Source organism: Rissa tridactyla, chromosome 12, assembly GCF_028500815.1.
Source record: "Rissa tridactyla isolate bRisTri1 chromosome 12, bRisTri1.patW.cur.20221130, whole genome shotgun sequence".
Lineage (NCBI taxonomy): Eukaryota > Metazoa > Chordata > Aves > Charadriiformes > Laridae > Rissa > Rissa tridactyla.
In genome coordinates this window covers 18734906-18795768 of record NC_071477.1, presented here as the reverse complement: position 1 = coordinate 18795768, position 60863 = coordinate 18734906, and the positions used below count along the sequence as shown (strand labels likewise).

Here is a 60863-nt window from a genome sequence, read left to right as displayed (position 1 = left end):
AGTTTGGGTTGGAAGGGACCTTAAAGATCATCTCGTTCCACCCCCTGCCCTGGGCAGGGACACCTCCCACCAGCCCAGGTTGCTCCAAGCCCCGTCCAACCTGGCCTTGAACCCCTCCAGGGATGGGGCAGCCACAGCTTCTCTGGGCAACCTGGGCCAGGGGCTCACCGCCCTCATAGCAAAGAATTTCTTCCTTATAACCAATCTAAATCTACCCTCTTCCAGTTTAAAACCATTTCCCCTCATCCTATCACTCCCCTCCCTGATCCAGAGTCCCTCCCCATCTCTCCTGGAGCCCCTTTAGGGACTGGAAGGCTCCCACTGCTGCTCGGGAACGTTACATTCCTGCCTGCACCCTCGAATATGAAGCCAGACAGCTGGCAAAGGAGGGCTGAGACAGCCACCCACCCCAGCACCCCTCGCAGGGAGCGCACCCCTTGGGGAATAGGTGACCTGAGCTAGATTTATGATATAAACCACACAGCAGAAGGACTTGTACTAAACGCTTCCACATTCAACTGATTCCTTTTCCTGCTGTGTCCTTACGTAAAGGACTGTATTTCAGACAGCCTGGTATTTCAGGTACGCTGTGAGCACAGCCATGGGATGCGTCCCACAGGCAAGAAATACCGAGTGTGAGGAGGGAGAGAGGAGAGAAAGGATGGGCTTGGGGGCCTGGCAGCAGCGTGGCTAACACTCAGGCTCTGGGCAGGCAGCCAAACAGCTGCTCCAGCACATGAACGCGTTTGCAAGGAGGTGTCGCCCGCACTAGTGACGATACGTGTCACAGCACTTCCACAGATCCCTGAGCTGCCGCCGGGTGCCCAGGCTCAGTCAAGGACGAGATGTTCGAACACCCAGTGCCTACAGCCTGGCCCTCTTCACTTCGTAGCATCTCTGCTGGGATGCAAACCCACCTGGTGTGGGGCAGTGGTGGAAGATGAATCTCAGATGTACACAGAAATATTACAGAAATGAGGCAAGTTTATCAATGACTTCATGATTTTTTTTAATGGAATAATGTTGTGTGAAGAATATTTGATCAATAAGTTCCCGAAAATGTAAGCTGGAATCTTTCTGAGGCACAGAAACTTTAAAAACAGATTGATTCTTTGGAGGTCTAAGAAAAATGACCTGCTATTTATCTCAAAATATGAACACAGTGGACCTATCTGTCTCCCAAAACATCATAATGTTTTTGGTAAGAGAAAAAGCCATAAGAAATAATTCACTTCTTGCAACAGTAATAAAATATTCCCCATGCCAGTAAGATAAGAAAGTGATGAGGAGCATGTGCTGGCGTTGTCGGAGTTTTAAAACATTTAACCTGCACCAATAAGCCTACTGATTTTTAATAAATCTTGGAATTCTGGGGAAATTCCAGAGGTTTGGGAGACTCAGGAGAAAAGGAATTTAATTCAGTACTATAAAGGGTCACTGTGCTGACCTGGCAATTACAAGCAAAATATGGGGCTGTTGATACTGACTGAATCTTGTGTGATTGAAGGGTGGTAGTTTAATTCATAGGTGATAAGGGCAGGAAGATCAATTAAGATCATTTAGCCTGATGAGCCGCACTTACCCTAGGTAAAAAATTTTACCTCTGAGTCCCTGAGATGTCAGCTCGATTTTTATGGCCATCAAGACAGCAAACGCAACCTTAGCAGTGACTGGGAGAGAAAGAGAGAACAAATGAGAAAACAACACGCAGGCACCTCGGGGATTCACATGACTCGAACACGCTGCAGTACAGGAGAGCTGGAGCGGGGCAATGGGACTGACGAAGTATGAAACAGCTTCTGTGAGAGGAGCAATCAGACAGACTGGAGCCCATCAGTGAGAGGTGGCTGGGGCAAGAAGGAAAAGCCATGACGGCTAAGAACATGAACGGGGCGCGAGTCTTCTCCCAAACCAGAACCACAGTGCGCCGAATGACACCTGTTCAGGATGGGTTTGAAACAGATTCTGAGTCCTGCAGCGTAGCCCAGCCGCAGAACCCCTCACCACACCCTGGTTCGGATGCCGAAAGTCTACATATGTTTAAAAAAAACGAGTAAGTGCGTGGAAGAAAAATCTGCTGCCGAACATGAGTCCACAGGACTTTCTGAGCCACTGGTAGCTGGAAGCTGAGAAGCCGCGCCAGGAAAACCTCACTGCACGTTTGTCCTGTCCTTACTTTCTTTTTAAGGATCTGCCGCTGCCTGTAGGAGATGGGCTAGATGGATCCGTGGTCCGACTCGGCCAAACCATTCCTATGTTCCATATGAAGCCCAAACCTGGGGGGAACTGGTACAGTGGGACCTCCTGGCTTCATCTGTTGAGTAGGACCTTAACAGGGCTTTGGCCACTGTCCTGGTAGAGAGACACGGCTTTCTGATGTGGTCTGTTTTCCCACTAATTTTTTTTTTTTTTTTAAAGGAAGGCTATTTTTAAAGTTCTTTGGAATTAAATGACGCTACGTAATAGCTGGGTATTATGTGTTTGGAAAGAGAGACCCAGGATTGATTTAAAGACCGAAAGTTTTAAAAAGCTCACCACATTCAGCTCTAAGCTAATTCTGTGAATATTAGCACTTCATTTTTTAATAAGCAGCTATTTCTACCTACTGTCCCGTTTCCACTTTGAATCAGTGAATTGGCTTCTTTGTCTGAAAAAACTTACTCCCCTGGGCATTGTTCTACCTTTGCAGACCGTGATGAATTTTTTTCCTGTATTTTCTATGGAAGAGGCAGATCAGCCGGGTTATGCTTTTGCTGTGCGCCTTCCTTACCAGATTTTTTTCTTCTTCTTGTGGTTTTTTTTTTTCCTTTAGGCTCTCACCTCTCCAAACACTTTTTGTAGCGTGAACACCAGAACTCATTTAATGTTGCAGTAACAGACTCATCAACGCCACAGAGACACAACTAACTCTGCTTTTACTGGATTTTGACCTTCATCATAGCCCAGGGTTCAGCTTTCCCTCTCAGCTACAGCATCACACCAGGAGTTCTAACTCAGTCTTCCATTATGACCAACGCTGCTTTTCCACAATCACTGCTTTCTAATGCAAAACTTTCCATTTTATAAGTTCTTGCCTCATAGTTGAAAATCCTTGTTTACGGCTGAGTTCAAAAGCAGCTTGGTCCCACTAAAAAGCTCCTGCTTGACAAGTTTTATATAATTCCTGTTACTCATTATGAAGTAAAAGTCACTTTGCTTTTTGGGGTGAGACATTGAGACAAGTAAAGGCGCAACCTCGCGAGCCATGTCAGTGCTAGACTCGGGAGCAGAGACGCGTGTCCCAGGCTGGAGAACTCGCCACCTTCCTCTGCCTCCGGGAGGAGGGAGCCCCTCCAGAGGTAACGGAAGAAAGATGCTGACAGCAATCTGCACTTCTTGAACGCTGAAGTGCTGGGCTTCAAGAGCTGGGCTGAGAACTGACAGACCCTCTGCTGCTCACTCATATTCGCTAAAACCCTTTCTCTCAGGACATTCTCCAGACACCCTGAGGATGTGAAGATCAAGATGTAGTTCTCTGGCACAAATTTAAAGGTTACTTGAAAGCCGCTCCGGAGCAGATGCCTGATTCATGCGGATTTAGTTCTGTGGCCAGTCCTGTGAAGCACACGCTTTCCGATGGCCGGAGGAGGTTTGCGCCTCTTGCTGCGAGTCCACAGGGCACATCTGTGACCTGCTGGTAACTGCTCACTCCCGACCAGAGGGGACATGGCACGCGGAAGTTCTCACTGGCGCCCTGCTCTCCCTGCACAGTGCCTTGAGGAGGTTTTATTTCTGGATATTGGGCTGTTTTTTCCCAGTGGTCTCCAGTGTGGCCAGTACGGAATCTCCGCAGCGGTGCTGGCTCCCCTGGCCCAGCCGGCGCAGAGGGAGGGACACCGGGCGAGGACTCCTGCGCTGCTCCTGCTCACCAGCCTCAGCAAAGCTGTGGGAGCACGCTGCCAGGCACAGCTCCTTGACAGGAGGCTGGGCCTTTTCCTTGTTTTTTCGGGATATGGGCACCACATTGGCACTGCATGAGCCACCCTATTGCTCAGTCATAGAATCATAGAATCTTCATGGTTGGAAAGGACCTTTGAGACCATCAACTAGCCCTTGAGGGACCTTGAGGAATCCTTGAGGGTTCTTCAGAGCAGCAGGAGCCTCTCGCTGCCGCAGAAGGGCCCTATTCTGCCCAAGTCACAGCACGCGGCCAACTCCTGTGGGGAGCCCCGTGAAGGGAGGGAAGAGGGAACGACTGCTGGAAGGCGGTGGGGTGAGGTGTGACGGGGACATTTCTCAGCGAAAATTGCTCAGTCTTTGCGAGGAGGAGCTGACAGCATGCCTCTGATAGATTATCCCGGATAGCCAAACCTTGCCCCATATTATATGGTTTTCATCACAAACATAAATGTACTTGGTATAAAACAGAAGGTCAGGAAGGTTTAAGACATGGTATATGAGAAAACATTTTCCAGATTTCAGCTTCCTCCAAGGTAATATGCAAGTGTAATTAAAACAGAACCTGGAAATACAGAGTACAGTACCCTATTGAAAGTGTGTTGTATGAGCTGAACTCCCTTCATTGATAGTTTTCCAAAACACACAGCTGCAATAATCTTTATCCAGGAGAAGGGAATAAATTAAGTCTGAACACCTCTGCATATAGTACAGTACAGTGTATAGCACTGCACCCCATATAACCTCTTAGCGGTAATGGAAAGCTGAAGGAGGCGCAAGTGGAAAACCTCTCTGACCAGCAAACACTTTCTTCTTCAGAAAACATACAGATGGGAAGAAAAGCTCATGAAGCAGAAGCGGGTTGAGGACTGGGATGTCTTGTTTCTGCAGCGGTCTGCTCAAGTCATCGGTGGCAGGGTGCCAAAGCGCACTCCGCGTTTGACAGGTAGGGAGGGAAACATCCTGGGCTTGCCCCGGCAAACACCGAATACTGATGGCAGGCAAAGGGGAACAAATAGGAGTTTATCATCTTTAACAGCAGTGGCAGCCACTAGGATATAGAAGCTTGGAAAAATTAATCAGGTCCTATTTCTACTTCCCCTCACCAGCTCAGTCCTGGAGCTGGGGTTTTGCTCGCTATGCTCCACCAGGCTCCGGGAGGTGCAGGTGAGGAGCCTGTTCCGCTTCACGTCTGCTTCTCCTCTGGCAGCACCGGTGCAGGAGAGGGGAAACTCCCTCCTGCAGACCACAGCAAGAACCACTTTGCACCCCTAGCCAAGGAATTCCAGATCAGGGAACTGATCTCCATGCTTGCCAAACCTTTCAAGGTCTGTAATGCGTCGTAAGGATTGTACTTTTACTGAAAAATTCTCTTATTTTTGTATTTTTAAATAGCATTTATCCTGGGAAACAGCAGTAGCAAATGTATGCACGCTGAGACCCCAAACTGAGTATTCAGTCTTATGGAGAGCACTGTTCACCTTTAAGTTGCTAAAAATATAATTATATTCCCTTAAAAGCCCTTTTTCAGCTTGGGTGAACTTGGTCTCAAAAGCGTCCAGATTTACGCTGTATGCAAAGCAGAAAAATGTTGCAAAAGTGAAGTATGACAAACTTGTTACGAACTACCAGTTCAGCCTTAGAAACGCCACTTCCCTTCAGCACGCAGCCAGAGCTGGGAATCCAGCGGCACCCGGCTCTCCCTGGGCCATCGGATGGCCCTCGCTGCAGCTCTGGGCCGCGGGGTGCTGGGTAGAGCAGCGCAGAGGCACCTGCGTTCGCTCTGGAAGGAGTCAATCCATGTGGACCGGGGCTCCGAGGGGCTGTTATCACTGAGTTCCGCTTCAAGCCCCAAAAGGGTGTGTTAGGTGGGATGCAGTGCCAGACCTGCACCGGCTCCATGGAACATACAAGGCCCTTTCAGAACCCGGAGCACCGGCAAAGTGCAAAGACACTCCGGGAGCCGCAGGGGCCAGCTGGCAGTCCTGCAGTATTGGCACTGCACCAGATATAATAAGACCTGCTGGACCTGAACTGAGTTTTTGCAATTGGGTTTCTCTTTACTGTGATCTCCAGAGCATCCTGCAATACCCACACGGACTGTTTCCCCTCTCGTTATCTGGGGTGCCCCGGCTCCGCTTGCCCCAGGTACCACAGGGAGATCCGCATCCCCATAGGATCGTGAGATTTTCTTTAACTTTTCTCCTGCCGAAGCAGGAGCAGGTGGTTAAGAAGGAAAATAACTATAATTTTAAATCTGGACTTTGACAGGAATTCTAGACTGAGCAGAGGAAAGACTGAAGTTGAAAGGTCTGTACTTTTGCCCTGAAGTATGTTTGTTTTCCAGAAGGAGGGAGCTCCCCTCAGCAAATGTGGGGCTAAAATTTGCCTTATCAAGTTGATTTTGATTCCTCATGTGACTGAGAAGAAAAAAATACAAGAAGTTGTTATGGGACTTTATATATTTAGAATTTTCCAAAATGGTTGATTAACCTGCAACGTTTAAAATGTTTTAAAATACAAAAACACAGGCCTACATAAAAATGATCAGTGTATTTTTCTGTGTAAAAACAGAAAAAGCATGTTCTATGATAACGTTTGAAATAAAATTATGTTCATAGGCAATTAGGAGGCCAGGAACACCAAATATTTTTAAATGCCTTTGTTTAAACGTTATTTATCTTTCCTTGTTAATTAAGTCAAAAAAGAAATAGAATTGTAGCAACAACCGCTGAACGAGCTTGGGAGAGGCTAAATGCAGATGTAATCTCAGGACCGCAATAGCCCAAGGACCTCTGTGCAGTGCATGGAGAGCCTTTCGAAAGTGGACAGAGATACACAGATTTAAAAAAACACACCGAAAATCTGTTTCCTGGTGAGTTACACACAGAAAGTCCGACTGCAGAGCAGTCTGCATCGAACATCATCACTGCTGGAGAGGAGGAAAACTGGCAAATAAAAACTGAAGAGGTCACAGAGGTGCCTTGCCTCTGAAGTCCGAAAAGGGGAAAATTCAGGAAAGATTTAACCTGGAGGTTCCTGTTTGTCAGATGAGGCAGTTCTCACTGTGCCAAATCCCTGGGTGCAGCCCCTTTGTCTTTGCAGTCCTGTATTGCTCACTCCGAAAGACAGAGACATTGCTCAGGGCAGAGGAAAGCAGAGGCCACACAGGCCCCAGACTGCTGGCTCACCGTACTGTACCTCGTATTTTTGACAGCATGCCCATTTGTGCTTCTTATTTCTGATGGCACTACAACAAGCTACTTAAAAAAAAAGCCCGTCAATACTGTTTCATTCTCTTTTATTCTGAGGAAATATGTGTATATCCATTAACATGGTGAAAAAACAAGTAATATGATAAAGGTTATATAAGAAAAAACTTGCAGAGCTGTGATAAGAAGCTTTATCTCCAGAACAGCCAACTAAGAGGTCCTCCACATCTCTACGATGCTTCTCACGGCAAAGAGCCTGAGGCTGATTTCTTAAATATTAGCCAAACTCTGCTCTTACCTAATACCTTTAGGAACTTGACATCAAAGGGAGAAGAAAGGGGCTCACACTGAGCATCTCTATGTTAAGTATGAGAAAACTTTCACCGTGAAAGACTGGAATGAGCTTCATATGGAAACTGGGAATCCCCTTACTGAAATTTTTAGGTGCAGGTCAGAGAAACATGCACCAGAGAGGCCCAAGTACATTTAGTACAGGAAGTGGAGGATGGTCTAGACGATCTTTTTAGCTACATACCGACAGGATTTGCGCCTGTAATTAATTATGCCAACCAAGGAATAATATAACAACCCAGAATCAAAGTCTCAGTCTCTACCACAGCCTAGAACACCCAAGTGAGGGCAAACATTTTAAAACTAGCAAATTAGCTAAGCATCACAGCTGGCCTGGAACATTTTGACACTTCTTCATGTAAAAATGACAGTTTGTCAAAACTGAAGTTTTGAGGGTAGATAAATACACAGTTTTGACAAGGTGGCATTCTGTGACCAGCACGGAATTGGGCAAAATACAAAGCCTTTGTCCCGCTCTCCCCATGGAGAACAGCTGGTGACCTAGGCTGGGGTACTTCTGTGCAATGCTGTCAATCTTCAAGTTTTGCCCCAATTAAGATTAAGGGACTTTAATCTGAACTTTTTACACCAAGGGATTTTAATCAGAATTTTTAACACTGAGGGTGGTCATCGCAATTACGCTGGAGAGGCCTCTGCCCCTCTTCCAGTCTTTCCTGTGGCACTTCATATCACCAATTAGCAGTTCACTGAATCAGAAAGTCAGTGTCTGCTCTGATAAATATGTCATTACCAGGTGTCCCAGTCTCCCAGTTGATAATACTCAACTCTTCCATTGCAACTCTTCTTTCCTTACGTGCTCTGCAAATAGAGTGCCTGCAATTCAATAGGGCTGTGGTCCTGAAAAACAGCTAAGTCAGTAGAAGGCCACCTGAGACAGGATCAAAACAGCATTAAGAATAAGATAAAAATTCATAAACTGGCTTACACATGCTACACCAAATCAAAATTGTTTAAAAAAATGTTAGGCACAACTTGGATCTGGCAGTTGTTTTGAAGGGCTTAGTTTTGTCAATCCACTCGATTTTGGTGTAGTCTTTTAACACTGAAGAAACGCTTGTGCGTTTTTAACTCCAGCCCTTCACTGCCAGCTCCCTCCTGCTTTTGGGCTAAAAAAGTCACTGTCCCTTGTTGTCTCCATTCTTGGTAATGAGAGGATTTGGACCCTTATCCTGTCTTCACATCTGTGGATAACAGGTGGACATGGAATTTTCCTCCATGAATTTTTTCAAGTCTGGATAAGCTTCACACTCTCCCTTTGCGTTCGGGTGCTTGCTGGACTGAGGCTTTAATTAATAGGCTACAATTATATCCCCCTTCCTGTTCTGCACAGCAGTTTTCTTGTCAAAGTGAAGCCTTGACAGCCACCACAACACCCCTAACATAGACCTAGTGTGCTCTAGAAAACCTTACGCTCTGCAGAGCCAAAGTTAAACCTGAATGCTTGTGCTACCGCAGCCAGGAGGCAGGACTGCTCCTCTCAGCAATTAGCAATTTTGTCTGCTTAGTTGTATCATCAAACTGCCTCCTCACTTCACCCACCAGTCCCATCTAATCAGACATGCAGGAGCAAAGGGAGGCCTCTGCCACCATCCTGACACGCGTTGATCATCACTGCACCGTCTGTACAGATCGCACTGCTTGGCCCCATCACCAGAAGCAACCATTCCTGCTGTCATTAGGCCTTTCCTCCACCATGCCTGTCCTAAAAAGAGGACTTTGTGGGTAGATCGTAGAGAGTCACCTCTCCACCCGGCTTTGGCTCACTTTCTGCACCCTGTTTCTCTGCCTTGAGCACAGAGCAGTCCCATGTCCCTTCTAGGTCACACTTAATGGCAAACCTCACCTATTTGGAGGATTCTGCAGTTCCTCACTCCCTCCCTTCTATGCCCCTGCCCTCCCCCAAACTCTGAGTCTGTGCTCATTGCTGTCTCCACACACTGGTGCCCGATCAGGATCCTCTCTCATTCTCCAGGCACACATACATCCAGCCCCACCACTGCTGTTCTCCAGCGTGTTTTAGCACATTCAGGGAAGGAAGTTTCTCTGTCCCTCTTTGTTTCCCATTCCTCCTTCACTTAAACTCCTCTAGACTACTTTCTCTCCGCCCATGATTTGTGGCCCCTTATCTCCTCTCTCTAACAGCTGCTCCCTCCAGCCTCTTGGAATGGCAAACCAGAAGCCAGTTGCCAGGCCTGCAAGGAAGAGAGAAGACAGGATTTAGGCCAAAGCAGGAGGCTCATTAAAGATAATCTTATTAATAAATTAATTACTATACTAAATAATGTGAAACTTATTTAATAATTCATTATATAAATTAAACATCATGATATCCTTTCTGATTCTCTTTCCTGTTCAGTCAGTTGCCAACACACCTAAGGCCATTGCTAATGTTCCCCCGCATGTTTTAGCACATTCATGAAAGCAAGTTTCTCTGCCATTGTCAATGGCCTCGGATGAAAGAACAGCAGCAGTTAGACAGGAACTTTGCTACCCTACCTCTGGGACTACTTCTTGCTGGTTAAAATGCTCTCCTAGGAGCAGTTCCTCACGGACGACTCGTTATGACTGAGGTAAGACTCACGCAGTCACGGAGCTGCCCACTGAGCAGAGCTGAATGGTAGGAACCTGAGGACAGCAAGGACTGTGTACGTAAAGGGGAGTAAATTGCCAGTGCTCTGACTGAGGAAGTCCCCTTAGAGTTGAAATTGAAATGCAGACCCATCTCCAACTCTTCTGTCTCCATGTCCCCTTTGGAGGCAGTCTGTTGTGCTGTTCTGTGCACATGAGGTAGCTGTGTTTGGCTAGACTGACGTGAAAAGGGTTTAGTGCTACACGGAGAACAACGTAACAGTGATAGGCAAAGGCATCTTAGGTAAGATGGTAATTTTCTCCAACTGAAATGTGTCAAAATCCTCCTGTGCATCATTAGGTAAGACTAACACAGGTGAGTGTCAGGGGCTGGCACACTCAGCATATTTATCAGACACATAGCTCCGAGTTAGAAAGTGTCCGCTATGGTGGAGAGACCACTGCGCACCGCTGTGAGACTCTGCTACTGACAGAAGGCTTTTCTCTGTATGACTATACACTGTACGGGTTATTGAGCTTCATCCCTTTTCATGACTCTAACTCAACAATGGCAAAGAGGAGGCTTCAGAAAAGTGTAATCATTCTCCTCCATCGCCTTCTCACAAAAAATTGCTGTTACGAGTGGTATTTAATATTGCTTTGAGTCTAATACACAGAGGCCAGCTAAGCAAACAGAATGAAGCAGACTAGCTTTAACCTTCCTCCCTAGAATTAGCCACAGGCACGAAATGAAACGTAGCATATCCCTGACAGAGCTATAGTTCCCTTCATTGTTCAACATCCAGCCCCGCATCAGAACAACTTGTTCGCTAAACACGTTGTCAGATACACTTAAACCTATTTCAGCAGATAGTTGTGGTGAGTCAGAACATCTTGGAAAAGACCCACTGCAGGCACAGGGAGCTGGGATGCCTGAGGAAAGGAAGTCCAAGCAAGTGATTCCATTGGCCCCCTGAGGCCTGACATTTAAGAACATATGAAAGATTTCTAAGGACTACTGTGGAGTTTCATGGCCATTAAAGCAGCTGCTACTGCCCTCTTGAGAAGCTGACATCCCAGTAAATACGCTGGGAAAGAGAGGAGTAGAATATTATAGTTCCCCAAGCCCTTTAAGCCAGCCCTGCTGCTGAGAAGCCCAGCCTCGCTCTCTTCCCCAGCTGCTCTTGCTCACATCTGCACCAGCCTCCCGTGTACCAGGACTAACATTTGCGAGGTGATGTGGATGGGATACAGATTAAGACTAACCTGGCAAAACAAGCCAGTTCATTTCAACCCTTCGGGCTGCTGCTCAGGTTCACTCTGCGGCCTCATGAAAGCTGGTGCCAGCAGAAGCAATGAGCAGGGAATATGCATCAGGGACAGGTGGGATCACTCCTGGCAGCAAGGTGCTGGCTCCAGGCCCTGCGGGGACACTGGCATGCGGGGACACTGGCATGAGGGGCCCTGCCATGTTCTTCTCGCACTGCCACCACCAAGTCCCTGTGTTTGCACCTCACAAAGATGTCGTCTCCTGCTTGAGGCAGTCAGATCAACCTCAGCCAGAGGAAACTGTCGCTGCCTTCACGCTGCGCTCTCTGCTGCCAAGCAGCATACTGAAAGCATGGCCACCCCCATGGGCCGGGCCTTCCACTGGAGAGGCCCGACAACGACGGACGGGCAGACACGGGCTTGCCGCCTTCCCCCCTTCCGAACCGAGCCCCAACGCAGGCCCGAGAGCCTCTGCTCCTTCCTACGCCTCGCGACACCGCTTCTCCCGGGGCGGCAGGACCCCTCCGCCCCCCGGCCCGGCCCGGCCCAGCAAGCGGGGAGGTCGGCGCGGCCCCCTCGTTCCCTCAGCCCCGCGCATGCGCAGCCGGCGGGGCGGAAGGGGCGAGCCCGGGCGGGCCGCCTCGCCGGAAGCGGCGCCGAGGACCCATGGCGGCGCTTGTGCGAGCCGCGGTGAGTGGCGGCGGCGGCTGGGGCCGCCTTCTCTGTCCCGGGAACACGAGCGGCGTGTGTGCGGCCGGGCGCGGTCCCGCGAGGCTGTCCCGGCGCCGCCCTTGCGGTGGCTGGGCTGCCCCGCACCCTCCCGCCAGTTCCCGTGGCCTGGCCTCCCCCCGGCCGCCGCGCCTGAGGAGGCGGCTCTTCGGCGGCGTACGAGAACCGCGGCGGGGTCACAAACCGCGGCTTTGGGCACAGTGTGTGTGCCCTGCGGCGTGAGGGGTTGCCGTTCTTGGAGATTCCTACCTCACTTTAGAGGTGTTTGATGGCAAGGATAATTCAAAGATTCTAATTTCTGCGTTAAGTGGAAGAGATTGGGTTCCTATGAATGAGTGAGAGTGCGTTACTGATCACGTAACTCCCTCTTTCTTGTGCATTTGTGTACTTCTTTTTTTTTTTCTGTTAGCCTTTAAAGTCTTTGCAACAGAGTCCCAGTTTTTAGCACATAGTGTAGAAAAGGGAACTTTGTGCCTGGGTATGATGTTCCGTCGCAGCACAAATACAGGGATGGCCAGCGCTGCGAGGTGGAGGTGGATTCGTCAGGAAGATGAAAGGCCTTTAGTGAGAGGGCAATACCCACTTACGAAATTAATCCACTGCGTTCTTGGAACTGCTGTCTCAGGGTGTGGTTTTTACAAGCATGGTGAGCCCTGTCCTTTCACCTCTCAAGGTGAAAGCAGTGAGAGCAAACCTGCCTGAGAGCAACAGAAATGCCATGAGCTGGAGTTCCTGCTTCTTCCTCCCATTCCTGCTCTTTATCCTTGCTCATGTCTTTGCGCTGTTGCCTACAGTTGCCTCCTCCAGCATTTTTCTTGGCCCCTGTGCTCCAAATGCTGGAGCAGTGGAACCATGGCAACAAAAAATAGTTTTCTGCAGTTTGAATGTGTTAAAAAGGCAATCATTAGCGAAAAGGGAGGGTGAAGCGAGGCAGGAGGGGAGCAGGGAGAGTGGTAGAGAAACAGTGAGTCACCAGATGGGTTCAGCTCTTTGCGGAGCTGTACCCCAGGGTGGGGTTTGCCTTGCAGAAGGTGAAGGACTTGTCTCCTAGGCTTGCCTGGGCAACTCCTCCTCTCCCAGCAGCTTCTCCCTTTGCTTACTGGCAAAGGAAGCTGATTCAGCTTTTCAGCCTGGCCAGGAAACTCTCTTTGGGGGGGAGGAGATGTCATTGTTTGCCCTTTTTGTGGTCTGAAGTGCTTTACTTTGTAATCAAAGAAGCGTCTGAGCTTTAGTAAGTCACGGTTGTGAGGCAGGGGACTTGTGACAGCAGCAACATGCTTCAGCTCAAGCTTTGCTGATCCTTGGCGTTTCCCAGCATCTGCTTTTGCATTAGAATTTAATAGTTGCCTAATCGTATGAAAATAAGTCTTCAAACTTTCTGTGTCTCTTCTTTGTACTGGAAATAAGAAAGGAAATTATTTTTTTTTTCCTTCTGTCTTCTCGCAGCGTGTGATGCAGTCTTGATTACTGTCCAAACATTTCAGCTCTGCTAGTTAATACTGCCATTATGAGAAAGCTGTTCTTTACCTACGAAAAGATATTGATGAATAGTTTGTCTGGTACCTAAGGGTTTCCTGATGGTTGCTTGAAGGATTTAGAAGACCGTAGTGATATTCTTTCACCTATATCTTGACAAGGCAGCTAGCTGCAGAAGGTGCTCGCGCTGTCTACAGACTATTCCTGAGTAATCCTGTCCAGTTTATGCTTGGTATGTTTTCTTTCAGCCAAATGGAGAAGTGCAGTAGCACTTGAAAGGAAGGTTGTGTTCTGCAAACAGTGACGCTGGCTTAGGGAAGATTCCTTAGCTCATCATGTTCCCTTTCTGTTGCTCTGCCGCTTTCTGCTGTTGTCTTTTCCTTATTACTCAGTTGCTTATCACATCTCACCATTTAAGTGTTTATTTCATGTTTTCGTATGTCTCTTGCCCATTTTTGTTGCAGTAGTGCTTTTCAACAGCTGTAAAGCCCAGTATATTCAAGCTGTAAGACATACCGCAACTTAGGCATGCTTTCCTTCTTATTACCTTTCCTTCTTATTCTGCCTTGAAATCTCGTAGTAATTATTTATAAAAAATGGTGAATTTTCTTTCTCACTTAAGTGTTTGTTAAACTGTTTATGTCAGAGCTTTGTGGTATGCAGCTGAAATGTCTTTTTGGATAGAAATGTATCATTTTCATAATTTTGCTTGCTGGGTAGTGACGTTACAAAGGAAGAGCAGAAACTAAGTAGTCTTGCTACAGTAGAAGTGGGAAGGTGTAGTAGTAGTGAACCCATTTGTTATGGCAGTGCATCTCCCCGCTCACAGTTTTTAAAAACCCAAATAAATCCTCTTAATGGAGTAGAAGTGCAGCTCTGTGAGGAGCTGACAAGGGACAGCGTGAGGAGGCAATACACTGCGCCTGAGGGACCGCAGTGACTGTGGGTACAGGGAATGGGGAACAGGAATTCAAGTTGGTTTTGTGTCTGTTCCTACTAACCTTTGGGCAGATCTGCTACTCTCATAGTCGTCCTTTCACTGGGCACCCCTAAGAAGAGTTGGACTGCCCGCCCCGTCAGGTATTAATACAAATTGATAAAATTTCCCTGGAGTCTTCTTTTCCCAAAGTTAGACCTCTCCTCATATGTTGGATGCTTCAATCTCTTAATCATCTTTATTGCCAATTGAAAATGAAGCTATTTTTATTAGAAAAAAAAGTACCCATTCTGATAGTATATACATTATTTCCAGTATTAATGTAGAACATGTATGAAGAAGTACTAATTTGAATATTGCAGAAGATAAAAAGTGCAAAGAAAGTGCAAGCAGAGAAAACCCTTCCTCTTTTCTATATTACCTGACATGTTCATTACAGACAATAATTATCTTCACTGAAATTTATTGGGACAATATGTGCTTTTGAAATACTAACATTTTTAGCTGTGCCCGAGTAAACTAAAACAAAGATGCATAAAAGCTGAGAGTTGGATGAGGGCTTTTTAGAGATTGCTCATTTAATTGAAGAACGCTTCTTAAGTATTTGAATTTATTGTATAGGTATAAAAACTGTAGTATAATGTTGTGATGTAGACAGCCCACTATTTCCTTTGGCTGATCTGTTTCTGCTGTCAAACTTGGGTTGCATGCTTGTATTGGAAGGCATGATATTTTTTTTAAAATCAAAGTTTATACTTCTGTCAAAGACAAATTGGGAGTTTAGTCTGAGGATTGTTGTATAATTGAATAAAGCTTGTGGAAGCAGGAGGACAGTTAAACTGCCGAATATTCGTGTCCTTTTCTTCATTGCTAGTCTCTCTGTTCCAGGGCTGCCAGACTGGAGTGACTCAATGGATAGCAGCATGCAGTGGATTATTACAGACAACTGGAGCCCAGGGCCAGTGTAGACGGATGCTCTGTGGTGTTTTCCAGGTAGGATATCAGACTATGCTAAAGGGTGTATAAAAATGGGATAAGTTTAAATTAGTAAGAAAAAGTCATGGTTTTTAAATAAAGAGGGTTCCAAAAGTAATGTCTTCACTGTCTGTGATTTGCTGAAATATCATGGCAACTTAAAAGCTTTCTGCTGCTGAAAGGGTGAGCTCCCACTCTTTATTACACAGTTGTCTTCATTCCAGCTGTGTAGTCTTTTAGTGGGTCCACATGATCTGTCGTGAGTAGATTAAATGCAGAAGTCCAAATGTAGGTGTCATTTTTCTAAAGCAGCTATTACAAGATAGTCACAATTACATGTGATTTCCAGCACTTTATTTTCTAGAATGACTCCACTGTAGGGTAGCCTTGGACTTTCTGGTACTGCTGGTACGTTCACCTAGCGCAGCACGACTTTAAGTAGTGTTGTTTCAGTGGAAAGCACTGCTTTGCAGCTTTGCTTCCAGCTCTGTAATAGCATGCGTAGTGTCAGATTGCATCTATCCGTAGTAAATTAACTAGAATATCATGTAATAGTTAATAAAAAGATGAAAAATGTGTAGAAAATGAGAATAGATGCAGGCTATCTGAACAGAATTAGAGTATGTCTGTTGGCGTTTCCTTCTCGTATACAATGAAACGAGAGGAGATTAAGCATCTTCTTTGTCCTGATGTAGATTACAGTTTAAAATGTAGAGGCATGACTTACAGAATTAGAAACTTACCTGTAAGCCCTTTGGCTTGGATGTTTTTTCTCAGATAAGACCTTACAGTCCTTGGAAAATTGCCTGTGCTTCTGTGACACAACCGTACTGTTAAAGCGCCCATCCATATCAAGTAGCATACAATGTTGGGAGTAGAGAGGGAAATGAGCAGTTGTGAAGTTGATTGATAAAGTTGGGCTTACTCTGAGCCACCAGTAAATTCGGTAGACTTGTGGGGATGACTGCTCTGAACAAACCAGCATCTTTACTTTGAATTTATTCATAAACAAGTTGCTGCTGTCTGTGTGTGCTGAGAGGCTATGATCGGTGTTCTGTTCAGTGTGCAGCTTCTTACCTGGAGATCCCATTCACTCATACTTGATAGTTTTCTTTTCTCGGTGCAGTAGCTCTGTAATACAGATCACATGCTGCAAAGTTACAGTGGTTGTAGTGATAGCTTTTGCCCTGTAATTCGTTTTGTTCAAGTCCTGACCACAAAGACAGTCAAATGGAATACAAAGTAGTAGATAAAAATAGTTGTAGATAAAAATACTCTCTATTAAGAGACAAACCCCGTAATTAGAAGTAGTGTGTGAGAAAATCGAAGCAGATAGTCTGTGGCGTTTGAGTGTGGAGTGTTCTGCCAGTCCATTCCCTCAGGACATTTACGGAACACTAGAAAATAAGTGGTGTGGAGCATTAAGCATGGACAACCATCTTGTTTGTAACAGTTAAGATAATAAATATGTGCTTTTTGTGATATAAATTTGTCAGGATTTTACTGAACTGTAATTGACTTGGAAGCAAACTAAGAGTAATTAGTGTAAAGTTAAGTGTTTACTGGTCAATGGTCTCCTCATTTTTTTTCTCTTTTCTTACCTCCCCTCCCTCCCTCTCCCCTCTCTCTTCTCTTTTCTTTTCATCATTTTTACTAGAGACACAAGGCTGGCCAGTTCCGACTGTCTAAATCCTGTGGTGGATTGATTAAAGCCAATGGAGCCATTACACAGCAAAACAGATCGTTTTACAACACAAATAAGGTTAGAAGAGTTTGATGTCTTTATTGTCGAAGGGCACGTTGTGCTAGGGATTTTAGAGATACAGGTAACAAACTCACCAAAACATGTAGGAGATGATTCAGCTCTTCATATGTTTTAGTATAGTGTGAACAATGTGTGCAATAATTTGAGGAGTGCTCTCTGTTTCTTTTCAGGAAACAGAGTGCTGGCGTAGGAGGGTGCAGTTACAGTTGGTTTATCTGGGGTGGAAGTTCCAATGATAAAGCCCGAGGGCTTCTTGCAACGAGGAAAGAAGCTAAGTTAAGGAGAGCAGTTACTGGGGTCGGGAGCAGGTGTTCCTTTCTTACCTTTAAAAAGGGAAACATAGAAGTTGCCCATATGTATTAGAACTGAAAAGATGGTCCTGATTCTTTGGGAATAATGTGTAACAACAGTTTTGCTATCTGCTAAACACTGAAAACTGTCATGCAGTCTACTAATAATGACTAACTAAACGGGTGATAATTTCTTTTCTGTTTGTCCATGCTATTTTGTTAATTTGTGATCTCTACATCTCTTACATTTATTGTCTTGGAATAGAAATTTTCTGGAGTGTGAACCATCTCCATAAGATTAGTTGAACACTTAATCCAAGGGAGTCAGTGTCTCTTAACTAATAATCATCCTGATCCTGCTTTTGTGAATGGTGTGAAGAAAATGACAAAATGGAATGTGTGCATGAGAAATGAGTATTACATAGGATAATCTTAAAGAGAAAGAACTAAAATTTGCTTTAAATGTTTATGGACATGTCGGTAGATTCACTGGGTCCATCACGCGTGGCAGAGGGCGGGAGAGCCGCTTTTGTTCTGGGTGATGATAGGGGACTTTGTGAACAGATTTAATGGCCAACATTCAAAGCAAGGATCTGAGTGTTAAAGGAGGTCCTGGGCAGTGTTAACGCTGTCTTACTAGATGACTGGTAGATACTAAAATGGCACTGAGCCTATTTCTTCCTATTTACCTGAATACTAGGCATGATGGGGTTCAAGACATTAATAGCCATCTATGGATAGTACACAAGTGCAAAGCGTTTTATCTCAATTACTAAAGATTGTGTGTGGATGTATGTAGGGATTGATACAATTTTTGTGACCTTTACAGTTAGTTTTTAATTAAATATAGCAACCTGTGCAAGATATGTGTCTGTATTTTAATATGTATTTATTTATCATTTGTGCCATTTCAAAAATTACTATACTAGTGCTAGGAAAGCAATAGAGAATTCAGCCAGAATGATCAAGAGGCTATTTTAGGACCCTTCTAAACTAAGGAGAGAGAACTGATGGGGGTATGTATGATACTGGCCTATAAAAGTCTTAAAATAGGCAGAAAAAGGAAATAGGAAATGATTGGTTGTGGCTTCTTATGCCAAAATTGGGAGCATCCAATGAAACGGCGAGGTTGGATTTAAAACAGGCACAAGGGAATTTTTTTGACATACCTAAACTGTGAAACTCATGTGCCACAGCTCTGTGTTATGGGTGTGAAATAGTTTCGAACACGGGGGTGCTGAAGGTGCATCCAGTTGTAGCTGCCAAAACTGAATGGGTGGATACGTTTTCTGGCGCAGGACTGCCTGTCAAAAGCTGAGCAGATCCATCCCAGGAAGCTGCGCTCTGTGTGTACCATATTTCTCCACTTCTGTGTCTTGTCCCAAGTATCTGCTGCTGGTCCTTGTTGGAGATGGTGTCCTGGTCTATGTTCTGGCCATGTACGGCAGTCCTTATGTTGCTAACTTGCTTCACTAAGAAAATTCTTTTCTTAGTATGTTCGTGTCTTAGAAGGATGTGTTTAGGGTAAAATTCCAGCAACTTAAAGCAATTTAACATTTCTTTGGTCAGGGAACTTTCTCAGGTTATAATGGCTCTCAGCTGTATTCCTCAGGGAGACTCACATGCATTAGAGTTTGGTTAGATGGGTTAAAAGTTAATATATTTATAACAAAATGTTATAACTGCATACTTAATTCATTAGAAAGTATTTGCCGGAGTACAAATGGTAATTACTGGTGGCTGATTGCTACTGCCAGGGTGCTTACAGGCAGAATGCCACGAAGACGTTTTATCAGTCCGGTGGTGTTAAAAGTGTGTAGTTAATCTGGAAGAGAACATTTATCTCCATGTTTGCAGACACTGCAAATCATTGAGGACTAAATACTTTCCTGATATAGATTTTCTGCAAGTGCCATTTAGATTAACTGGATGGGGAATAACAGTCTGGGGGAGCTTTTCAGCGAGAACAGTGTGTTCATGTAGCTTCATTAGTTTTAGGATGGAGCTGATTGTCTAATATTATATATAACTACCCTAGAATATGATATGCCTGTGAGAGGAAGAGAGGGAATGTGGAAGGTCAGCTTTATTTACTCTGTTTCTGTGATTTGTTTGCTTGTTTTATCTGCAAAAGATTTAAGCCCAAGTAAAGGCACGCATCCAGAAAGAATATGGGAATCCAGAATGGGAACCATATTTTGGAAAGCAGGTTTCTGTCCAAACTATTTGAGTCTGAGCTTCCAATGGGATGCTTTTATCAAAACAGCTATGCAGAAGAATGTCACATAGCAAAAATAATGTAATATTTTGCAGAGAAAATATAAATATGTATTTGGTTTTTTGAACAAAGAGTAAACAAACCCCCTAGAATTCCCAATTAAAGTTGTAGCTTTTCTAACTGAAATGATTTGTCGTATTTAGTTGCTATGGCTGAAATATGCGATATTTCAATTTTACAGCATCTTTCTGCAAAAGATTCCTTGCAGCCGTCTGAAGAGAAAGTGGGTACTTTCACGAGGATAATAGAAGCAATGGGTTTCACAGGACCACTGAAATATAGCAGATGGGTAAAGTGTTCATTTAATAATTCTTTTGGTTATTTGATACCTTCAGAGTTCTAAAAAGCAAGCAAAAAAAAAACCACACTTATTTCTTATGATAGGAGCAGTACTTGGTGGAAAAGTTCTAATTATTACCCATGTAAATTCCTGTTTTGGTGTGAAGAAGAATAATCTATAGCTTGAACCTCCCTTGATCTATGCATTGCTGTCATTGACATAAGTAGGAATGTCGTATTTGGTTTGTAGAGTCTTAAGCCTTGAATTTCTTCAGATATCTTATTTTTCACTTCATTTATGCACCAAAGAACGCAATAGCAGCCTTAATCGAACACGCACGCAGACCATCACACCTTAGTCAAATTCCCACGTAGACCATCATCTTGTCTCTAATAACTGATTGCAGTTATCTAGAAAGAATTTAATTACAGGAAAAGTGTGTTACAATAGATGTCTCATGTGCTCCTCCAGCCTACAACAGTTGTCTGTTTCAGGGCTTCCTGCATGAAACTACACTTTTTTCTGTGATGTCTGTTGCTAGGGTTTTCTTCTGTAAATTTGTCCGGTTGCACTTTGAACTCTTGTAAGTTTATCGCATCCGCAGCATTCAGTATCAGAGAGTTCCATGGCTTAAGTAGCCAGTGGGGGAAGAAGAACAGTTGTTTTCAGTTGATGTCTTTTAATTTTGTACTTTTTAAAAAAAAAAGGCAATTATTCTTTGTTTGGAGTGTATGTTCACATTCTCCCTTCCACTGATGATTTTATAGACTCGTATATTCCATAATATCTTAGGCTTTCTCTGGACTGAGGAGACTTGGTCTAACTTGTTTCTGTTACTGAAGCCCTTTCATGTTTTGATTTTTGTTGCCTTTTCCTGGACCTCTTTCGGTGTTCTCCGTTTCTTTGACAGGAGGGCTCCCAAACAGGCAGTAGTGAGACACGCTGTGATTGCTGTTTGAGTCACTGTTCAGTAGTAGCTGACTAGGGCAGAGTCACAAATAGGTCCTCCTTTTTCGTAATTTTTAAACAGTCCTTTCATAAAGCAGTTGTTAACATTGACTAAATGAGAGTAGTTCTGTAAAAGACACCTTCGGTTCCTTAAGCAGAAGGAAACAGACAAAAGAAGAAATTCATAATTTCTTTGCTCTGAACTAGGACATGGTATAAAGGAATGAGGAAAAGGCAGCTTGAAGGGCAGGCTGAGCTCAACTCTGCAGGAATTAAAACCTATAAGGTGTTTCGAATATCTGCAAGGCAGAGTGGACCTCTTCCGAGACCGATATGAAACTTGCTGATTGCATCTCGATCCTCAGAGAGAAAATATGAAGAAAAGATAACTGATACTTAAGGAGGTTAGGTATTTTGGTTAAAATCAGTTGCTTTTCATCAGGTGATGCTAAACCTCATGAGAGAGTAGTTTCTCTCCCCTGTGCTTGTATACATATTGTTGTAATAAAGCTTCTTGTTAGCTCTAAGTGTTGCTTCAGAGTTCTCCTTAATTACTGCTCTTTACTGCCTGCTGTTGGCTAGGGAACTTGGGTTTGGAGAGAGTTCTTTTGTGGTTAGGGCCCAGGAGACCTGAGTTAATTTTTGGCCTTGCCAGATCTCTGTGAGATCTTAGGGAAGTTTCTTAATATTTCTCTGTGGTTTTTCATTTTCTTCTCCCTTCCCCCATGCCTCTTCTATACCCTAAAACTTCCATGATTAAATTTCATCAGTTTCTCCTGTGTTACCTGCAGTATTTAAGCGCTGGGTTGCAGGGACTGTTCTTTACAATATGTTTTTAGTGTCTAGAAATGCCTGGTCTGGGGCAGAGACTTTCACTGGGGAGATATCTGCTCCCAGGCCAGGCAGCATTTCCTTTAAAAAGGAAACTTTCAGAACTCCAGTGAGCAGTGTCCATTATTTTACTGCAAGAAGTTTAGATGTATACTTGACTTTTGACAGAAGGCTGAGGTTATTGAATAAGAAAAATAATGGCTCCTGTGTTTCCTTGGCAGGAGGTCGTTGCAACTTCCTTATTTTTCTCTTGGTTGTAGGAGACACAAATAATTACTTTCATAATTTCAAGGGCCATTTGACAGGCATAGTGCTCATCTCTGTTGTATAATGAGCACTGAAATGATGCCTAGTATATATACATCACTAAAAATAAAAAAATAAAATAAAAAAGGCAAAACAAAACCAACCCAAGCCCAGTGCTGCTTCCTGACTGAAGTAGGGGAGCGGGCTCTGGAGTTTTCAAATTTTTTTATTTTTCTCCCCTTGACGTTAGTAAACAGGAACGGCTGACAGCTCTTCTCTCCAAGATCTTTGCTATCAGTTATTGTGTTCTGTGAAGCTTCAGCACATTTATCTTTGTTACAGATGTAGCACCCAAGGTGTTTCTGGTGCAATGGTGGTGCAAGAACAAAATCAGAAGTGACAAAGCACCCGAGTATACCTCATGTCATTCACCATTTGGGATTCCTTTCTCGCTTCTGAAGCTTAGTTGGTCAATTTTCATTTTTGTAGGAAAAAAGATATTTTTAGGACATGTCTGGTATGTCACTTCTTTAATACTTAAAACCTAAATTATACAAAACACTTTGAGTAGTATATATCAATTAAAGTTATTGGAAGAAACCAGGAACTGTGAATTGGGATCTTTGGAGTCTCTGCAAGGAAAGCCAATTCATTTATTTTTCTGTAATGACAGTATTATATTAAACTCAATTTGGAAGGGTATTCAAGAAGCCATTTATTAATATCTTTTTTTTCTTTTGCCTCATGGCGTGATTGATTGCACTTTCATCATTCCTGGGAGGTATAATAGCTTAATGTGCTCCTGAAAATATCAAGTAGTTGTGATTCTGAAAGAAGTCTTTTCAGAAAATGATAGTGTATGTATTTAACAAAAATAGTAGTGTTTACTGTCTCTCATGATGAATACTGTAAGTATTGTCTTTTGTTTTTCTTTAGAAAATTAAGGTAGCAGCGTTGCGCATGTACACATGCTGCGTGGAGAAAACTGACTACGAGGAATTTTTTAACAGTAAGTAACAGACTTGAATGGTATCTGGACTACTGCCCTGATGGGAGAACTTCTGATGAAAATTCATTAGATATATTATTCCATTAAATATCACAGCAAAAAGACTTGTCAGAGTCTACAGCGTGTGGTCAACTAGAAGCTGACTGTCCTGTAGCATTCCCTTAAACTCTGCAGTGGCAAGGGTTCAAGGACAGATTCTGGAGTCTGGGATTGTTAACGTTTTGCAGTGGAGAACAAGAACAAGCATGGGGTAGGTAAAACCCAGAATATCCTGGGCTTGAAGGATACTGCGTTTTTTATTACTGGGACTGGGATAAACTGAGAATCCAAATATCACTTCCCTTTTTACTGTGGTCAGATGGTTTCTTTGTCCTACCCTGTCCCATGACAGTTGTGAGATGGTTCAGTGTAACTGGGATGCATGTAGGAGAACCATCTCCATCCACTGATGCACAACTTTTTTATGATACAGGATCAGTTACATCATGGGGTCCTACCTGTCTCTCTTCCTCATGGCTGGGGCACGTTTGGCTAGAACATAGGGGCTTTCTATGTTTTACTGACCATGACAGCATTAAACCAGGACACATCTTTTGACTGGGTAGAGAGTATGACTAGAACAGAGACACAAGTCCCTCCTTTAAGTATATAGGAATAATATTGGCTTGAATTGGGATGTTTTTTGCATGTTGTATGCTTTTTTTTTTTAGCTATTAGCTAAAAAATCTGTGGCTGCTTTTATTAGTATCAAATCTGGCCGGTGAATGGGGAAGATGTGTTTTTGAGACTTACGTAAGCTTCAATAATATTTTACTCTTATGTGAATTATTTCCTGTCAGTGTGATTTAGCTGGTGGTACACCCATTGCCTGGATCTGGCCTGTCACCCGAATTCCCGAGCTACTAAATGCTTTATTATGGCTTTACAATGCACCAGCACAGGTTGGGGCTGCTGCTGCCTCTGGAGAGATCAGCTGAAGGGACATCTTTGTGTGTTCGTCTAGTGCAGAGCTTATTGAGGTTGATTTGGTACGTGGTGGTGTTGCTGCTGCAAGATTTTCCAATGGTTTTTCAGAAGGTTTTCCAAAACTATGATGTGGTTTCAGTGGTGGCAGGAGTGAGAGAACTCTCTGAGCAGTAGGATTCATCATTAGTGATCAAAAAATCAGAACCCCATTTTTCCTGTGCACACGCCTCTCCCCAGCTGTGTGCCCGCGCAGGCTTTCTCAGTGAAGTTCTCTTCTGTTTGTCATATTTGCCTCTCAAATAGAGGCTTTGCTATTAACTAGTGTTTCACTATCTCTGCTTAACAAGTGAATTGTACAAAGATATATGAATGTTGCCCTAGATTAAAATCTAAAGGAATTTCAAAACATGTCTGTGAAAAATATACTGGCACAGATTTTCAGGCTCAGCACTCAGTAAAATGACTTCATTTATATTCTTGATATTGTCTTACTGTTTTAAAGAGAAAATTCCCAGAGCTCCCCCTCACTTTAAATACATCACAGGCAGCCTTTCCTTCAAGTTTCACCATTTTCTCCAGAATGTCCTCATTGCTCCATTTGTCTTTTTGCTTTGTACTACAAGTTGTAGCCAGTCCATCTCTGAATTTACACCCAGGGAGGCCTATGTTAGGGGTAACTGGAGACTGTTGATACGTAAGGAACATGGTAGTTTCTTTTGCTGAGACTGACCGAGTGCGCGCTGCGCCCATTAGTGTTACCAGAACACCTGTGGTGTTGAGGTCTGTGCTTGTGGTTCCAAAGAAATCATTGCTTTTATATAAAAATAGATAGAAGTTTTATTACTTCTATCAACTTGCAGCTGCAGCTGTTTGGGGGATTAGCTCTATAACATAACAGGCATCTGATCCATGTTTAAAAAGTGGTTCCCCTAAAACACGGACTGGGTGGGGTGGGCAGGAACCTGTTAGATTGATTTTGCCAACGAAGAAGCTTTAGACTGTGGTTCCATGGGCATCTGAGTCAAAGTAGCGGACGGGGAGAAAAGGCTTACTTTTCCATCTTTCTCTGCCTGTGTTCTGGATGGGACAACTACCGTGTCCTCTGGTGACCTGTTTAGGTCACTGAAAGAAAACAGCCCAGTTTTTTACTGACTTACTGTTTTGCTGTGTTAGTGAATTTGTGGCATATGGATGGGTCTGATGGACAGCTGTGGCATAAAGTAGGTGGTGAGGAGTACGCAATGATGAGAGAGGAACATGGGGTGAAGCAAGATATCCAACTTTCAGTTCAGTTCACCATGTCTTCATCAAACTAGGTCAGTCAGAAGCTGTTTTCTGTTCTGAATTGTGCTTTATTCAAATAAGAATGGGCATTGCTTTAAGCCAGGACTGCAGCTCGCTCCCAAAAGAGCAGCCTGGGGCACTAGTAGGAACAGGGAGCGACTGTTAACTCTTTCCCTGGGTGATAGGGCAAGCGCAGGTGTGTCTGAGGCTGCGTTGATGTGGGTGCTGCCCACCCACAGGACGAATTGCACTGCTCGGGCACCCTCAGAGTAGTAATGGTGCTGGATGGGACCCCGTGCAGCTCCGCCTGAGCCAAAGCTGACCGTGTGCAGACCTAGTGGTGTATTTATGCTTTGCTGCCCCCAGCACTTCTGGCCCTAGCTGCATGGTGTTGAGATATCCAAGTGAACCTCACAGTCAGCTCTGGTCTCTGTAGAGCTTGTTAGCTTTTTCTCTGCTGTTTGTGAGTTGTTAACCTACTGATCTGGCCTTGGAAACTGTACATCCATGCGTATGTAAAACCGTTTGTGGGCTCATTAACCCTGTGTGATCAGAACCAGTTCTTCATAGAGCTTTCTTCAGTGTTTCTGCACGTGCTTTTGTGATGGAGTTATGTTGTGGCATGAGTAACAACTGCAATGTGACCTTATGGAGCTGCGATTGGTATGCGGATTTTGTCAGGTAGTTCTCTGACAGAGGTGACATAGAATGTAAAGCCTGGATAGAGTGGTGTTGAGGACTAGGACAATGATAGTGTTTCATGTCTTGTGAGCTGACTTGCTATCTCAGTGATTTCTGCTGATACCTCGTGAAATTTCTGAGACTTTCTGTTACACAGTATGAGCTCTATGAGCTGCCTTTCTCTGCATTATGCCTTAAAGCAGCAGTTGCCAAAATATGGACTATGGATATACAAGTCATGAGACTGCTGTAGTATACAAAGGAGTTGTTTAAATTGAGACTCTCTACTATTATGCTGCAGTTAATTTTATTATACCTGCCATTCTGATGTCTCCTTGTTTTGTGATCATCCATGGCCAGGACTTTGAGCCTGTATCCCAAATGTCTGTACTGTGCTGCTTATACGGAAAGTTGTAGTACTTCATCTGTTTCTTGTTTAAAGGAAAACAGAGAAGTTGTAGAGGGAGTAGCAAGATTCCTGGTGCCAGGCTTTTTGTGCACAAAGTTCTGTGCAGAGCTTGGGTAGTTCTCACAAAACAAAGGAGGCAGCCAACTGCGCGGAGAGTGTTTCCTGCCTGACCTTATACTTGAAAGGTCAAAAGAGCTTTTAGGATCAGGTGGGTGACACTGAGAACTGAGCTGAAGTTTGTCAGATGCACATAAAGTGTAGGGTTACCTTGAATTCGTCTTGAACTGTTAATACTGTTAATTGCTGCACTGTCATGCAGCTGCAGTAGTAAAGAACTGGCCCTATCGAAACAGCTTTTCAGGTGGCTCCTAATGAGGCTACCAAGCAGCTCGAAAGGGCTGGAGTTTACCTACAGGACTCCAGATTTTTCTGTCTCCCGTAGCCCGTGGGGTGCCTTATAGGCACTTGCCACTATCTGTCACGCTCGGGCGAACACTGACATAGCGCACCTGGGGTTTTTTGGAGGATGTGGCGATGCTATCCCATTGTGTCCTTCCTAAAACTGTGGTAGTGGCAAAGATGGTCTGTCATGAAAGAAAGTCCATGTTCAAGTTTTGCATCCCTTACCTGATGAATTTTAAGTGCAGAATATGACTGCAGGAAGAGGTATGTCCTCGTAATCCTGAGCATTCATGTCTCTTATTGTACGCAGACGTGTGAACAGGGTGTATTCTGTGGACAGAATATATTTATTCCCCAGCGGATAATAATCACAGTAATTTCATAGGTAGCTTCACTAAGAGACATTTTTGTCTGTACCTAACTGTGTTCTGAAGGGAATAATTTTCTGTTTGATTATAGGATGGGTCTTTCTCCCCAGTTAGTTTCTCAGAACAAGGTGTTTCAAATCCCCAAATTTTAGAATTGCATTCTTTGTAAAAAGCTGATATCTGAGGGCAAGCATGTTGCTTTAAAGGAGCCATCCCTCCTTTAAATTTATGCTGTAGACAGTCTTAATATAGAAGTTAAAAAATGAATTACAAAAATAGAAATTCAACACTTGGAAAGTTAAAGAAAAAATTCTTCCCTCCTGGGTACTGAATAGGTCTTTAAAAACTTTCCGTATTGCCAGTAGTAGAGGTGTGAGCTTTGCTTTCCACTGAAGAGTGATTTCTGTGGTGGGAGACTGATAGATGGTAGCTTCTACTTCAGAAACCTCTGTCTGTTGAACTAAGTGTTTTACTCTGAATCTTGCCTGTGGAAAGATTTAATGAAATGCTTTGATTAATGCAAGCATTGTGTACTCTTGCCCTGGTTAGAGATGCCTTGGCATGCCTTTAGGTCAAAGTAGTCATTTCTAGGCACATGAACTATTTCTAATAGGAATGAGAGAGCCAAAAGGGGAGAAGGGTGAGGGAAACTTGTGTTTAATCTCCAAACATAGACTGTTAGTGTCTTTATACTGTCTTAGAGGTGGCATAGGTGATGTATGGGCACTGATGCTGCAGTTTGGCAGCTCCTAGGCATCGATGGAATCGTCTCTCTGAGGAGGAAGGAATAGCGATGATTTGCTTGGTTCGTCTGATGGTTGCCTGACCATAGTTGGCATATGAAAAGAAAGAGGCTGTGAAAAGTATTGCTTCATGATCCCGGTGAATCTCCTTGGTAATACGGGAGAGCCAAGAAGTATAGGAGTCAGGAAGGAATATATTCAACATGGGCAAGATAAGGTTGACTTCCTTGGGGCACATGTGACTGGAGAGTCCATTTCTGAATACTCTCTGGCCTTTGGACAGCCCCGAAGACAAGACCTGGTGCTGGGTAGGCCAAGGTGACTGTCAGATCCTTCTCACTAGGTACTCTTCTTAAAATCTTTTGCAGGAAACAGATGTAGAGGTGACTTCTTAGGAGAAAGGTTTAAGACTGACAGGAACTGAAGGACGTAATGTGCACATAACCAATAGGTCCATGGGTTTCAAGCATGAGGAAGAGAAATATGGTATCTGTGCCACGTAGTCTAAATCTCCAGCCTCACATCCTAATGGCACACTCAGATTCATCGTGTGAACACGCATGTGGACAAACCATCTCTAGGAAACCCAGTGGCTATTGGAATAGTGCTAAATCTGGAAACAGAAATTGTTTCTATGGTTGGTCATTGGTTTTAATCCTAATGTAGAATGGCTAGAGGCAAGGTACGCTCCGAGTGCTGTGGGCTCTGCGGACGTGTGGTAAATCAGAACAGCGGAGTCGGAGCAAAGACCCAGCAGCACAGTCTCTTGTCCCTGGCAGGAGGCAACAGCACGTGTTAAAGGAAGAGTGTCAGAATGGAGCAAAGCATCCGTTGATACTTCCCTTTTATTCTAGCTCCGGAAGTCCCAAAGCAGTAGAGAAGTCACATGTTTGTCTAATTCTCCATTTTGGAATTTTTCCTTCCTCCCCCTGTAAATGTTAGCTAAGTGAGTTCTAAACACGTGAAATCTTTCGGAGTCTACAGCATCCCGTGGCTGCATGTTCTAGAGTTTAAGCACAAGTGTGACAGTAAATGATGTTTGCTTCTGATAGGTATGTACTGGTTAGGGCCGGAAATTAAATTACTAAAATATATTTAGATTTTGGTGTAGCGCATTTCTGTTAGGCGCAAAATGCGATGAAATTCATATTAATATTTAGTTTTGGTTTTGTGTTTTTTTTTTTCCCCCCTCCCATCAAGGGTGCCAAATGCCTGATACTTTGAATTCGTGGTTTCTAGTCGCCCAGCTTCATGTTTGGTAAGTGAGAAGTAAAATGGTAATACAACTATTTTCAGGAAATAGAGTGATATGTACCTTAATGTGAGAAAAAGTAGGCTCCATGGTTATTGATAATAATGTTTAATTTACTAATTACTTTATTTTAGCAATTTTCTACTAAAGAACAAGAAGTCCCATAGAGAAGTTAACATCTTTTACATCTCTAAATTCCTCAGTAGTGGAATTATCTTTGCCATGAGTTTTCTAAAAGCCTTGCTCAGCCTACGTGGAAAAATCTTACTTGGGTGTTTTAGGAAAAGTTTAAATTTATGTAAAAGTGGTTTAAATTGGGAGAATTTGTGGTGATTGACATTGCTGCTCGTCAGAAGCATTTAACAAATTATAGCATTGGCATTTATTCTTGCACCTCTGAAACGTACATGCAAGTTGGTGAATGCCAGCTTGGCTACATGTGAAAATATTTAACACCTTAAACATTAAGTTTTTTCCTTTTTTCATTTGTGAAAATAGTAGCCAAAAAAATCAGGTTTTCATCTAGCATTACGTACTCGTAAAGGTCAGAGGGATGCACAAGGGAGTACAGTAATTCTTGTTAAGTGCCAGATCTTTCAGGAAACTGAAATCCATAGACTTAGGCTCAGCCATCCGAAGGCTGAAAGGAAGTTTGTACTGAAATAGCTGCACTTAAGCATAGGCCCCTTATTTCCTTGCCTCCTACTTTTCCCCTTCCCTCCTTTTAATTTCCTGTCTCCTCAATATATTGAAAGATGGGGCAGCTTATTTCACTGAATAAATTAGAAGAACCATTGAAATTATAATCAGTTAATGAAATCAGAGGAATCAAGTAAAGAAGACCCTTGAGAGTTGCAGTTTTATGTCTTACTGTTCCCTGTGGAAAAAATGCTTAAAAAATTAATTGATAAGCTAATCATTCATATTGGTATTTGGAGAACTACTGCAATAAATATTCAAAACCAAACTGTAAGTAAAAACAAAGAAGGGGTAACATGAATCTCCGAGGAACACACTTTTTTTCACATCATCTTGATTTTACATTGACAGGAAAATGTACCCTGTGATACACAGCATCAAATTCAATATATATAATCTTCGTTCATGACGGGCATAAACATAAACAAGGGGACTATGATGGCGATGAAACTAGTGTGGGATAGACTCAAAAATTCTACGATCAGAGCTACATTGGAGAAGGCCAAGAGTTGCCACGCTTTGAGCAGGTGACGTTAAGGAGACATTTAATGAGGGAAATTGAAGTACTCTTATGTTTAAGACATGGTGGACAGATTGACAGCAATATACTACACAAGCAGGAAGGAACCAAATCCCTCCGCTTTGTATGATAGCGATTAAAATTTGAGTGGGGAGGTTAGCACTAGAGATTAATTTTTCCAAGGTTTATGTGCCTGGCTCCTCCATGTTCCTGGCAGCTTGACGTAAGGAGCGCTGTCTTTCTGGACCACAAATGAGAGATCCAGTTTGACGTTCCAGGGTACAGAGGAGCCCGTGATAGGCCTTGCTCACTACCTGGGTCATTGGGCAATGCTGCTTTGCTTGTGATTAGCTCAGTGACCAGGATCCTGCCATGGCATACTTTTGCCTTCACGGTCAGGTTTATTGCTGTGTTCTCTGTGTTTCTCTTTCTTTAATCAGTTTGACCTCAGTGAAGTGGGAGCAGAACATTATTGATTCTGTCTGCTCTGGCAAGGTCGAGGACATCCTAGCCCTGTCTGAAGGCTCCAATAGCTCTGTCTTTCTTGCTGGACTTTTTGCCTCAGAGGTTAGAAACCTTCCTGATCTGCCGGCCAATGACCTGATCATGTAGATTCTGATCACCATCTGGTAAAGTATTCCTGTCCCCCTTGCAATGCAGTCTGGATCACTTTCTGGTGTACTTAGTTCTTCCCTCTTCTTCAGAGTTTTAGTTTCCACTGATTGAATCACACTCTGAGAGTGTCTTCTGGAGCTGGAGAACAAGGGAGTTTTTCCTAGTTCGGTAAATCCTGTCTCCTTGCTTGCGGTTGTGATTGCCCATCACGCTCTAATTAACTGTGTTTCTGTGCTTTTTAAATCCTACCCTTTATAGACTTACGGTGCTTGTCAGAGCATACGTCCTTGTGTTACAGGTTCTGCTGGGTCCTCTGGTTGCATCTCTGGCTCTTATTTCTTCTTGTCTGTGAATAGAGTTTTCCCACTTACCTCCAGTCAGAAAGGGGGGAAATTCAGGCTCTCGTGTTTAGCCTCTGCTTTTGCTCACTTCTTTCAAGATAACGTTCCCTTAGATACGCTCCAGTGCCTTCTAATGCAGTACTAACATTATGCTTTAGAAAATCAGCCTATCAATATTCTTTCCTGAATTGCATGTTTTTATAGACCGTTTCCGTTACTTCAGACCTTTGATGTCAGGAGGACTCTTTCTTTATGTTTAGAAGTCCAGATCTTTTAGAAAATCTCAAGCTGTTCATCTCCACCACAGTGTTTGCCTTTTGCCATGCAGTGGAACTCTAAATGGAGTGTTGCCAGTGTCCGGAGCTGTTATGAAACTGCCACAGAGATTACTTTGGTGACTGCACTAAGAAATGTCTTGGTGCAGGATGTATCACCTAGAGCTCCCTTCATATTTTCACCACACCAAGCATGGTGACATCTCTAAAGTATTTAGGATCAAAATGGAGTGGTGCTACAATTCCTGTTCTGAAAGACTCAAAGATCTATCACAAGAATTCATCTGAGCATTGTTTTTCACAAGGAAATCTGCACCTGAGAAAGTGTTGATCAGTCTGAGAGAGTCCTGAGGAGAACAAGAACCACCAAGTATGTAGAAAACGGTTCCTGCAGGAAAGGATTTCTCAGATTTGCATAGGGAAGAGTGAGGATACGATACCGTTTTGAAATGTGCTGCTTCGGAAGAAAGGGAATAAACTGTGTTTCGTGGCAGAGAGGGCAGGGAGAAAGGGGTTTAAATTACATCAGAGGAGTCTTGCTTGAGAGAGGTTTAAGAACAAGTTTATCTGGAATGTCTTAGGCATTTAGTTGATCCTGCCTTAACGCGAGGGAATGGGCTACGTGGCCTAAGCAAAGGCACCAGGGGAGAGCCAGATTGCCCAGCCAGCTCAGTTCTGTTAGCTTGTGCCCCAGCAAAGACCTGTACGTGGCTGTAAATACAGTAGTTGGTGAACGTGCTAGGCTGGGGCACAGAATAACATCCAAACCTAATTAGGAAGAGTTCATAATTCTGCTTGTTACCATTATTGGTAGAAGCATATGTCACAACATACAGCTGATGACAAAGTCGATTCAGGAGCTTCCTTCTCCTGTCCCCCAAGTTGCCAGCCATTTGTGAATGTGTTAAACAGAATAAAGCCTTTCAAAATTGCTGTTGATACTTGTGTTCTTAAGCCAGAGTAATTTCTTTGAACAAGTATAACACAGCACCAGAAATAGTTGCTCTGGAGCAGCTGGGGATGCGGGAATGAGTGGCCAGGTGCAGGGGAGAGCAGGAAGCTCTGCATGGGCTTTGCCCTTAGCAGTAGCACCGTCACACCTTGATGGGATGGCACTGAGCCATGTCACAACAGTCATAGAATCACAGAATGTGTTGGGTTGGAGGGGACCTTTAAAGGCCATCTAGTCCAACCCCCCTGCAGTGAGCAGGGACATCTTCAACTTGATCAGGTTGCTCAGAGCCTCATCCAGCCTGGCCTTGAATGTCTCCAGGGACGGGGCCTCCACCACCTCTCTGGGCAACCTGGGCCAGTGTCTCACCACCCTCAGTGTGAAGAACTTCATCCTAATGTCTAATCTAACGCTGCCCTGCTCGAGTTTAAACCATTGTCCCTCATCCTATCACTACATGCCCTTGCCAACAGTCCCTCCCCAGCTTTCCTGTAGGCCCCTTCAGGGACTGGAAGGGGCTCTAAGGTCTCCCTGGAGCCTTCTCTTCTCCAGGCTGAAGAACCCAAACTCTCTTAGCCTGTCGTCATAGCAGAGGCGCTCCAGCCCTCGGATCATCTTTGTGGCCCTCTGCTGGACCCCTTCCAACAGGTCGATGTCCTTCTTGTGCTGAGGGCTCCAGAGCTGGACACAGTACTGCAGGTGGGGTCTCACGAGAGCAGAGGAGAGGGGCAGAATCCCCTCTCTGGACCTGCCGGCCACGGTTCTTTTGATGCAGCCCAGGATGCGGTTGGCTTTCTGGGCTGCAAGTGCACATTGTTGGCTCCAGTCAACAGGGGGGTGTCAGCTACTGCTGTTTAAGCCAGTCTGTTGGCACTATGGGAACACTGACAGAAGCAGTTGTTGCCGAGGCTGTTGTGGGAAACTGCGACATCTCATCTAAGATGGGTTGACTTGTAGGTGCTCCTGTTCCTTTTCAGGCATCCTTTCACACAATTTTCTTCTAACATAATCTTAAATACAGCATAAATTATCCAACCCAACCAATGTCAGGTAGACAGCTTTCTAAAGATAGTTTGGAATAATTTTGCTTTCATGGTTTGACGAAGTTTAGTCAGTATTTGACTAAACTACAGAACAGATTCTGTAGTGAAACGATAAAGTGTTTCACACTGTGTTGATCTAGTTAGAAGGTTTATAGTCTTTAAAGAGTCTGTGTCTTTTAAACCTCAGACGGCAGGTGTAGTAACAAACTACCAAATTTTCAAATAAACTGCAAAATTCCATGATCTCACTCGTGGTGCTGCAGAACAGCACTGTGACAGCACTATGCATCCAAACACAGAGCCGCCTTTTAGGCTTCGTGGGTAGCAGGTTTTGCTCTGAACACCCCTCCAGTCCTGCTCATCGGTGAACAAGTGTTGGCTGTTGGTCTGTGCACTGCTCTCCTGCTTCGCCGCCACCGAAGGCAGACTGGATAGGAACCAGTTTTTGTGCTCGGGAGGAGGTTTTCTTGCCAAGCCACTCTTACTTCCCCCCCGCCCCGAGCTGGCGTACTCAGCAAGAGAAGTATAAAAATACTTTTCTTAGTCCAAAATTAGTCTTTTAAACTGAGTCTTTTTCTCTTTGACTTGTTAAGAGTGGGTAAAAATTTGAGATACAGTAACTCTTACTAATTAACTTTTTCATACGGCTCTATTATGTAAATGCACGAGAGGTCAAAGGTTTTGAAACTGATAGAAATAAGGCGCGAAAGTTTTAAGCTCTTTGTGCGTTTGTTTTGTGGAAGGACAGGTACCTTGATGGCTGTTCTGAGTTCTGAACAACTGTTGTAGCAGAACGCTTTGTCATCTTTCTGTGAGCAAGATGAGGGTTCATTTCTTGATGCTGTCTGAATGGCATTTGTTTGCTGGGACAGTGCTGCTGTTGGGCAGATATCGAGTTCTCACTGCCATGATATAAACCTTGCGAATCTTTCCACAGCTCTGTTTCCTGAGACAGAAACGGCCACATTCTTCCCAGCGTTCCCTTTGCTGACTGCTGCCCTTCGCCTTTGCGGCCCAGCTTCTCTCGGTCACTCCACCCTCGGACCATTGCTCTACTTGTCATGCCTCAGTCCCTCTCTCCCATCTTCTCACCTCCTTCCACCTGGCTTGTGTTGGAGCCCGAGCTGTCTCTTGCATGGCTGGTGTCATTTTCAGAAGCTCTCCATCTAGAAATCAGATTCTGGGCCGTGGGCTTTTCTTCTTGCAATTTTGGTATCTCAGTTGAATGGCCCTTGTATGGGATTTAATGTATGGTTCTGAGCAGAAGAAAGAATATAGAACTAATGCAATTTTTGTTACCTTCAGTTTGTTTTGTCTCTGTGACTCATCGCTGGCAATAAGTTTTGCTTCCTTTGCGGGTGAAAAGATATCTTTATTAATCAGTAGACAAGATAGAATCCATCATAAAGATCGGCATCTATCCTTTTACAGGTCAGCTTAATAGACAAACTTTGAGTGTTTGTGGTTCTCCCTGTGAGGCTGGTATTCACAGATCACCAAATACTTTTAATGCCTGTAGGGAGGCACAGATCTCATGTCCACTGAAGAAATAAGCAGATAAAAAACCATCACTTTTACCTCTTAACTCTTGTGGCACGTTCACTATTGTTAATATGCAACTGCTTCAAAGCAGCCTCCAGCGGCTCTGCTCTGGTTTTTTACATTAGCTGTGAGCAGTTCCCCACCTGCAGCGTGTCTCTGTGCAAAGCAGTGACTTCTTTCAGCTGCAGTGTTTGAGCATCACCTTGTCTACAGTAACTCAGTCCCTGGACGGGCACTTCTGACCGGTAACACAAGAGCAGAGCTGATGAGCAAGGCAGAGAAGGTGGGATTGGTGATGGGACTGGTCTCTTGTCGTAGTGAGGGGTTAGCCTGTATTTCAGTTCGTGCTGTTTACAGACGTTATAAAAGAGGCAAAATACAATTTTTGTTCTAATGATTTATTTTTTAGACGGTACAGCAGCAATGAAGTTCAAGTGGCTTTAATGCTTAAAAAAATGAAATAAAACAACTCAACCTGGTATTCTCATTAAGATCCCGCAACGCATGTACAAACTTGGGAGTTCTTATAGCATGTACTGCGCGTAGGGGTTTTGCCGAGTGGTTGGATATGTATCCAAAGGCCCCTGTGGTTGAAATAATTTAGGACATTGCTAATGTGAATTTGGGTGAAGTCTGTAACTCGCTTAAGCTTTCAAAGCTTGGCTAATTGGGACTCTTACAGTGCTTTAGTGTTATACCAAGCTGAATTACAGCTGGCTTGTAGCCTGGGATTAGACAAGACATTTGTTCCTGCTCCAAAGGGTGAGATGTTCGTAAGGCTGAGGAATTTAGGTTGCAGTACTGTTTAATCACTGACACACTGTTTACAGTAGTGTCAGCCAGAATAGAGTCAACTGTCACTCTTCCATGGCTGGATTGGCCAAAATCCAGCAGATGCAACTCTTGAGTACAGAATAGAAAAGTTTGTGATCGTTTATTTAAAAAGAATAAAATAAAATCGTTGTATGTGTTTTTTTTTTTCCCTGATCACAAAAATGCATACTGTAAGGAGAGTCTTAAATGAGTTGAAATATATTTAATTTACTCTTTACGTTTGAAGAAAAACTAGAAGCTATTAATTTGGTGTTTATGTTCTTGCAGGATGTGTCTGGTGCGGATGAAGCAGGAAGGTCGCACAGGAAAATACATGTGTCGCTATATAGTTCACTGCATGTGGGAGGACGTTGAACAGCGTGGTAAGGTGATGGGGGTAAGTCATCCTTGGTTTTGATAATCTTGATGATTCACATCTTCAGATGCTTTTGTAACTTTGCATACTTAAGTGGGTCCATGTAGTCCTTACTCCTGACCGTTCATTCTGGTATTGCGCTACTGACCTTGTTTCTGAAACTGCACTGTGGCCTGGATGAAGATATTGATGTATCTGGAAGTAATCAATTTTCCATGTGGTTTGCCATGTGATTGCACAACCCGATGCTGCTATGACAGAATGGGCATTTGTGGATAGGAATAAGCAGGAGGTAGGGAGAAACATGACTGGTGCCAAATGTGTAACGGCAACTTTAGTAATTGCAGCAGAGCTTTGAGTTTTCTCTGTATCTAGGATGGTGAGCAAAAGGGAAGTTAAGGGACAAGGTTTTTGTGTTAAGTTCCTGTACGTGACTGTTAACTAGTCATTAGGTTATTTTTCATTTTGGATTCTTAGTCTTTATCACAAAAGAAATGTTGTAAGGAGAGAGCAGCTCCAAGGAGAGTTCCTTTGCGAGTTTGAAGGAAGAACAAGGTTGGATCTCTTTGGCCTGTTCTGAGGAAGGTTATGCTGGTTAGTTGTAATGGTCATTTCTGGCCTTAAAGTCTGTACGTGCATATCCCCAGCCTTGTGTTGGTGATGGACTTCAGAGAAGGCAGTGCAGAAGCAGAAGTAGAAGATGGTTTCCATAACCCCAGTATCAGAGGTGATAAGAGACCCGATAGAGGTGAGGGTGCCTGTGTTCAGGGCAATTTAGTGGGAGAATGGGGATGGGAAAGATCTCCTGTGTTATGGAAAAAGAAAATAATTGTTCAGTGATTAAATAGAGGTTTGTCTGTGATTAAAATAAATTAAACTGTTAGAGAAGTGACAATTTTCATATAGCGATAATGGCGTATTGTCAAGTCTTAGTTGTCAGCCAAATAACCAAGGGAGACGCTGCTAGCATATTCCTATCGGTGACAAACAAGGGAATTAACCAGTTAGTTAGGATTTGGTATGGGATCACCTTAGTAATTCAAGAAGTTTCTCTCTCATCTTGTGTTCTGTGTGTGGTTTTAGGAAGTGTTGATTCTGGTGTAACTTCAGTTATTCCATCAGCAGTGGCTTTTTTTTTCCTTGTTGTCGGGAATTTCGTAGCTTTACTATGTTACAGCTTGCTTTTAAAGTCAAGTCATCCTCTTAAGCTTCTTTTTGGATTAAGTCTAAATTCAGGCATCTTAGAATTTCTTGCTACATTAATGGGCTTACATAAATTCCAATATGGAAATCTCCACTTTCATGGTCAGATGTGTTAAGGGAGCGTGAGTGAGCTTACGCAAATTAGATTATCATAGCAGAGAAAAGGATTGAATGAAATACCCTGTGTGTTTTTGTCCTTCTCCAGTGCCTTCCATGTCATACCAGTGGTTGATTCTGCTTTCTATAGGAACTGGAGGCAGCTCAGATCTTCATTACGGCGGTAAACTTAAGGCTGCTCTTCTTGAAAAGCAAAAAAAACCAAACATCAAACCCCAGCCAAACACACCACCTCCCAAAGCCCCCCAAAATCTCTTCCAGGATCTTTAGATTCCATCTACTTACAGAGAGAATGCTGCTTTGGAACAGAAAATTATTTCTCGGTTGCTTTTAACCCTCGTTTTGCCTTATATGAACTAACCTCAAATGCTATCCTGTAGTTTTCCTTGCGGGATTTGAAACAGCAGCAAAGAGAAGCAAAGCCAGCCGTTTGCCGCCCTTACACGCATGCAGAACTCAAAAGTGAAGTCTGGTGTAAGTTGGACCTGTGTCGAGATTTTTTTTCAGTAAACTTTAAGAGAAGAAAAGATAGTGCTTCCAGTCAGTTCTTTGTAAAGGCAAGCACAGGGTTTCCATTTCTGCAAACTATTCCATTGCTCCCCAAAAATCCCCAAAGTGTTAAAAAAATAAAAACAAACACCAGTGTCCTTATGTTTTCATCCTGTCTGGAGCCTCAACTGTTAATACATGCGTATTATACTGGTATGGTTGCTGTAAAATGCAACTGGAAGGAGACGTTAAGTTGTTTGAATGCCATTCATTCTCTGCCTTGGCAGACTAGGCATCTTTTCAGTTTATCCTTGGATTTACATTTTGCAATCTCTGTTTGTGATAATGATCACGCGATGTAATAACGAACATGCTTAGTTTGCAATAATATGATTCCTATAATATACTTTTGACTGTACCCTAGTGTTAACATAGCTTTTATGTGGCAATAGCTGATGCTTAAATGAAGTAAGTACACATTTAAAGGCTTGATCTCAGAAACAGTTACATCTGTGTGTGTATTTAATATAGTTTAGCTGCACAGAGGCCCATTGATTTTCATGAGACTCCTTGTTAGAGAAGGTGAACTCCTGAGGTAACAGCTAACTAGACCAGGCACTAATGGTGTGGAAGAAAGCGTAGTGAACTCTCCTAGATTGTAAACTTGGAGATCAGGACTGTTCTCTTCCCCATAGTGTTTGTGAAAGCATAAGGCTTTCGTCATCTTTTAGTGATTTTTTTTTTTTTTTTTTCCTTTCAACTTTTAATTATTCTTAATCTTCCAGACGTTGTTTTGTCAAGATGAATGAACTTTTTTGTCTCTTCTGGTAGTATTTATTGTATGTTAGATGTAAGTAATTTATGCATTGACATTTGAAGAGGTTAGCTCTTCCTTTGCTCCTTATCATTGCTTTGTTTTCCTTCCTCAGTGCCAGTGATCCGAGCTTCACATCCCCGTTCATCCTTGCCCTTGCATGGGCGGTTCCTGCCTCTTCCCTGTTGCGTTCAATCTTCTGCGCTTACTTTCCCCCTATCACGTAGGTGTGCCTGGTGGAACTCTTGCTCGCGTCTCGGCTTCAGCAATTGTAAGGAGTTTTAAGTGATAAAGAAGTAAAGGGCAGCTCCCCTAGGTGTTAGGTCCTACTTATTAATCTTGATGTGTTTATTCCCAATGATTGTTTTAAAACGAAGCTGGGGTAATGACAGAGGGGTTGTGAGCTGATTGAGGAATATGTGTAACAGCTATTTGTTTTAAAGTAATTAGTTCTGCAATCAGTATATAGCCTGTCTCCCAAAGAAGAGAGTTAAATATATTGAGGTAAGAATAGTAGACGAAAAAAAGATTATGTTAATGTTCCTCTGATGACGCGTTCGAATTTCAGAATCGGAGCCTTTCTCAAAAATAAGTTAAATGAAAAGAAACTTTACTGAATACTTTCAGGGCGCTAAGTTGTCATCTGCATAGCTCCTAGGAGGTTAGGAAATTCCACTCCCTGCTTTTTCTCTCATGCAAAATATCAAACATCAGTATTTAACTCCGATTGGTACATTTCTGTATTGGGGTATAAGTGACGGAGCACCTGTATGAAATTGCTGCTTGGATGCAATTAGTTTAACTTGTTGACAGACAAAGCTGCAGTTCTTCATCTTTCCCTATCTAGCAGCAGTTACAGCACTTGATGCAGAAAGTGGACACTATATTCCCAAGTTGATATTGATGGTTTGTTAAAATATGCCCTCTGCTCTTAAATATACAAGTTCATTGGAGCCAAAAGTGATAGAATGTAAGGCATTTTAACTACTAATTTACATCAGCTCCAACTCCAAATGGAGTTTGTATTATTTCAAAACCTGGTTGTTAAAATTGCTGAGATCTAAATCTCAGCTACAAAGTTTTGGGACCTGTTAGCCTGAGCTCCTTCAGCACTCCTGAATGTCGGCGAGAGTCAGAAACCAAAACTTGACACAGCTGTAAAAACACACAGAGAGCCTGTGGCCTCAGCAAATTCTACTGGTGCAGGCAGATTTCAGATATAAATTTTACTCTGCTGTCCCTACTACTAATGAAGTCAGTTTCTTTTGGTGGGTTTGCACCCAGGTGTGTCCAGTTCTGTGGCTAACCAGTGCTCTTTACTTAATTTTTCCACTAGTGACATTTCTATCAAACTTCAAAAACAAACAGAAAAATTGGCTTGATGCAATGGCTCAAAGTGTTAATAGTAACATTAGGCTGGGCAAAAGACTTCCTTTCGCTCCGGCTTTGCCAGAGATCTCCACCTTGTGGCTCGCAGTGACTAGATTTATGCTACATGAACGGGTGGCTGCCTCATCAGTTTGGAAGGGGAATCCGGTCAGTGCTAGAAATTCCTGCTATTTGTCTTCCTAACGGAGTTCTTTAGCAACCTGAATATTAACCTTACTGACCCGAGTATTGTGTTTTAGTAACTCTGTGTATATAAAAGCAGTTGTTACCAGTTTAAGTGTATTTTAATACCCTTAGATGAAGCTGCAGAGTTGATCAGAGGGACTTGTAGATACTGGAGTTCCCTGGAATATGATTTGAGCTGCGAACTGGACAATAGATAGGAGGTTAAAAGAACAAAACGACAAAAAAACCCAAAGCAACGCCAAGACCAAAAAATCAAACACCAGAAAAAAAATCGAACACCCGTCTGCGCCCCCCCATCACTTCTGGGTGCAAATCACATCCATCAGGCTTTATGGAAATATCTGTAAATTGTTGCAGGCTGCTTTTAACAGCATTAGTGTTGTGGTGGCATTCTGCTTCTGAAATGAGTCGGGCTTTTTTCAGCACAAAATAACAATTCATATTATAAAACCATACGTGTTCTAAAAGCTGCAAAAGAGATAAGAATAGGAGGGGCTGTCCAGCCCAGCGTGCCAAACCTGTTTTAATTTATCTTAATCTCACTTTCCTGTTTTCCCACCAGACCGCTTAGACCCCTGCCCCCTTTTTTTCCAGGAACACATCTAGGTGTCTTTTGAACTCGTTTATTTGCTCCGCTCTGCATAGCACAATACAGTCTTTGTTATACGTTTAGAGCTGTTTATACACAGTGACCCATACCGTGCTCTCGGTTACACTGGTGTGCATTTGGAGTAACACCATCAGAGTCAGTAACACGGTTCACGCCGGTGTAGCGGAGCAGAATTTAGCTTCGTGAACTTGAATGCCATTTTCTGTCTTGATACTCTGCAAAATTAGAAGACTTCAGATGATTGAAAATGCTGTTTTACCTTACAGTAGCTACAAAACTTCCTAAACTTAATACATTTCAGTTTAAGTTACTCTTTCTGTGGAGAACAAGTCTGACGTTTCTAAGGACTCGGAAATCACGGTCAGTGAGACAAGTGAGATTCTAGAATGGCTTTAGAAGGTGAGCGGACAGGGCGTAAAATTGATGCAGTTTTAAAGCAGACCTTGATCTTTGTATGAATTGGACTATTGCAGTTGCTTCGCCTGCAGTGGGAAGCTGCTGTACTTGAGTGCTCAGGGAGGCCTTTTCAGGGCCGTCCCTAAAATCTGATGGGAAATCATGGAGTCGATTTGGGATGCCCGGAACAAAGCTACGTTATGATGGGAGAGCGGGGCAGGGCCGGGGCAGAGGAAGGTGAGTGCAGTGTTGGGGGGTGCGGGGCAGAGATGGAGGAACTGTAGCGAAGTAAAATACTACAGTGGCTTTGTTTGAGGAAATGGATTGGGATGTGAGATAGAGGATGGCATTTCAAAACAGTTGAAAAAGGTTTTTAAAAACCTGTAAAACTAAAGAGGAGATGTTTTAGTTTCGAATGGTCTATGTATATTTTGAAATGTGTAACTTTACTAGGACATTTTAAGGAGAAAAATGTTATGATTTTTTCAATGAAAAACATAATGTATAAAATCTTACCAGTTTTTAGTGTTCCCTTAAAAAAAAAAAAAAAAACAAACAAAAAAAAAAAAAAAACAAAAAAAACCAAAATCAAACGAACTTGCCAAAGTAGTGAGGTACAAAATTGCTGTGTGGGGGTTTTTGTGCTCTTTTTTTTTTTGTTTAATAGGATACCAGTCATTGTGTAATATGTTTTAACTGAACTTTTTTAACATCACAAAAGAAATAGTTTATCAACCCTTGATCCTTTCTGAAAGAGCTCAAAAGTTCACAGCAAGCTTCCAGTATTTTGTCATTTCATAAATGAATAATAGTATCAGGTACTCTTCCAGAGTAAATTCAGTAAATGTGGTTCTTGAAATCTTAAGAACTTAAATATGCAGGAAAATGCATGCGTATGGAATGTTACCTGGAAAATACCTCGACTGTGATGAGGTCTGGAACAAACAGTATGTGTGGGGATGCAAGCTTAGCTTTACCAGGTCATGGAGTTTTGAAACAGGGGAGGTCTCTCTCACACGTTTTTTTTTTTTTTTAATGTAGTTGTTCTAGAACCAGCACCCATGGAAGTAGCACACCTGGCTGTCTGAAATATAGGCATGGTTGGGGCATGCCAAGGGTACCCGATGTTGAAATCCAGGTATAATATATGCTTGGGTTCTTTTCAAGTGGCCTGCCCTAGTTTTCTGTAGAGTCTGGCATAAAAAAAAAATCGGTGCAAATTTCCCAGATATGTTGGATCCTATTACTGTAAGGTGGTGTCCTTGCTCTGTTTTGTGCCTCCCACTGGTGCCTGCAAGAAGTTCACTGGAAGCTGCCGTGTAGCACCTTTTCTCAAAATATCTTTCTCATTATTCCCCATGTTCTGCACCACTGGGACTCACGTGCCAAAATCGACTTTACCACACAGTACTCCTAGGCGTTAAGTGCTGCCCCGTGTTCCGCAGGCTCTCCAGAACACAGTGTAGTTGCCAAAATTCAAACGTTGACCGATGAAATTACTGCTCGCCACAACTGCATAATTTTTATTTTGACAGTGTAGAGAGATGATGGTAGAAACAGGAAAATGATCCTTACGGAACCTGCCGCAGTCTCCAGGCGCAACGGGACGAGTAGCAGCTACGTTGTCACTGCTCCTGCCAGTGCTCTGTAGATCACTCACGATCCAGTTTGTGATTTGCCTGCGGTCAGTGCGGGGCTAAGTAACATGTTGTTATGCTGCGTATTTTGGACATTTACATTATCAGCTTCCTATCCTTTTGGAGTTTGCCCCAGCATTCCTCAACTGAGATCAGCTGCTCTGCTTGGCTAAGCGTTTTGAGACTCTTGGGAGCAAGGTATCTCATGTTGCCGTTGTAATTCTTTTTTAATGGCTCTAAGCTGCTGCAGCAAAAACATGAATGCAGTTTCAGGCTCCTTCGTAAATACAGAAAAATACCAAGACCAATGTCACTTCTAAATTAGAGTAATCAAATGAACCGTTGGGAGGTTCTGTGTTCTTCCCAATACATTTTAATCATATTGTTGCTTGTGCTTTTTGCTGCTGGTAGAATGCCACTGATACCTGCTGCTTCCTCTTCAGGAATATGGTTTTGGTTGGTTTTGGTGCCTCCCTGTCTTGAAAGACAGTAACATAAGCATCACTGGAGCTTGCGTCTGATTCCGTCTTCAGGGTGTGCATCTGGTTTCACATTTCCCCCCTGCCAGTGTGTCACATACTTTTTCCTTCCTACTTCTTACCTTGTAGAGATACTAGTTTATTTCTTACCTCTCGTGTTAATTCTCTTTGTTTCCTTGCAGGAGCCCTTTCTGTATCTCAGGCTGGCACCACCACCTCTCTCCCTTCCCTTGTGTTCCCTCGTGTTCAACTAATCCTTTCACAGCCGTCAGTGCCTGTTGAGCCCAATCTCCATCCCTGCCGTGCTGCCTCACTTGATTCAACGGCCACGGGCTGCCTTTATCCAACATGCTCATCCAGCAGCCTCCTCTTGCAGAGGTCCACCATGGAAGCTCAGGATCTGTCCTCTTGTCTGCTTGCTTCAAATTCACCCTTGCATGTTGAAGCCTCTTCGTGACTTTGCTTCTTTCAACTCCAGATCTTCCTTTTCTTCTCCAATTCCTTTCTTTATCTGAAATACTTGCTTTTCTATCCCAGCTGCGTATTTGCCATCATCAGTGCTTTCCTCCGCCAGCATCCTCGTGCCTCATCTTTTTCTCTCCTGACCTAGACATCACTCCTACGTCTTCTGAAAACTGCTGCAAAGATCATCTCTCTGGCTTGTTGCTCGCTAGGGCATTACATCTCTTGGCTGTCTCCAGTAGTGGGGTTTTTGCTCCAGTGCCCTGTGGTATGTGCTGGGGCAGTGGGTTGGCAGTCTGCCAGCGCTGGCACTCTGGATCAGCTTCTCCAGCAAGCAGCTCAGTGCCACTTCATTGTCAAACTCCTTCAAAGGCCGATCTTCAGTTCCGCCGCAGACGCAATGTCTTCGTTTTTGCAGTGCACATACTGCAGGGTCTTGAAGCCTGGCTAGGCAGGGGGTTTGCAAATGTTTGTATTTTCCTGTTAGAACTCAAGGTTTTTTTTGTTACTTTGTTTTCTGACTTCTCTGGCACATTTTGTCTACTCATAAAAGCGGCTGCTCTATGAAGCCCTTATTTTTGACTGCTTTTCCTAAAAGCTCACACAGTAGAATAAATGGTAACGATCAGGAAGTGCAAATGCAATACTTTTAATAATCCCAATGCTGGCTTTCATGCTTGCTTACTACTTAGTATAAGCAATGGCACACCATACTTCTGTACACATCTGGGCAAACTGATGTGTATTTCTGTTCCCATTCCGGTTTTGGAAGCTCAATAGATTCTTTCTATTCCCTTGTCTGTCCTCAGTTGTGTTTTCCTCTTCTGTTTTTGGCCATACACAGCCCTCGCTATATCTCTATTGATATTAACTACTTAATTATCGTTAACACGTCTGGAAGAACTTGAATGTTGTTTCCATATTCAAAGGGCAGGAAATAATGAAAAGGTTAAAAGATTTGACCAAAATAACCAGCGTAACTGATCTTGGAGATCTCTGTTTGCTGCTAGCAAAACATACATCGTGTTGGTTTTCAAGTTAGTCGGATGGCCTTGTGGCCACGAGAATGACTGCATGTTAAAAGGGAGATTCCGCTAGTGGTATGGATATCATGGGTGGAAGATGGGCTCAACACAATTTTGATATGCATGAAATGAGCAACACTGATCTGAGTTGGTTTTCAGATGGCTTGGGCGTGGATTCCAAAATGCCAAATGTATTTGGTAGGCAAGAGAAGGCTGGCAGGCCTGGCAATGACCACTGGGTTGAGGGGGTGTCACCTGAACTGTATAGTCATTGGTCTCATTTGTGCTAAAAGTACCAGCAGTTCTTTCTATTTGGAGATGCTATTTGAAGACTTCATTTTTTTTTTTTTTAAAAGTGAGGAAACAGCAGAGACCCTGTGTTGATGGAAGTCCATGGCTAAAGCTCCAGGGGAAAGAGCTACGTACTGAGGAGCTTGAAAATAATGTGTCTCACTGAGAGCATCCTAAATTCGTCCTTTTGTGTTTCCTGTTTTATCATGCACTTGCAAGAGGGAAGATGGCCCATATAGAGGTTTAATCTGCGTTATTGAGGAAACAAGCGTGTAAGGAAATTTTTGGCTTCTTAAAATCCTTGCTCACGGTTTTAGGATATTCTGGAAGTTTATTTATTCACAGCAGCATCAAGTCTGAATGAAATATAGAAGTAAGATGGAAAATTCACAGTATCTTACCATGCAGCTTTTTCATGGTTCATTTTCCTCCTTTGCCTTTTACTTGAGGGCAGAACTAGGGTAGAGAAATAATTTTTGTTCGCTTCTGAAAGGTTACAGTAATAAAGAAACTCTTGTTAACATCAGAGTATATGGCAGGCAGGAGTTTTCACAGTCTGGCATTGTTTATTTTACCAGCAATTTGGAACCTTCTGCACTCTTAAAATATTGGCAAGAAAATATTTAACTGTTAACTATTCTGTGGCGTGCGTGTTTTTGAAGCCCTGGGGAGGAGGAGTGCTTGGGGAAATCGGGTTTTTCTCAGCTTATGATTGAAACCAGAAGGTGCAGAACATTGGTAGAAGGTGAAGGCAATGTGACTTCAAATTAGAATTTTACCCAAATGTGGAGCTGATGGGAGAATGTCAAACAGGTCATGTATGAACAGGGCTGTGCTAGGAAATAGTGGGAAATCTGATGGAGCAAACACAAGGAAGTGTTTGCTAGGCACTACGGAATGAATTTGAAAGTGAGATAGTAAGAGTGAGTATTTGCCTTTGTCCTGGATATCACTGGATGAAGGCTGTAGCAGTGCTAGGTGTTGGCGTCAAGGATTTGGCGTGTTAATTGCTTACTAACTGTATGGACTCCAGCAATTGTCGCTCCATTTTGACATGAAATAAACTTCTTTTTTTTTTGTGGAGAGTTTTTTAGGAGAGGAGATGGGTGATGGCTGTTGCTATCCAATAGAAACTTGTTCTGGTCCCGAATTCTTGGAGAAAGAATGCCTTTTTATTATCGCCCCCCCCCCCCCCCAAGGGAGGATGATCAGTTTGGTATGAGCAGGATCATTCTTGCTCTTATTTCTAAATAAAATGGAGCCTCTTTCCATGGGGGTTACTAAAAGCTATAGTAAAGGTAACAGTTGTTTTTTTTTTAATTACACTAGCCTGTTTCAGGTAAAATTCCTACCCAAGTCAGCAAGTGACGTGGTGACTGTACCCAGGATCATTAATGAGCTGTGGCTGCCTTGCTGCCAGCCAGGGCAGGAGGGGACGCACGGGCAGGAGAGGTACTGGTCAGCATCTGCAGAGATCATAAAAAAATGAACAAAACGAACATACCAGGGGTCATCCTTCTAATGGCGGATGAAGATCCACTGTACTGTTTCTAGCAATGGCCAGAGATATTTGGGAAAAAGTGTAAGAAACAGAACTGTGTATCAGTATTTCTTCTGGTGCCACTCGGCACTCCCCAGTGGGTGACAGGAGAGTTCCCCAGGGACCATCAGATTTAGTATCTACTAACAGAAGTCCTCTATGAATGTGCAGTCCCTTTTTTTACCCCTTTTGTAGTTTCTGCTCTTTAATGTCCTGTGATAATGACTTCTGCCACTTAATTGTGTTGCATGAGAAACTTTTTAAAGTATTAATTGGTCGTTTCATCAGCTCCTTTTCTACGTTTTGTTTTTTTAATAAGAAACAATGAATAGTAATTCCTTGTTTACCTGTCCAATACCACTTATGATTTTACCTCTCCATCACCTTCATCCTCATTTCTTCCTGAATATAACTAGTGTTTCCTCATATGTGGTTACCTTGGTCTTTTCTGGCTGTTTTCTATTTCTTTTAGATCTGTTCTGAGATTAAAAGGTAACAAATCTGTGCAGCATTTTATATGCGGGCACACTATGGCAGATAGTTTTCCTCTTTTGTTCTGTGTTCCTTTCATAATAATTCCTAAAACTTATTTGTCTTCATGGTTTAATTGTTAACTGAAATTTTTTTGAGATTTCGCCACAAAATCTCTTTCTTTAAGATCAGTTTCCGGAATTAGAGCTGATGAACGTGTGTGCATTGTTTTAGAAATTTTATTATTTTTTTTTTTTAAATACCTTCTACTAGTACCTTTATCAGCCTTGAATGTTACTGGTTACAATTATCTGTGATTGTTATTTTCATTTATTATTGTTTTTTCTGCTAATTTCACTTACCCGCTCCTGCTGAAATACTTTTCAAAATGGATGCCACCTTTCATGGCTCCGCGGCCTATTAAATTTCATCCAGTACATTTCGTTTAGTTTAGTACTTTATGATCCCAGGGATTTTGTTGCTCTTGACTTATTATTAGATTATCTTAAGTCTTGTTTTATGGGCAGATCATATCACACAGAATACGATGGACTGTAAGAATCCCGAGTGCTGTGAGAATGTGCATTTGCTGCCTTCTGCAGTGAAAGAACCGGGCCACCAGATGAAGCCAGCAGGAAGCCACCAGGTGGTGATTCTCGTCACGGGTACCAGACCAGGGCACTTCTTGCTGAAGCACGCTGTGGATGCAGAAAGTTTACTGGACAAGTTGCTTGACATAGACACCTTTTGAAGGTTGCTCTATAAACAAATATCAAGGGTTGAGAATTGGCCTGAGCTGAAGGTGGTTGGGAGAACACTTGGAGGAAACGTATATCAGTTTGTAGGCCTTTTACCTTTCTCAGTATCTGGGTACTGTTGAAGGTGAGATCCCGGGTAAGGTGAACCCTTGGTCTGGCCCAGTACAGCGTTTCCTGTGGTGACTCTTCCTGACAGTTGCTGAGGTTTGTCTCAGTAGAGAGATGGAGTTTCGCAGGATCTCTGTAAGTGCTCACAGTGAATATCGACCTTAACGATTTATTTACCTTTACTGCTGTCTTCTCCGAGTGCTTCTTTTAAACTTGGTCTCGTAACTTCCTTTCAGTTTATCAGACTGAATTCTGGATTCTGGTGTGTTCAGAAACGTGGTCGTGATCCGTTTTAGGCTTTTAGCAAGCAGGTTTTTAAAAGTGGCGTCACGGGAAGAAACCTCGACAACTGCCCGCCCTCACACGGCTAGTCAGAGCGCAGCGGTGGGACCTCTTTTCCCTGGTCTTTCTCTTGAGAGGTTGTCAATGAACTCTGCCAGCCATGTCCTGCAGAGATGAAGGACTTTGGAATAAGCCCCATATACTGAATACAGTTAAGGTTGTACCGTGATCTGCTCTGCATCTTTAAGTGTTACCATGGTAGAGTTTCCAAATCTATACCTCAGATTATACCTCATTTTTCCTGGTACCGGACAGCTGAGGGTGAGCATCTGGTTTTGCTGAAATACGTAGATAACTTTGTATAACTTGCTTTTCTATGTCTGCTTGAAATAACCATGCTGCAAGGAGTGTTATTGATGACTGTGCAATTGTTACGAAGGTAGCAGAGCACGCAAAAGTCTTTCTTCATTAACATGTTGTTTTTATGGATTGAAGATTTTGGCAGGAGCTGGTTCTGATACAATCTGACGTTTAGCTTTTGCCTAGAGCAATACAGTACTGAAGTATGTTATCACTGGACACTGAAGAAGGCTTTAAAGACTATTCTCTGAAGTTATTTATCTACTGAGGTGCATTACAGAATTGCTTACTTTTAATTAGAAAATTTGAGCGTTTATCAGAAAAGTTAATATTTTAAACTATATGGGGATTCACAGCTGTAGCTAATTACAAGCCAGTCAGCTTGTTTGCAGACAGAGTAAGAGGGTCGTTAATAAAAGACTCAAAAAATGAAGATTGGAAAAATTTCTGCAATATCTTTGTCATTTCACAACTATGTGAAATTGCCTGAAGGAACTGGCCTTTTTGGCCCCTTGCTACAGAGATATTTTTGATCTGTTTTATTAATTTAATCTTTTTGATCCTAGCTACAGTCTCAGTCATTTTCAAAATTACTGTCCTAGAAGTAATAGTTATGTTATTGGAGGAAATAAAAGGGCTGTATGCAGGTTTTCCAATTTTAACGGCATGTGAGTTTATTAAAAGGGCAGGAAACACTTAAAAAGCCCATATATAACTATATGTGGTTATATATTATTTATAACTAATGTAAACTATATATTCTTTCCAAATACAGCTTGAGAGAAGGTACGTAAAAAGGCCTTAATGTTTGAGGAGTGATGTTTTTTTATCGTGAAAAGATTTGTCTTGTATCTTCTTCAGGAATTTCTGCCAGTGTCGAATGTCCCAGTAGTGAAAAGCATCAGTGGGAGTGGACTGATGCTCGTGGCAGCGTGGCTAACAGGAGTCCCCAGATCGGCTCACTCGTAACAACAGGAGTGTACTCATACCTGCGTAACTCGTCTTGCACAAGAGATGGATTAATTTTTACTTCATCAGCATAAGCCACTGCTTTGCTCTTGCAACTTTGACCACTCCAGGAGTGCACCGATGATGTGGTGTATCAGCACACCAAGTGTAAACCTTACCTTAAAGAGCCTAATCTGAGCTTGGAAAGATGACTGTGCCGACACACCTACTGCGTACGGCTACAGGAGCAAACACATTCCACAGACGAGGCTTTTTATTCTAGCAGGAATGGTATAATGAGAACGAGGGGGTGGAAACTTAAGCCAGAAAATTCAAATATGAAATGAGATACACATGTTCAGCTGTGAGGGTGATAGGTTTTAGCCAAACACAACTTGCTGAGCTTAGTACAGAGGGAAAGCGGGGAAATGTAATGGTCTGTGATATGCAGAGGGTCAGGTTCTATGATCTAATCATTTCTTCTGGCTGAAATCTCTTCATAAAAAAATCTAGTTCGACCATAACTTATGGCCTAAAGAGAGGAATTGCTGCGTGAAATTCAATGACTAGTGCTTGTACAAGGTGCAGTTGGAAGTGTCCCTTCTGGCTTTATAGTCTATGGATGGATTAATGTGTTAAAGTAGCTTAAGGGTGCAACACGTGCTGGCAAAAGCCGTAACAAAAAGAAACTCCTGTTAAAGTGCTCTCAAATAGTGTAGCCTGTGGACGCCGCAGCTATGTCTAAACTAGCATTTAGTGTGGTCTGCGAGGAACACATGTGTGGAGTGTAACGGTCGATGCTCCAGCATCCCTGCTCCACAGGGATGGTCTTTTCGGGGCTGGTCCCAGGGGCTGAGCGCCCGTCAGCAGGCAGAGCGCATCGGAGCACCTTTCCCAGTTTGTGTGCGCCGAGACTCCGTTGCAGTGTGAACCAAAGCACGGTCAGTGGGGATGAGGAGAGGTTCATTACAAAAGAATGCTCTCAATCCAACAAAAGACATTAATACAGACTAATCTTATAGCAGCTTTCACTTTAAAAGCTGTGCCCGTACATAAGATGTTTTCATACGCATCCAGCATATACAATAAAGCAGCGTGCTCGCTCTCTCCTAGAAATTTTGTTAGAATGCAAGACCTTAACTGAGATTTGATGTTGTAAATTTTCTGATATGGCAGTAAGCCTCACCAGCTGGCTGTTGAATGATGCATGTTGAACTCGTTGAGGCTGAAGCCGAGGTTTCTTACTCGGTACGCTAATGAAAACGCAGTAGTCGTATGCTGTAGTCGTCTCGCAGGCACAGTGTGAGATCATGGAGTCTTTCAATGAGAAGTTGTGGCATGTATTAGGAAGATACGTTAGCTGTACATTTCCTTTTTTTAAAAGGTCTTGTAAACATGAGAAATATACCAAAAATGTATTCCGTGTTTTGAGCTGAGATAGTTCTGTGTGTGAATTTAGGCGACGGTATATAAATTCATTCTGGTGATGGCTCTGCAATGGGTTTTTCCAAAGAAGGCCAAGGGGCCAAGTGCCTAGAAGAGCTCCAGCCGTTACTGGTTTTTTTCCTTGTTATTAGCAATTACTCACTTGGAATTGTCTAGCAGTTTTTAATCTTAGTAACAAACTGTGGAAGAGGCAGCAGAATCGTGACCAACCAGGTCATGAAACTTGCCAGTGGTAAGAACACGTACAAGCTTAAAAAGAGGGAGCATTTCCGACAAAGGCTGATTTGTGTTTACTCATTTTTCTGGATCTGGATTTTTTTCCTACAATGTTTGTACTTAACCAATACTGGTTGTATTCTTCAAAAACTGTGATATTCCTTTAAATGTAATTTTATGGCCTAAGATACTGCTCCATCCCCAAAGTCATATTTTATATTTTAATCTGTTTGTCTTTTAAGATGTATTTATTGCTGTGTTTGTTTAACTTGGTTATCTGCTTCATCAGTCTATTTCTTGCTAACTTAAAGCTGCTGCTCTTTGTTTTCAGTACAGAAAGCTGCTTCCCTGGGGATGTATAGTCCAGGACTTGTCTCTGTAATGGGACTATTTGTTTTCTTTGCCCCTTGCAGTTGCCTGCTGTAACATTTGTAGTATGTGTTAAGTAATCCTTGAGGTAACATTTTTATTATGTCATAAAAAGTGCGTGGCAAATATATAATAACTCATGGAATTTGTTTGTTTAAAATGGAAGGATAATTTATTGAGTGTGTTACATGAGACCTGCTCCCCCTTATTAGAGCTGTAGAAGTGCAGCTTATTTAGAAGTATGTTCTATTGAGAAAAACCACGATCTCTGACACGCAGAGAAAGTTTGAGCGTGGTTGGGTAGAAATGACATCATAGTTTATGTACTCAATAAAAATTTAATTAAGTCATTACAGCAGTTGCAGTCATCATTTAACCCTCTGATTTCTTATGCTTAGTTCTTTTTTTTTTAAACATTCAGTAATAACCAGTCTCCAAATCTTGATAGCCTATAAAATATCTGCATGAATTTTAATAGTTTATATTAATGGAAAAATATGAGTAACTGACATAAAAGGAATTTCCTTGTGTTTGCACTCCATGCATTTCTATAAAAATCAACAGATGAAAAAAGATAGTGGTTTCATGGAAGAATATTTAAACTGGAGGTTTGCTAGCCTGGCAAAAACTAATTCGTATTTTGATAGAAAAGCTGTTGTATAATTACCGAGGTGAGGACTCTTAAGGATAGTATTTGGGACACGCGGTTCACACTGTCATAAGTATTAATATTTTGGATCTGTGAGTTTTCACAGCTTTTCATTTGCCTTGTGATAAGCCGTACATCAAAGACAGCAGCGCTTGTCCCATAGCAGAACTGATGTCTTACCCTCCATTCCTGGTTGCGCTTTTCTTTTTTGTAAAACCTGTCTCCAAGGTGCAGTCTCCTACAGCAGTGCTCCGCTAGCGGGCAGTTGCGAAGATTGTCGTTTATACTTATGTTGCGTGCGAGAGCTGTAGAAAATAAATGCTTGGGAGCTCTTAGATTTCTCGTGAGAGTCAATGCAGAGAAGCAGCTTTACCAGTTGAAGCGTAGCTTAGCCCTCGGGAGAGGAACCATTTATTAAATCATTTTGTTGGTAGAAGTAAAAAGCACAGGCACAAGGAATAGGCAGTTCATGTGAGGGGGATGCACGCGAGGTATTTCAGACATCGCTCCGCAGGAGATCTGGTGCAGTCTTCACCTCGCACGGGGTCAGTTCTGGAAGCCAACGGGTAGCTTAGACCAAAGCAGCAAATATTTAAGCAACTGTTAAATTTAGTCAAAAGTCAGTGCAGAACTTGGACTGAGTCACTCTTACAGCACAGGGGGAAGTAGCTGGATCATCACAAACTCTGAAAGAAATTTACTCGTAGTCCAAAACTAGTAAGTCTGAGCTTCTAGTAAGATGCTGTAGGTACAGAATTGGTGTGATTCCTGACTGAGAAAGTCAATATTGACAAGTAAGGAGGGAGCAGTGGGAAGGATGTGCCTCTCTCTTTAGCATTACAACACTGTTGCTGTAATAGCACGTCCAGCTCTGGAGTCTGTGCTCTAGAAAAAGTGTTGAAAAACCTCTGAGTTTCTAGAATACCTGTGTGAACGAGTCCAGATCTGGAGAACCTGCTTAATAGTTAAAATGCAGAGGAGTCTTTGTTATCTTAGCCTGTGCTGCTGCCGAAAGGAAGCCTTGCCTTCGCTCTTTCACCACTTGCGTTTTTTCCTCCGCTCACGTAGCTGTATGTCAGCACTGGTGGCTGAGAATCTTTCTGCTATTCATATATTCTGAGTAACGCTGACTTTCATTTGTGTACAGAATTAGTGGAGCTGCATTGCATGTTCTAAAATGTTTGAGTGCGCGAACACCGTTACTTCCAGCCAAATCCCCACTGATGTGGGCCAAAGCACTGTTTCTTCTTTGCCTACTCGGAGTGAAACCAGTAATATTTTCGCATCACCTCCTCTTTTAAAGCCTATACAGATGGTTTTCTGGTTTATTTTTCAGATTAATTCTGTTGCTCTAAAGGAAGATTTGAGAAGCATGGTAGAAAATTTCTATGCAGCTCTGTTTGGATATGATGAGGTAAGAAGGATGTTTTCAGAGAATGTGCAAGAACAAATAGACCATCTAATTCACAAACGCAGAATGCTCCAAATGGGTAAAATATTTGCAGTATATACCTTTGGAGAGATGTTATGTTATGGAAGCAGGCTTCTTAGTTATTGTGATCATCTTATGCCTTGAATTAAAGTGCTTTTAAGAAAAAAGAAAGCACACAGCATATTGATTTAAGCCATGGGACGTGGAAGGAGGGACGTTCTTTGTACTGCTTCACCGTCACTGCTTGACGGTCAGTAAATCATTTCCTCCCTCTGAATCCCATAGTACTGGGCTATACTTTGAAATCAAAGGGAGTATTTATGGGGAGTCTGTGTGAGAGGGCATTTATAGGAAGTATATAATAATATGGGGAGGCAAAAGCACCACTGTGTCTGCAGGACTTTCAAAAAGGAAACACAATTACATCATCTCTTTTTAGTCATTTTTTTGCTGTAGTGGGTGTTGCTGTTCAGATGCTCTTCTTATTCACATGGTGATGTTATTTTTTGCATGGTGATTTGCGTTATTAATATCTTGTAAATGTAAACTTCATAGAGTTGTGGACGATGTTATGCATGCAAGTCTTTAACCTAGTTTTAGGTATAGCTGGGATGTGTCTGCCTGTGTCTGTTTTTTTTTCTTTTCTCTTTTTGTTGACACTCTTTTTTTGGAAACAAAATGTCTGGTTAAATTAAAGACAAATGTTGACCTTTTTTATTTTTAACTGAATATTTTGAAGGCCTGTCTCGCTGTTGGCAAACGCGTTAGCAGAAGACAGGAGTTATGTGGTGACAACACCACATAACCTAAAAAGACAATAAAAGTGGGAGAGAACTTAGACAAAAAGCACTCATGGATGTGATGCTTGTGTAAGCCAAATTTAATATTAGATTTAACTGGAAAAATCTAGATAGTTCTTGACGAGGAAGAGTTCTCTCCATTTAGAAGGAAAAACAGAAAAGCAAAGCAAAAAGCAAAGTCCTGACTACATTTCTGCAACATTGTATTAAATACCCTTTATTTTTCCTTTTCCAAGTGTCATGGGCTTCACACAATTCTGTGTTCTCTTCTCTGTAACGCCAAAATTTTTATGGTAAACATTTCATAATGAAGAAAAGCAATTATCGGCTGCTACATTAGGAATACCCTGACCCAGTTTTTTTCCAAATTAACTTGCCAGAATATTTGTTAGAGGCTGCTCTGTAAATTAATTTAAGGCCAGGATTGTTTTTCCATTCTGGGAAAGAGTGATGTTGATGCCTGTTCGTAGGTACAGTCCATAGCAGCTGTGGGCTTTGAGTCAGCTAATACTGTTAGTCGCTGAACAGAGCAAGGTGCTTGCCTTGTGTTCAGACCCTCTTCACGGGCAGTTTTTAACCCCCCTCTGCTCTTCCTTTAGGGAATCTTGTCTGATGATCACGTCCTGGCGGCAGCTCTTTGGAGAAACCTTTTTAACAAGAACTGTGAGGACCCTCGGCATCTGGAATTACTTGTAGAGTACGTGCGCAAACAGGTAAAATACAGCTCGTAGGGTGACTTCTCTTCATTCTCTTGTTTAGAATGTTAAATATTTGTTTTTATTGCTTGCATACTACGCAGCTCAGTTCCCTCAGTTCTCCTCATAAACATAACTGATTTTTGTATTCAATGGTAAAAACTCGCTGATACTTATTGCAGTTCGATGAAAAACGACTGCAGAGAAATTCACAGAATATTGAAAGCAATTCTGCGCATCTTTTTCTGGACCTGTGCTACGGAGGGGCGTGACAAAATGTGTCAGAAATGGGCTGCAGCTTGTTGTAGAACTATAACTGATGTTGCGGAGTTGGGATCCTCTTCGTAATGAAATAGCACACAGAGCTTGAAAGTCTCCTGGTGATCTTTGTGGGAAAGAAGTAAAAGGTTTTGTTTTCCAGAATTATTTCTGTTTCTTTCAGTTATTACCTGGAGGAAACAATATCAAGTAGTGTTTGTCCTCTCAGCCCTTAGGAGGTTTGTAAACCAGGCTTCTAGGAAATATTGGTAGGGTACAGTCCAGGTGGGTACCAAAGACAGAAAAGGGGTAAGGGGGGTTTCTGGAGGAAGAGTGTGGGCTGTTGGACAGGGAATTGCAGACCAGAACTTCCACAACAGCATTCTCCGTAATGTTTCCAGTACTGTATTCAGGACCAGATAGAGATTTGGAGAGAGGGTCTTTCAGCGTGTGTAAAGGGAAGTAAAGGGCTGAACTTTGTAAGGGATTGAGGCCGCTTCTGGAATGCTAGAGGGCTTCTCAGGAGGGACAGACGTAATTTAATGCTTAATATCAGTTAGGCTATAGGAAAGTTCAAAACTGAAGATTGGCAGGGAGCAAACACATATAAAAAGTATGTAATTTGGGACAATATACTGCCAAGTGGGGAATTTGTTGCACTTCTGTATGTTCAAGCAAAGGATAGGACAGAAGCCGTCAGCAGTGACCACACAGATGAGCGTGGCACACTGGGGAAGAGTCGACGCAGCTCCCGTGAGGGCAGGGCATTCCTGTAGACAGCTCTGAAGTGGTGCCCTTGAAAAACAGTCTGAGCTGTACATACGTATCGATGAGCTCTAAACTGTCTGGTACCACACAGGAATGAGTCCTTGAGATTGTAATTGTATTATCAAAATGTCAGCTCAGCACTCTGTAGTGTTTAAAAAAAAAAAAAGTAAAACAAATGCTCAGAACTACTAAGGAAGGAACACAGAAAATAGTGTTGTCATGCCACTTTTTAAATCCATGGTACCCTTGTGATCTTGAATAATGTGTATAGTTTGGATTCTGACCATCAAGAAAGATAAATACTGAACTGAAGACGGCTCAGAGAAGAAACGTAAGGGCGACATGAAACAGCTCCTTTGTTAGCAATGAGTAGGATGTGCCTGAAAAACAGCTGAGAAAGCATATGAGACAGCTCTGGGAAATCTTGAAGGCATGTGAAAGGTGAGCAAGGAAAGGCTGTTTACTGATACAAGAAGGTGGGCACGTAATGTAGACGCAGGTTGTTTGGGATGCTACGATTGCAGGTGGGTCCCAAACCCAGTGGCAAGGTTCATGGAAGAGAAGCGTGTGCAGGGCTATTAAATCCACAACCACTTCCAGCTCAAAATCCCCAACCTAACAAATTTTGAGAGGAAGGGAAAATAAACAAGGAAAATAACATTGGCTGCATGCATTGTATGTAACTGCTCCTGGGGGATCCCCTGTTGATGACTGTCAGAAACAAGATATTGTGCTTAGGTGGCTCTTTGGTCTGACCCTCTGTGGCCATTGGTGTATTCTTTCCTCTCTTGAGAAATTCCTGGTTGAATTACCTTTTGTTTGTAGTAAGCATGGTGTATGAGGTCTTTCCCACAATTTCTTGCTGATCCTGTCTTTAACAGTGGCTATTAGCAGATGCCAGAGAAGAATGCAGTAACAGGGCAAGCATGTGTACTATTTCCCTGGTCAGCTCTCCTAGCAATCTTTGTTCACAGAATTCCTGAGCCAGAGGTGGTGGTTTTGTCTTTTACTGACCCTTGATGGACTTTTTCCCCCTTCCCCCCTCACTCCCCGCCCCGTCCCTTTGCAGTGTCCTGTGGCAGCAGGTTCACCCTATGGTATGTGAGAAGAGGTTTTTTATTTTGCTTACATTGCACCTTAAAATTTCGTTTGGTCCCAAGTATTTCTTGTATTGCGAGAATGAGTGTTCATTCCATGCTCATCTCCTCCAGCTCACGTGCTTTTATATTATAACTCTCAGATCATAGAATCATGGAATCTTCATGGTTGGAAAGGACCTTTGAGATCATCAAGTCCAACCATACACACACCCCAAAAAAAAAAAAAAACCCTCTACAATCTCTGTCACTAGAGCATGCCCTGTCACTAGATGCTCCCTGCTGGTTGGGCTTTTTTTCTGTAGTTTTGGTCTATGCGAAACCCTTTTATGAGGGCACTCCATGTAGGTGATGGTACTACAGTCTGTCATCTGAATTAACTGCCAGGAAGATGAAATGACTCGTGTCAGCTTTGTGTGGTGCTTCTTTGTCGTGTTGCCAAACTTTCAGAGGAAGCATTAGCTAAGGTGTTAGGAGAAGGCCTTACGCAGTTAACTCCAGTGGATCTGCAGATACTTATCTCCCAGCCTTTCCATGACACTTACGCAGTCCTCAATTATCTCTTTAGGTCTACCTCTACCTCATCCAAATGTCAAAGTACACTAAAATCTCCCTGTACTGCTTGCTTTATGGTTTACGTAGCTCCTGAGGAGCTTGAATGGGTGATGGGACACCTTGCGCTAATGTCCTGTCCTTGCAGGTGCAGCACCTGGATGCGCTGAGCGGGGAGGACCTGCTGCTGACGGGCGAGGTGAGCTGGCGGCCGCTGGTGGAGAGCAACGCCCGCAGCATCCTCAAGCCCCATTCCCCTGTTTACAATGACGAAGGACTCTGAGGGCGCCGGCGCCTGCCACTTCTATCAGTGGGGTCAGGAAGGAAAATCTGCTGTTGAAAAGAAAATATGTAATTAGATGTCCTATCCGTGGTGACTCAGTAGCAGATGGGACAGCTGTACTCTTCTGAATATTCACCTGCCAATAAATGCTAGTTGGTTTGAGAACCTCTGCCCTTTTTATGGCACCGAGGGCTCCTCGCTGACAAACTGAAAGACCTGCCTTCTGTCTTTAGGGAACCAGATGTTTTACCATGACTTAGAGTTATCTCAAGGAGACACTGCTGTCCTTTGCCTTCTTTGGAGAGCTGCTACATGGAGACACAGCAGTGTTCCTCTGCTCGCTGAATGGTGGTGAATGCAAATCTGAGCTTTGCCTATTAGATGTTAATGTATTTTAAAAGCCTGCTATCAAGACGGAATGGTCCGTTTTTGCTTTAGTGGAGTTAAGAATTGCTTTAACAGATTCTGAAGGGTTTTCTGTGAAAATCCTTTTTAGGAACTCTCTGCTGTGTTGCACAGGGATAGGAGGATGCAAAGAATAATGCACAGTCCCTAGTAATCCCCTACGACTCTTGTTGTTATAATGAGAATAAAGTCCAAAATTGTGGCTGGGCTGTCGCTAATATCTGCCTCAGATACTCGGTATTTCAGTCTGCCTTGCTGATATTTCCATGTTCTCTTTAGAGTTGTAGTCTAAGAATTCCTTTATGAAAAGAACTTCCCTGGTTCTGCCCATGGCTCTCGGTGGGACGGGACCGTGCTGTCCTCCCTCCCCCAAAGCAGTGGTCCAGGGCCTTTTAACAAGACCTGTCAACGCCAGTGAAAACTTTATGTGGCCGTGCAGGCAGATGACGCCAAGGTAGTAATTACAGGAGCAAGAGCTCCGCTGATGAGGTCAGCGGAGGCCGAGGTGCACCGCGCAGGGGGATGGTTCACCGGGCTGTTTCCAGGTCAGTGACAAAAACAGTTTTCATTTCTCTCCTGTCTAAAATCCTACTCCATAATAAATGTCAGTCTGGGCGACATTGAATGGGTATGTGTTTTCTGTGCCCTCTGTGCTTTTGATAAGAATAAGCCCTATAATATCAGGATTTATTCCTAATAAAACTATTAAACAAAAGTCAGAGGTGGTAGTGCTTAATTTGTGAAATTAATCCTTAATTTGTGACTCCTTAATCTGGTGAAAGCGCGGCTGTGCCTGGCTGTGCCTGTTCTTCCTCTGAAGCTGCTTTCTTCATGTTGTGTGTTTTGGGGAATATTTGACATCCCTTCTCTGTGTAAAGAGCAGCGGGATGCAGAATATAGGCTCCCAAACACTGGCTTGCCTTTTTTTTTTTTTTTTTTTTTTTTTTTTTAAATCTTCTCTTAGGGAGCCTTCTGTGTATAAAAAAGGCATTTTGTTATTTTTTTTCCAAGGCGAACTTCCTCCGTTTAACTTGTTATAAAATGAGTCATGTAAAGAAACCCTCTATGTGTGAGGTGTATCCCTTCTCTGTGAAAACATTACAGACCAAACAACTTGCTTGCAGTTTATTTAAGATGCTTTTGTTGAAAGCTGAGCTAAGCAGAGAAACCTCTTATGTGTGAAGTATTATACAGTGTGTGTGAGATAATAACACCTTGTAATTCATTACAGCTGGGTTGTATTTACATAAAGGAAGACTGAGCTGCGTAGGAATTTGCTGATTAATTTATTTTTAATGAGAGTGAAGTATACCAAGTACCAAAATAAACTTTACTTTGTGTATCTTACTGCTCCTGAAATAGGTGGAAAAATTAATGGTAGATATTTTGGCTCAAAGCTACATACGTTAATTCATATACAAAACAGTCGTTTAAACTTTAACCCCTTTCCTGCTATGTAATTTAAACCTGGGCTCGTGTTATCCATGCCATGGGAACACGGGGCCGGGAGAACACCACCATCCAGCCTGGTGCTCGTGCAGCGTCTGTGGTGCTGGGGCCGTGAAGCCAGCAAGGTGGCGGGATGCGTGGACCACGAGGCTGGAGGTGACAATGTCTTTGTGTTCCCACTGCGGGGCAGCTGCGCAGTCAGCATCGAACCTCCTCCTGTATTTATGGGCAGGAGGCTCCAGAAATCACGGAGCCGGATTATGGTCCCTGGCATCTGCTTTTGTGCTTTTTATTAATATGAGAATAAAGGCCTATAATCATAGTGCTCTGCTTGTTCCATAAATGCCTTCACCACCCCCTGCTGTTGCAGAGCCGAGCCAGCGCTCAGGGTGTGTTTTGGCCAGGAGTGTGCGGGGCCTGTTAAGAGAATAAGGCAGAAACTGTCTATGAATTAAAAGGGTGATCTGTTAAAGAGGA

The 60863-nt window shown here is 43.0% G+C and overlaps 1 protein-coding gene across 2 annotated transcripts; it reads left to right on the top strand.

Moving 5' to 3' along the window:
• Positions 1–11983: 11983 nt before the first annotated feature.
• Positions 11984–60284, top strand: LOC128916566 (ubiquinol-cytochrome-c reductase complex assembly factor 1). Of its 2 annotated transcripts, XM_054218459.1 has the most exons (10): positions 11984–12047; positions 15388–15492; positions 17132–17236; positions 19989–20096; positions 23049–23121; positions 29175–29232; positions 36315–36423; positions 53984–54061; positions 55479–55592; positions 58398–60284. In XM_054218459.1, the coding sequence occupies exons 1-10, from the start codon at positions 12024–12026 to the stop codon at positions 58530–58532; spliced, it is 909 nt and encodes a 302-aa protein (XP_054074434.1). In that variant the 5' UTR covers positions 11984–12023; the 3' UTR covers positions 58533–60284. The 2 variants fall into 2 exon arrangements, with proteins under 2 accessions (XP_054074434.1, XP_054074435.1); XM_054218460.1 differs by lacking the exon at positions 17132–17236.
• The last annotated feature ends 579 nt before the right edge of the window (positions 60285–60863 follow it).

Bases quoted from the DNA above. Each gene is read 5' to 3' on its own strand.
- LOC128916566 (XM_054218459.1), top strand. From the start codon at position 12,024: ATGGCGGCGCTTGTGCGAGCCGCG. The intron at 12,048-15,387 runs GTGAGTGGCGGC...TCTCTGTTCCAG, and splicing joins CGGCGCTTGTGCGAGCCGCG to GGCTGCCAGACTGGAGTGAC. The intron at 23,122-29,174 runs GTAAGTAACAGA...CCTCCCATCAAG, and splicing joins CTACGAGGAATTTTTTAACA to GGTGCCAAATGCCTGATACT.